Raw genomic sequence first — 71,403 nt, 5'->3', positions numbered from 1 at the left:
GCCCCAAGCCTGGCGCACCCGGCAGGAGGTCCCACCGGGTGCGCCAGGCTTGGGGCGGCAGCGGACTGCTAGCTTCTAGGTGCGCGCAAGCAGTCCGCTGCCGCCCCAAGCCTGGCGCACCCGGCAGGAGGTCCCACCGGGTGCGCCAGGCTTGGGGCGGCAGCGGACTGCTAGCTTCTAGGTGCGCGCAAGCAGTCCGCTGCCGCCCCAAGCCTGGCGCACCCGGCAGGGGGTGCGCGAGGCTTGGGGCGGCAGCGGACTGCTTGCGCGCACCAAGAAGCTAGCAGTCCGCTGCCGCCCCAAGCCTGGCGCACCCGGCAGGAGGTCCCACCGGGTGCGCCAGGCTTGGGGCGGCAGCGGACTGCTAGCTTCTAGGTGCGCGCAAGCAGTCCGCTGCCGCCCCAAGCCTGGCGCACCCGGCAGGAGGTCCCACCGGGTGCGCGAGGCTTGGGGCGGCAGCGGACTGCTTGCGCGCACCTAGAAGCTAGCAGTCCGCTGCCGCCCCAAGCCTGGCGCACCCGGCAGGAGGTCCCACCGGGCGCGCCAGACTTGGGGCGGCAGCGGACTGCTAGCTTCTAGGTGCGCGCAAGCAGTCCGCTGCCGCCCCAAGCCTGGCGCACCCGGCAGGGGGTGCGCGAGGCTTGGGGCGGCAGCGGACTGCTTGCGCGCACCAAGAAGCTAGCAGTCCGCTGCCGCCCCAAGCCTGGCGCACCCGGCAGGAGGTCCCACCGGGCGCGCCAGGCTTGGGGCGGCAGCGGACTGCTAGCTTCTAGGTGCGCGCAAGCAGTCCGCTGCCGCCCCAAGCCTGGCGCACCCGGCAGGGGGTGCGCGAGGCTTGGGGCGGCAGCGGACTGCTTGCGCGCACCAAGAAGCTAGCAGTCCGCTGCCGCCCCAAGCCTGGCGCACCCGGCAGGAGGTCCCACCGGGTGCGCCAGGCTTGGGGCGGCAGCGGACTGCTAGCTTCTAGGTGCGCGCAAGCAGTCCGCTGCCGCCCCAAGCCTCGCGCACCCGGTGGGACCTCCTGCCGGGTGCGCCAGGCTTGGGGCGGCAGCGGACTGCTTGCGCGCACCTAGAAGCTTGGGGCGCACTGAGCTCAGCACGCCCCAAGCTCCTGGTATAGCGCAGCGATCCGCTAGCCCTGGGAGAGCCCCGCGGCTCTCCCAGGGCTAGCGGACTGCTTGCCGGCACGCAGAAGCTTGGGGCGCGCTGACCTCAGCTTGCCCCAAGCTTCTGGATTAGCGCAGGAGTCCGCTAGCCCTGGGAGAGGCGCCCGGCTCTCCCACGCTAGCGGAGACCTTGCCTGCACGCAGAAGCTTGGGGCGCGCTGAGCTCCGCACGCCCCAAGCTCCTGGTGTAGCGCAGCGCACCTGGGGGGGAAATAATTTTTTTTCCCTTTATTTCCCCCCCAAAAATCTAGGTGCGTCTTATGGGCCGGTGCGTCTTATGGGGCGAAAAATACGGTAAGCAATGAGTCTCAGAGAAAAGTGAAAAGTTCAAGGTCAGACAAGGCACAGAATGTCCCTTCCCTTAACTTGCAGTTTGAAAAGTTACTGCAAATCAGCTAGAAATCTACCAGTGTGTGCCAAGCTACCTTCCTGCTGTCCCTGCCCTGGACATTCATTAGTGGGTTGCAGTTTGCAAGAAACTTGCACCCTTTGCTCCGCGTGGGGCATATTGGCTGCGTCTCCAGTGTTAAAAACAGTAGAAAAAAGGAAGGAGAGGTTATTTTTAAGAAGGAAGATGAGAGAAAACAGAATGCACAGTGCTGGGATACTGCTCATTCTGCACATTCATTATCTTTTTTTCAATGCTGTCAAGAATTAAGAACAAAGCCTTCAATATGGTCAGCACCAAAATAACTTTTTAATAACGCAACAAAGCACCAAGTCTTTTTTAAATTTTGGCCTTGCAGCGCTAGTGGTAACCACAAGTAAAAACAAACGTGATGCAAGCTCAGAGACATTTTCTCAAAACCATGATTAAAACTGGCCTCCACACAAGTTATATATCTGTTTTTCCTTTGGAGATTTGGCAGCAATTCATCCCCTTCAGCTGCAAATCAAAACTGGAACAACAGTCTGGAAGTTTGTGGCTTAAAACATGTGCTTGTTATTTGAGGATATCGGGGGTTTAACTCATTCTACCTTGGTTATTACCAATGATATGAATGAAGTGAAGACTTCATGGTTGTAAAAGAGTGGTCCTGTACAAAAACGTTATGCCTTTTGAGTAAAGAGATCACTATCCTAATCTGATAAATATGGTCAGTATAAGCTTCTGACTAGCCACTATCCTGATTGCCCATGGCAGATAAGAATTGTTTCTGGATAATGAAACATCTCTCTCTTTTTTTCTTTTTACAAATCCCATAAACATCTAAAATATGGGCAGGTGGACAAGTTGCTTTGGGAAACTTAGTTGTATTGGGAGAAGGAGCAGTATTCTGCGAGAGAGTATATGCAGCAGTAGTTTGCAACTACGGCTGTTGCCATCAGGAGACAACGTGTCTCCATGCTCAGCGGTTCTTTGCAGTTCCTCCCCTCTCCTCCCCTGTGCTCTCAACAATATGCAAACCCTCCTCTGTATCTGCTGTGCCCATCATAACGATTGGCAGGTTTCTGTTACTTTTATATGAAGGCCATGTAGCTGAATATTTTTGTTGACTTCAGGGTGTGTGTCTTGACTTCATGCTTCAATGCCTTGTAGGGATAGGAGGGTTGCAAGAATTTGTACTGAAGTCGGCAACGCTCTCATCGTCGCCAGCTTGCCCACCATTTAACCCTCTCAACTTTGAAGCAACACCAATTGTGCGAGTTGCTGTGGAGCCAAAACACCCAAGTAAGTGTCTTCCCTCCGTGCCTTGAGTATCCAATCAGAATCATTAAGTATACTTTTGAAAAGCCACAAGTGTGGGAAGGAGTGGTTGTAAATGTGTTTGAGCAAATGGTAGTATGGTGATTGCCTCGCAATAAGACAGGGTTTTCCAAACTTGGGTCTCCAGCTATTGTTGGACTATAACTCCCATTATTCCGATCAACCAGGGCCAGTAGTCAGGGATGATGGGAATTGTAGTCCAAAATCAGCTGGAGACCCAAGTTTGGGAAACTTAATAAGGAAATGTTAAGTTAGAACCACTCATACTCATACTAGGATGGATGTCAGCATGTTACAAGAAACATGGGGCAATGACAGCCAGTGTGGTGTAGTGGTTAAGAGCGGTAGTCTCGTAATCTGGGGAACTGGGTTCGCGTCTCTGCTCCTCCACATGCAGCTGCTGGGTGATCTTGGGCCAGTCTCACTTCTCTGAAGTCTCTCAGCCCCACTCACCTCACAGAGTGTTTGTTGTGGGGGAGGAAGGGAAAGGAGAATGTTAGCCGCTTTGAGACTCCTTAAAGGGAGTGAAAGGCGGGATATCAAATCCAAACTCTTCTTCTTCTTCTTTTTGTTCTTGGTCTGTAATGTGTACAACAGGAATGGGGAACATGTTGGACTACAACTCCCATCAGCCCTCACTGTGGGCCATACTGGTTGGTGCTGATGGGAGTTGGAGTCCAGTGACATCTGGAAGACCACAAATTCCCCTTCCCTGGTACATAAGTTATATTGCATGGTGGCTTTCTTGAGCTCAGCATTTGCTTGCTCCCACTTTATGTCACTGTTAGGGCAAGGAAACAGTAATTGCATCTGGACATGAAACACATTCTGGAAGGAGAAGAATGGATTTGATATGGGGCTGTTGTTTTGAGTGTCAACCCTGTGTCTCTTAGAACATACAGATCCACCCACAGTCTTTTTTTTTTTAAATCCCTCTTAAGATTTGTAGTGCTGTTATAATATGCAATATGTAAAATCTAAAATCTAAACAAAACTTCATATTCTTTGTACTCAGTATTTCACACCAGCTTGTTCTCCCTTTCTTACTGAGCTTTGCTCGTATGTTACTCTGAAATCCAAGCGCTCCGGAGGTACTTCATTTAAAAGTGCTTTTGTCTTCCCAGGTGAGATGCCGCAGTTGGTTAAAGGCATGAAGCTTTTAAACCAAGCTGATCCTTGTGTACAAGTTTTAATCCAGGAGACAGGGGAGCACGTGTTAATTACAGCAGGAGAAGTCCATCTTCAGCGCTGTTTGGATGACTTGAAAGAGAGGTTGGTGGCAGGGAGAGGTGGTGCGAGAGGAAAAGGAAGAATTGCTCAAGGCTCAGTGATTAAATCCAGCATTTACAAGACAGTTAAACGTGTAATTGTGGTTTAACTTACGGAAAGGTCAAAGCATCCTTTCCCAATTCTTCCTCACTGTTGCCGGTGCACAGTTAAAGATTTTTCATACTGGCATTCCTAGTAGATTTCTATCCATCAGTCAATCATTTTATTTGTATACTGCCTTTCCAAAGTTAAAGCCATGTTCAAGGACATATATAAAATTACATAGCTGCAAAACATAACAAAAGTCGTCATAAACAATGAACAAAACATCAAAAAGTACCCACATAAATTGAACAATTTCCACATAAATCATAAGAGCCATAAGGAATTGGGAGTTAGGTTGTCCCTGCATATTAACTGTAAACTGCTTTTGTATGTTTTCCCAAATCATTTGTTTGCAACCATTGCCCATCTAGAAATCATCTTTGTAGAAAAGCCCATTTTTATCATTCAGAATGTTTGGACACAGTTGTAAAGCTTTCACACTGTGTGCAACAGTAGATTGCTCTGCAACGGCTATGTTTGTTGCCATCTTTTTCACAGCAATCTTTTTCGTATAGACATCAGAAATCAGGAGCCTGATCCTTGAGTGGGTCTCTAGTCTAATTCATTGAGTTGTGGACTGAGTTTTCATTCCATCCTGATACCACTCTTAATTCTTTGGAGGCAGGATGGGTTTCAAGCAGCAGAGTCTCAAAGATCGGGAATGTTCTGGAATATGAACCTAAGTGACTCACACATCTCCTGTCTGAGGAAAGTGCTGGGGCCCATTGCCCTTCTCAGATAATATTTTAGGACTTAACTTCACTCCACACTAACTCACTGGGTTGCAGCTCAGAGGATGGGAGACCTGCTGCTGCTGCTGCTGCTGCTGCTGCTGCTGCTGCAACAACAACAACTGTAAGAGGCAGTTGAGAGAATTTGGAGCCTGTTCTGTTCCTCAAGATAGGAATCTGCTGTATAGTCAGACCATTGGTCCATCAAGCTCAGTATTGTCTACATCAGAGTTTCCCAAACTTGGATCTCCAGCTGTTTTTGGACTACCGTTCCCATCATCCCTGACCACTGGTCTTACTAGCTTGGGATGATGGGAGTTATAGTCCAGAAACAGCTGGGAACCCAAGTTTGAGAAACCCTGGTCTACACTGGCTGGCAAGCAACTCTTTAGGGTTTCAAGCAAGGTTCTCTCCCAGCCATATCTGGAGATGCCAGGGCTTGAACCTGGTACCCTATGCATGCAAAACAGCTGTCCTGCCACTGAAGTATAGGTAAGATAAAGGGACTCCTGACCATTAGGTCCAGTCGTGACCGACTCTGGGGTTGCTGCTCTCATCTCGCTTTATTGGCCGAGGGAGCCGGCGTACAGCTTCCAGGTCATGTGGCCAGCATGTCTAAGCCACTACTGGTGAACCAGAGCAGCATACAGAAACGCCGTTTACCTTCCCGCCGGAGTGGTACCTATTTATCTACTTGCACTTTGGCGTGCTTCCGAACTGCTAGGTTGGCAGGAGCAGGGACCAAGCAACGGGAGCTCACCCCGTCACGGGGATTCGAACCGCCGACCTTATGATCGGCATGTCCTAGGCTCTGTGGTTTAACCCACAGCGCCACCCGCGTCCCATGCCACTGAAGTATAGTCCTTCCTAATATCCTCATCAGGAATGTACCAGGATCCAAAACAGGCTCATAACTGTACTTTGACATAATGGGTTGCAGTGGAGGGGGCGGGATGCCTGTTGCTTTAAGTATGCTAGAATGAATGCTGCCTCCCTCCCTGCCTCCCATTATTGAGTAATTGCTTAATGTCTTAGGAGGCAGCGGGCTGCAATGGTTAATCATAATGTGAAGTTGGCATCATGTGATTACTGGCATTAACTGAAACCCTTGAAGACTTAAGTTTCATTTGCTGTGAGACCTAACTGTCGCCTTTTGGCTTTCTGTAGGTTTGCCAAGATAGAAATTAGCGTATCGAAACCAATTATTCCATTTCGGGAAACCATAACAAGACCCCCCAAAGTTGACATGGTGAACGAAGAAATAGGAAAGCAGCAGAAAGTTGCCATCATACACCAGTGTAAGGAAGAGCAGAACAAAATCCCTGAAGGTGTGCAGGTTGATTCAGATGGGCTGATAACGATATCGACGCCAAACAAATATGCCACGCTCAGCATCAGAGCAACGCCTCTTCCTGAGGAGGTGACTCGACTACTGGAGAAGAACAGCGGCTTAATTCGGACCATAGAACAATTCTCCTCTTACCTGAATGAAGGTAAGAAAACAGAAGAGATGAATCCGAAGACCTTTGACCAGATACAGGAGTTCAAAAAAAGACTAGAGGAAAACCTACCAGGAAGGAAATGGAGAAATGTCGTTGATGGGATCTGGTCCTTTGGCCCCCGAAAATGTGGGCCTAACATTTTACTGAACAGATGTGAAGGCTACAAGAGGTCTGTGTGGCAGTGCCTGGAAGGAAGCAAGCCACCCAAGGAAGCAAACGTGTATCGGGATTTTGACAACAGTCTTGTCAGCGGGTTCCAGTTGGCCACGCTTTCGGGACCAATGTGTGAAGAACCACTTATGGGTGTCTGTTTTTCGGTGGAGAAATGGGACATGGACAGATTTGCCGAGCAAATGTCAGTTAACCGGCAGGATTCGGATGAAAGGAAGTCGGCAGAGGAGACATCGGCAGAGGAGGAAACTGCCCTTGTGTCGAGGACTGGAGACACTGAATCGGCTTCTGAAACTGAGCTGCAAGATGGTGACCAGTGTAGCCTCAAATCATCCAGTAAGCCCAAAGGAGAGGCTTTGCCTGCAGACTGTTATGGCCCTTTCTCTGGACAACTGATTGCAACCATGAAGGAAGCATGCCGTTATGCTATGCAAGCAAAGCCACAGAGACTTATGGCTGCCATGTACACCTGTGAGATTATGACAACGGCTGAGGTCCTAGGTAAGCATGAAACCAGCAACATGCATCATCGTCATCATAATTTTTTTAAATTTAGATCCCGCCCTCACCAGCTGAAGCCGGGCTCAGAGCGGCTAACAACAGTAAAATAAACAACATTCTAAAATCGTTTCATTATAAAATCAGCTCAAAATCAGATTAATGGCAACCATTGGGCTAGAGTTCTGTGAGGATTGCCAAAGGAGGGAGTCAGGCTGTGCCCTGGCCAAAGGCCTGGTGGAACAGCTCTGTCTTGCAGGCCCTGTGGAAAGATGTCAAGTCCCACAGGGCCCTAGTCTCTTGTGACAGAGCGTTCCACCAGATTGGAGCCACAGCCCAAAAAGCCCTGGCTCTGGTTGAGGCCAGCCTAACCTCTCTGTGGCCTGGGACCTCCAAGATGTTCTTGTTTGAAGACCATAAGGTCCTCCATGGGACATACCAGGAGAGGCGGTCCCGTAGGTACGAGGGTCCTAGGCCGTATAGGGCTTTTAAGGTTAAAACCAGCACCTTAAATCTGATCCTGTACCCCACCGGGAGCCAGTGCAGCTGGTATAGCACCAGGTGAATGTGATCCCACAGCAAGGACCCCGTAAGGAGTCTCGCCGCGGCATTCTGCACCCGCTGGAGTTTCTGGGTCAGTCTCAAGGGCAGGCAGCCCCATGTAGAGTGAGTTACAAACAGACCACATGGTAGATGTTACATCCGTAGGGGGAAAGCATTGTCAGAAAGCTGACTGCGAATGACTTCCTTGGCCATGCCAGCTTTTGCTAACCTGATGCCCTCCAGATGTTTTTAGCTACAGTTCCCATCAGCCCCATCCAGCATGCAGGTTTGGGTTGATGGAAGTTGTGGTCCCAAACATTTGGAGGGTGCTAGGTTGGCAAAGGCCGACCAAGAAAAATAATTATATTTCCTGTGATTCTCCAGGTATAGATGGAATTATCTGCAGGTGGTTGCTGTTGATTAAATTTCTGAATTGCCCTTCATCCGAGATCACAGGGCGATTTACAATATACTGTAATGTAGTTGCAATATAGTTAAACTATGGAACTTGTTTCTATAGGAGTTAGTGACGGCCACCAACTTGGATGGCTTTGAAAGGGAGCTGAACAAATTCACGGAGGATAATGCTGTCAGTGGCAACTGGCCATGACGTCTATGCATTGCCTCCACAGTCAGTACTTCTGTATGCCAGTTGCTGGAAACCACAGGAGGAACTGCTAAAATAAGAGGACAGAATGACAATATTTTTATAGAAGAAGGTAGACCTATCGAATTATCATTCCTGTATGAAATCATGGGCAGGATTTGAGATATGAGCAACGGAGGAATGTAGAGAATGGATTTGTGGGGCTTAGAAAATAAATGTAGATGTGTTTTAATGCAGCTATTAAGGGGGGGGGAATCAGGGAAGGAGAGATGGGAAGTAAAGAAAAAAAGTGTAACGAAAAATTATATATGTATGATTGGAGTTATGTAATAATTTGTTTGCTCATTGCCCACTATTTTTAGGGGTAAAGAAAGTTAAATGCCTCATATAATAACTAGCTCCATATGTTCCTGTTGGAGTGGGATCCCTGTTACTGATCATGCACAACCCCAGTTCTCCTATTGAGATTTTGCAGCAGTTGTGTGGTCAGTAAAACTCACTCCAACCCTTGAGTGAAGTCCCTACAATCTCTTCTTAATATTCTGAGATCTGAAGTTTTTCACACCATCATTTAATCGTAGCTGGTTACTCTATATGACTGTTTCCCGAGACTCTCTCTTGCCCCGGGTGTTAATTAGTCCTCCCAGTTCAGTAATTGTGCATCTGAATTGATGAAAAGGATGCAACAAGCTCAGTAGGTCTTTTCCCTTTGCAGGTCGCGTTTACGCTGTCCTCTCCAAAAGAGTCGGCCGGGTGTTGCAGGAAGAGATGAAAGAAGGGACGGACGTGTTTATTATCAAAGCAGTGTTGCCAGTAGCAGAGAGCTTTGGTTTCGCTGATGAAATCAGGAAGAGAACAAGTGGCCTAGCCAGTCCACAGCTGGTCTTCAGTCATTGGGAGGTAAAAATTCTATTCACTCCCATCTGCCTTGGTGTACAATTTCTTGTAGATGCAGGAAAAGAGATCAAGATAAAGGAAGGGAGAGGTTAAATGGTGGTCAAGACTTAAATTTGCTCCGTTCTTTCCTAAGCCAAGCCATACAAGCAGCTTTTAATCTGCCTTTACAGTGGTACCTCCGGTTGTGAACAGGATCCGTTCCGGAGCTCTGGTCGGATCCTGAGGAATTTGCAACCAGAGGTGCCACTTCTGCGCATATGCGCGGCGTGTAGAGTGCTTCTGCACATGCACGCGTGGTGAAACCCGGAAAAATACTTCCAGGTTTGCTGCGTACGTATCCTGAAGGATATGTAACCGGAGGTGAACGTAAGTAGAGGTACCACTATATATTTGCTTTTTCCAATGCACACTTCCCAATATTCTGTTCTTTCAATAGGTTTTGGGTTAGGGTGGTCCATCCACTGCTGGATTGAATTTAAAGTCCATTAAGTCCAGCATTATGTATCCAGCAGCAGCCAGATGTTTCTGGGAAACTGGTGAGCAGGGCATGAAGGCAGCAGCTGTCTTCGTCTCCTACTCCTGGTTGCTCCTCTTCTGCCACAAAAAAAGAGTAGAAATAAGATACTAAGGAAGGACAATTTTAAAATAATTCTATTCATTCTCTATAAAGTGGCCCATGTTTGAGACATGTGTTTCTGCACACAAGAGAGACATATGTGGTGGAATACGATAGAGATATATTTGGTGTAAAGCACTCCTTCCCAAACTCCCCCCCCCCCATGGACCACTTGACAAATTGCTGAGGGTCTTGGCGGACCATTTAATGATTGTTTTGCCTGTTGCAGCGGTTGTAATGCGCAGCACTAAGTAGATGCTGTACGGTTATTAATTGTGTTTCTATTGCTCCTCTTATTTCTTGCATCATATTTTATTATGTTGTAATTTGCATTTCATATAATTCAAATTGTGCAACGGAATAAAATGCAAGAAATAACAGAAGCAATAAAACGACAGTTTAAAATCACTGTGGATATTTAATGCAGACACAACCACCAGAATGAAGTTTGCAGACCCCTGGTCCACAGTTTGGGAACTCCTAGCATAGAGGGAGACAGTAAATGGAGAAGCATCCATTTTTAGAAGGAGTATTCCACCGAATGCCCCAGTTTCTGGGGTGGGGAGCAACAGTGGGGGCAGGCGTTTATACTCTGTTTTGTGGGCTTCCCATAAGCTTCAGGCTGGCCATTGAAAGAGAGAGAGGATGCTAGATTAGATGGACTTTTGGTTTCACCCAACAGAGCTGTTTTTCTTTTATTTAGCCTGCTAACAAGGTAACCAGCACACAGGGAAAACAGCAGGGGGGTGTTTTTGTGCTTGTAGAAAAGATCCTTTCTTTAAAGCGTTCTTTCTGGGAGGTGAAATCTTTTGAAATGCTGAAATAGATACCATGGATCAAATATTATTTGGATCTTCAGAGGCTCTTTGCAGGTTGATAGCGGCAATAAAATAAGTGACCTGTACACTTAGTTTTCTGCCTCCTCTCCTTTCTTCTTCAACTGTGTTTTTCTCCAACCATGTAATTTACAATCAAGAGCTTTTGAGGAGAAGATTCTTTAAGGGAATAGAAAGAAGAGTAGAATTGCATCCCTTTTCTAAGAGCATTTTTCGTTTTAAAGTCTGAAATCTGCTCCCTGTTTTCAGAGACCTGCGAGAGGAAAATACAGACTTGAGTTCAAAACGCGCTGTGTAATTCTTCTAAGCTCTGGATGTGTTAACAGATCTGCTGCCTACCAAACAAACAAAACTGCTGCTTTATCCCCTTCCAAGTTGCTTGTGCAAGGAAGTAGCTTGTTTCTCTTGAATCCAGTTCTAAAATTCAGACTCTTGTCGCTCTTGACATCATCAGAAGTCTTGAGTGCCACCACGTGACCCGCACCCGGCCACCCTCTTACCTTTCCTCTTCTTTGTTGGGATATTGATATCTCAGTGTTAGACTTCACTACTTCCCACGTACCAGAGGAACCACTGACTGGGAGCATTTACTATAGACATGATTGGCTTTGTAGACCTCATCCTAAACTGGCTGGGAAGCTTCTGAGATGATGGGGAGCAACATTTGCTGATATGGATGGGAGTTGTAGTTGTGTATGTCTCCCAAATAATTCATTGAAGTAATGCATTTTATGCAGCTCAGCAGGAAATGATGAGCCCTTAGCCCAGTTAAATATGGCATTTACAGGTTCAGTTCAGCCAGCAAGGAGGGTTGGCCAGCAGTGGCAGCAAATGTGTTAGGAACCAGACCCTAATTTGGAGGGACCTGGGCTTGCAGTATTGACTTAAGATCCTCTTAACATCCTGCAGTAAATGAATGTATTTCAGCTATTTTAAATTCATGGTCTTCTCAGCCATCTCTTTTTGACAGCAGACATCTATCAAGGACATTTTTGATTCCAAAGTAAACGAATGAGAGGTACAATGCACTTTGTTGTGGACGTACAGTACTTTTGACTAATCAAATTTCACTGCAATAAACATTGGAAGCTAGTAAAAGGAATTTTAAGTGAAAAATGACACACAGTGCAAGGCTGCGAGATGACCATTTTTTCCTCCTGTGGTTCCAAGATCAACAGAAAAAAGCTCTCTGAGCATAAAAAAATTAAATCCACTTCAGCTCCATCTGCTCATTCTTGGAGCTTTCATTGAGTGGCTTCTACCAGTACAGTTAGACATTCAGGAATCCAGTTCTGATTCTATGCTATACAGATTCCGCTGACTTCTGATACCTTCATAGTATTTTGTAAAGTTGGTGTGTTAATGATCCTGGCTGTACCCTTGCTGATTTTATTTGTTATCTTTAGATGACTGCCATACTGCAGCACATCCTTGCCTGCAGCCCTTGCAGTAGGCCAGAGTAATCATTTGACCATTAATGATCTCCAACTTAGCCTAACCCACCACACAAGGCTATTGTAAGGCTTAAAAATGGGATAATTCTCACCTCCTTGTGAATGCGTGACTGATATGTGCGTAATCGTGTACACATGCACAGCGCTGAACCCGAAATTGACCGGGAAACTTCATAAAACTTATCTCTTTGTCTCGTCTTACCTCTCAGGGTTGTTGTGAGAATAAACCAGGATTCCCTGTGAAACTGAAAATGCAAATGCAAATATATATTTATACAGCTACACTTCTTACAGGCTGCTTTGTTGATTCCTCTGGGAAATCAGCACACGCCCACACAAAAAAGGGAGAAAACCAACAAAAGAAAGGAAGGAACTGAAAACTTTTTTTAAAAAAAAGAAGAGGGATGGAATAGAGAAAGAGTGATATTTACTGTACTTCAATAATTGTCAGGGACATACTGAGCAGAAATTATTTTTCATTCATTTTTAGGTGACTAGCGGTACCTTTTAAAGATTTGAGTGCATCTTTCCTAATTTCAAATATGTCTGCTTTTAGCCGACGGTCAAAAATCACTGTTCATTGCTGCCGCCCCCTTCCATTAATTCAGCTCTTTGCACAATTCCTCTCTCCCCCTCCCCAGGTAATTTCAGATGATCCATACTGGGTACCAACCACGGAGGAAGAGTATCTGCACTTTGGGGAGAAGGCAGACTCCGAGAACCAGGCCCGCAAGTACATGAATGCTGTAAGGAAGCGGAAGGGACTTTATGTAGACGAGAAAATCGTGGAGCATGCTGAGAAGCAAAGGACTCTCAGCAGAAACAAATAGCTGCCTTCAATTCTGTTTCTCTGTTAAGTGCAGGTGGATTATCTTCTGTACCGGAGATTCAAAAAAAGTCACCTTGGATGTACAATTCTGTGCGGGTTTTCTTACTGCGAGTTGTCTGTGGCTTGAGTTTTAATAAACCTAAGCCTTTCCAACTTCTTTTCTTGTGATTATACACTACAGCTTCCTTGTTATATTAGCGGCTTGCAAGCGTCCTACCTCCTGGGAACCGTTTTCACATCTCCTCATCTGCCAAGGGACACCTGCAGGGCTGAAACAGAATCCCTGCATACCTTGAGTCAAATAGGCATTAGCATTTGGTCTAATTTTAACCAGCTATAGATGGATCAATGTAGAACATTTTCATTTATTAGAATACTACTCCTGATTAATCAGCCAGCATTTTTGTAATGAATGAATGATTCACTGTTTATTAATTGAAATAGTTTTGCGCCTCCTCCAGTGGCAAAACCTCCCTCAAGGCGGCTTGCAAAATAAAATGGAATAGAGCAAAACACACCTGACAAATAAAACCGGCAATAAACAATAAAACAATTGTCCCCTAAAACGATTAAAAGCAGTAAGAAGACAATGTCTAAAACCATCAATCCCAAGAATCATACCTCAGTGAAAACAGATATGGGTCTTGAGAGCTCTGTGGGTTTTCACCGTGAGTACTTAACCATCTGCAGATTTTAATAAGTGCCATCTCAAAAGGTTTTCTGTCCTGTGTGGGAGTGGAAAATGGAAGGACTCTTCTAAGATGGTGTCTTCTGTGATACATGCCTGCATCACCAAGAACTGGGCATGGTTTTGCTTCTGAATTCTGGTTTCATCTCCCGTTCAAATTTATGTAGATTTAATCAGTTGAAGCTTGCTTAATAATATCAACTAATTTTGCGATTCTTTGTGTGTCTTCCTGGAAGTAAGTCCCACTGATTTAAATAGGGATTCCTTGCTAGTAAGTGTACCTTACTAAGTGCAGCTTAAGATTTCTTTTAACTAGGCAACTGCCAGCTTATTTCATGTGGGGTACTATCTTGGCTTCAGTGTTCCCCTCTCTGAAGTGAGATATGCACCCACTGTCTTCAGTTGGAAACTTTCATTACTGATCTTTTTCAGTAATGAAAAAGCTTTCCAATAGCTTTTCAGGCATGTCAGGATTCCAGAAAACCCCCAACCTTCCTTGAAAACAGTTGCTTTACATAAATGAGTCATTATTACTCTCTCAATTAACACCTTGTGCTGTCATTGAAAAATTTAGGTACTTGCAGCAAATTTTTTCCTGCAGGTTTGATACACTTGTGATTTAAAATTGTTGAGGCTAAATTGAGCAAAATTATTAGTGCTCAGATAAAAGGGTCAGGACAATTAATACTGTGCTTTAGGAAGCTTCCATAGGACATCTTACATTGTGAACTGCCCTGAAATCTACAGGTATACAGTGGTACCTCGGGTTAAGTACTTAATTTGTTCCAGAGATCCATTCTTAACCTGAAACTGTTCTTAACCTGAAGCACCACTTTAGCTAATGGGGTCTCCTGCTGCCGCCGCGCCGCTGGAGCACGATTTCTGTTCTCATCCTGAAGCAAAGTTCTTAACCCGAGGTACTATTTCTGGGTTAGCGGAGTCTGTAATCTGAAGCATATGTAACCTGAAGCGTATGTAACCCGAGGTACCACTGTAGATACAAATTAAGTTGATGGACGTTTTTCTCCCTCTCTTATAATATGCTGGGAACTAAGGATCCCGCAGTGAAATTGATGGGCAGCAGTAGATTCAGGAGAGAGATGACTTAAATAAATTAATCTGCCCTCTCTAGTAAGCAACAGGAAAGAAAAGGAACGCTTAGGAAAACAAAGGTAAGGCTTGTTGAACACCCATGCTAGAGATCCTCTTTTAGTTCCAGATTATTTATAAATGTGTTGAGGGAAAGTGTTTTCTTCCCCCCACCCCACTGTCTGAATACATTTAAAAAGAAAGCATGAAGACTACTGTTAAATCATTCTCTTGTGTTGGTGTTTTTTTTTTTAAAAAAAATGGACTGCATTCAGTGCAATTATTCTCTCCCTCCTGCCTCAGTTAATATTTATAATCCAAGTCCTGGGTGTATGTGCTCTGGTAAGTAAAGACATGTTTTTCCCATGCTTAACAATTGTCTTGTGTGGAAACCCATCAACATTCCATGGATGAAAATAAAATAAAAGACATTGCTGCAGATAAGGGATCCCTGGATGGTTAAGTCCAGTTAAAGGCGACTATGGGGTTGTGATGCTCATCTCATTTTCAGGCCAAGGGAGCCGGTGTTTGTCCACAGACAGCTTTCTGGGTCATGTGGCCAGCAGGACTAAACTGCTTCTGGCACAACGGAACACCATGGTGGAAACCAGAGCGCATGGAAATGCGCCGTTTACCTTCCTGCTGCAGTGGTACCTATTTATCTACTTGCACTGGTGTGCTTTCAAACTGCTAGGCTGGCAGGAGCTGAGACAGAGCAATGGGAGCTCACCCCATTGCGGGGATTCGAACCGCCGACCTTCTGATCGGCAAGCCCAAGAGGTTCAGTGGTTTAGACCACAGCTCCAGCTGTGTCCTGCAGGTATGTAAGAGAATGCAGCTTGGCAGTGTCACGAGAGTGCTCATGCTTTGGTTCCAATCTTGACTGGGTTGTGCAGCGCCTGGTGTTTTATAGCAGTGTGTGTGTGTGTGTGTGTGTGTGTGTGTGTGTGTGTATAAAAAGAAAATACACATAATGTCAAACATGCTTAATACCACTTCAGAACAGCGGCTTGTACTAAGACTCCAATAGGACAGATGACTCTTCCTTTTTGTACTCTGTACACTTTTTGGTTGTAAGGGTAAATAAGACTTCTGTTTTAATTCAGGGCAGGTGGAGAAACTGATTCAGCTACCAGAAGCTTAGGAAATAGTTCGAGATCTCCAAAGGTTCTGAGAAATACCTGCGGACTGGAATTCCCCTGTGATTATTACCTCCTCCTGCCAATTATTCCCCCCTGCATTTTATTAAATGGCCTCAGTTGCCCGTTTTCTTTCTCAATAGCATGCTTTTTCTTGCCTGGTTGGAATAGCCCAAAAAATGTATTTAAAAGACTGAAAGAGAGAGAGGGGATACCCCAGCCTCCCATGTCTCTGCCAAGAAATGATGTCATCTGTCTCACCATTCCTTGCTAAATTGCTCCGTCTGCAGCCTCTCCTGTTTATGGAAATAAAATGGATTTTTAATGAAGGGAAGGACTGAGTCCAATATTTTAATTGGCTAGCAAACCCTGTGGGGACAGCGTTTTGAATGCCTGATAACAGCAGTATCGCATGTGCAGGTTTTTCACGTGAAAATGGTGTTATTGCGGGAAATAACCTTCACATGTGGATTTGCTCTAATCGGTCCCTTGCTAATTGCTCGCTGGCATTTCCCAGTGCAGGAGAGCTTTGGCACGATTCTGGCTTAAGAAAAGATTCTTCTCCAGAGTGAAATGAGCCCAAATGTGTGCCTCTGCTCAAAATAACATTTCCAGAAATAAGCTCTGCACAAGAAGAAAAGTGTAGTAGCTACTTGAAGCCAGAGAATTTTGATTACATGATGCAATCCATTCTCCCAGGACATCAGACCTTAAGAGCAATCTTTTTGCCTGATGTCTGCGTTGCCGTCCCTACATGGTTTTTATTTTATTTTGTTTTAAATTGTATGTCGCTTTGAGTTTACTGTCTGTAAAGAAGAAGAAGAAGACTCATAATTCCAATAAAGATATAAATATTTTAAGGCAAGGAACTTGGTGGCGGAGCCCATCATTTGCATGAAAAAAAGTCCGGCATCTCCAGTTAGGACTGGGAAACAGTGAGACCCTGGAAAGCTGTCCTCCAGCAGTTGGACTCCAAATCCCATCATCCTTGTTGTCAATGCTGATGGGAATTGTAGGGCAACAACCTCTGGAGGGCAACACATTGGCTATCCCTGGTGTAGGCAAATACTAAGCTAGGCGGACCAGTGGTTTTGAGTTTGGCTTTTGTGCAAGTTAACAGGAAAGGTGAAAAAAAGGAAATACATAATACAAAAAACAGCATCAAGTCACACTAAGGATATAATCGCCATCAGTACATCTATCCATCCTTCAGATGTCCAAACATGTATTCCCACAAAATTGACATTTATAGGAAATATGTTGAAATGCAGCCTGGACAGTGAGGTGCTCAGACAAACAGCAGGTGTTAATCCTTCCAAGTCTCTTGGAGACCATAAAGGCTCACAAAATCCACTTTTGCTGCCTTATACTACAGGAATATAATTTACAAGTACTTGAATATCTGCAAATATCAAGGATTTCACCAATACAAAACTGATAGACAACCATTTTAGACCGGAAGAATTTATCTCTGGACACTGGTTTCGAATCTGTGTAAATTATCTGCTTATGTTTCTAAGGGGAAGCATTTTGTGTTTCGCTACCAGGGCTCAGGGTCAGTTGTGCAGCATAAGGGATGGAGCACAACAGAGCTTCTATTTTCAACATAATGATCACATTTTATAAGAATCATTTCTGATTTTTCAAGATAGGAAATTACAGAAGAGATTCCACTTCCCTCCCCCCCAAAAAAATCCGCTATTTCTAACATTAACCAAGAAGATTTTTTATGTGACTGCTAAACTAGTATCAAGCTAGTTTAGATTTGTTAGCATGAAGTGTATAGAAACTGTTGAAGGGAAATGCTCTCAATTTTCCAGTTACTAATCCAAGTCAAGTTTAATTTATTGCAGCCTATTTTTGCATCAAAAGATTAAGCTCCGAATGAAATACCGTCCTGTTCGTTCTGAACTTTCAAACTTAGCCATGTTGCTTGCTTACAGAAGAGCGAAGAACCACAAACAGGGATGCCATTGCTAAAAGAAAATTTTTAAAAGTAAATTAAATCAGTCTGAAATGACTTCACTTTTCTGCACGAAGGATGTTTGCAAAAAGCGAGAGAATCTTTTTCTTCCAGCTGTAGGATAACGCTTAAATCTCCCTCTCAATGCTCCAAGCAATTCTTGTGCTGAGGAAGGTGGACTGACCTCAGCAGGAAAAAGGACGACAGTTGTAAGTCTTTAGGAAACACGCAACCATGCAGGCCTTCTGATTTCGCTTCCAAGGCTCCAAGAGGGTTGAGCCTCTTTGCAGACACAGAAGCAAAGTGCTGGAGTGGAGAATCTAATCGTAGAAATATGTTTTATTAACCTCCAGAGATAGGTATCTTTGTATATTTTATCTCATTCTCTATCTCATGTATAGAGAGATACAGTCATAGGAACAAGGAAGTGCACCCTCTTTGAATTATGTGGTTTTACATATGAAGACATAATAGCAATCATATGTTCCTTAGCAGGCCTTAAAATTACCGTATCTTTCCATGTATAACACGCCCCTGTGTATAAGACGCTCCCTCTTTATTTGAACTAAAAATTGAGAAAATTGGGGGGGGGGGAGATTGCCCTGCGTATAAGACGAGCCCAAATTTTTAGCATAACTTTTTAATAAAAAAACTCTAGTCTTATACACGGAAAAATATGGTAGGTACCGTATTGGCCCGAATATAGGCCGCAACCGAATATAAGCCGCACCTTTAAAATTCAAGGGGGGGGGGGGAGAAAAAAAGACAATACCCGAATATAAGCCGCCCCTTTAAAATTCTGCAGGCACTCACACCTGTTCCGTTTTACTGTATGTCTGTTTCAGCAGCGATATCGTAAAAGCCAATTTTTGTAAGGTTGCAAATTTAAGCTGCACTTTTAACTTTTCACGGTCAGAATTGGGGGGGGGGGGAGTGCGGCTTATATTCGGACCAATACGGTAAATACAACCTCAGATGAACAACACATGACATACTACATCGTGTCATGATTTATTTAACCGAAATAAAGCCAAAATGGAGAAATTATGGGTGGAAAAACAAAGTACACCTTTACTGCTTCCATAGGAATAAAGAGGCTAAGTAGAGGACAGGGGTTGCTAATCAAATGCCCTTGCTTAATTGCTTAAGTGTGCACACTACTGTAATCTAAAAATGCTTTTCCCCCCAAACTTATTTGAAGTCTGTTTTTAAAAAAATAAAAATGTTTTAGAACGTTCCCCCTTCCCCAAATTATGGTACATGGTTCTGTGAATGTCATCTTTCTCACTTCCAAAATAATATTTAATCATTCTTTGGGGGCGAGGTGGGGATTCTCATCTGTTTCAGAACAATTTCAGAATATTTTTCAGAATAGAGGTGGGAATGTTAGAACCTCATTTAGAATGCCCTGTTCCAAAAGGAATGTGCAGTTTGGGCCGCAATGCTACACCCTGAAGTTGGGAACCTTTGACTCTCCAGATGTTGTTGAACTACAAATCCCATCAACCCCAGCAAGCATGGCCAATGGCTTAGGATTATGGGAGTTGTAGTTTAGGAGCCTTTGCAGGGTCAAAGGTTCCTCATACCTGCTATACTCACGAAGGGGGTAAGTTCCATTGGTTGGACTTCTGAGTACGGGATCGCACTGCAAGTTGCACATGCAAAAGGAGAGAAGTGGATAATTCTTACCACCTCCTAGATCTGTCAGCTCTGCTTATGGAACTCCCTTTCTTTTATCATTTAGTTATACAAAATACTTGCATGCCACAATTTAATATACAGTGGTACCTCGGGTTACAGATGCTTCAGGTTACAGACTCCGCTAACCCAGAAATATTACCTTGGGTTAAGAACTTTGCTTCAGGATGAGAACAGAAATCATGCTCCAGCGGCATGGCAGCAGCAGGAGGCCCCATTAGCTAAAGTGGTGCTTCACTTTAAGAACAGACCTCCAGAACGAATTAAGTACTTAATCCGAGGTACCACTGTATATGTATGCAACAAATATGTGCTCAATTAAAAACCATATAAAAGCCAAAATCACAGATCAGTGATAGAACTGTAACAGAAGTGTTTCATCTATTTCATTGTCTGCTTAAGCCAGGCATGTCCGAAGTCCGTTTTGGGGGCCTAATCCGGCCTGCCGTTGGGTTTAATCCGGCCCCTGTGGCAGTTTATTTCCAGGGGTAAAACCCTCAAAAAAAGTGCAACAACTTCAATCCCAAAAGAAAAGTCAACAACTTTGGTCTTTGAAAAAAGTTTGGGCACCAGCCTTTGAGCGAAGATGTACCTGTTCAGCTCAAAAGAGCTTTTTTAAAAACACAGGGACAGCCTTTCTTTTACTGAAAGCCTCTTTTGCAGTCTCAGCTAACCCCGCAAAACAACAAAATGCCTATCCCCAAAACAGGATGACACTGATTTACATGTCTGTGCAGATGCGATTTTGGACAGACTGGCTCCAACTTAAATACATCTCATTATAACCGGGAAGACTGTGCTAAGTCTTCTCACCTGCTCAGATGTGCTAAGTCTTCTCACCTGCTCACCTGTAGATGGGCAACTTCAAGCAACCTCTTGCTCCCCCTTCATACGGTTCTTTATTTTAAAATTAAGCTTGAACCAGACAGTGCTTCAAACAGAGGATTGTCCTCCATCAAAGGCACATGGGCTACTTTACTTACAGAAAGTACAGGAATTTTTTTTTTAAACACACAAACCACTTAGTCAGCAGTTCGTTCTTTGTTTGTTTTTAAATTCTTTTTGTGGCTTTGCTGGGTATTTTTTTTGTCGCAATCCACTCTGGATCCCAAAACATCCTCCTCTATGAAGTTTTTGTCATTTATTTCCTCTCCTTTTTGGTTTTTACTCCTCTTTTTAGCCAAATTGTTGTTGTTGGCTCAGTATTTGCTAATGATCTCAGAGACAGACAGAGAGAGAGGCAGGCAGGCAGAGCGAAAGTCCCTTGGAATCCCCATTAAAACAAAGATGACCAATTGCATCCCTAGCTCTTTCAAACACATTGTGTTTAAATTAAGGGCAGCCTTTTGAAGCTTTCCTTTAGTGTTCCTTAGCCCTGGATTTCGGATTTTAGTCCTTCCTCTTCCCTCGCCCTGCCCTTTCCCTGGACCAGAAATATATATGGCATGATCTCATCCTATTGTCACAGTAATGCGTCTTTGGGGATTTTAACCTTGTTCACATTAAGATGACATCATCTTTCCTCCAATCTGCAAATTGCAGGCGGCGAGTCTCTTGGCTTTGTCCATAAAACCTGCAGCTCCAGCTGCCTCCGCCAAACCAGCTGATACCAATTAACCTTGTTTTGTTTTGATTTAAGTTTAGTTTTTTGCATGCAAAGAGATGCATAGGGGCGACTGTGCAAGGCCTGATATTTTCAAACATCACTCCGAAAGGTCTGAGAGTACTTTATAGTACTCCCTATTGCTTTCTGATGAAATTTTTGCTTTTGAAAATCAAGGCCTGGGAGCAGACAAATGATGGGTTCCTTTTCTCAGTCAGTTTGTCTGTTTTCCAAAAATTCTTATGTATCATACGACACAGCCAGGAGACTGAGAATGGGTTTCCAGAGTTAACTGTGGAGGCCACAACTCTCTGGAGAGCCTCCAAGTGTCCCAATTTTCCAGGGACACTTCCGGATTTACAGAAGCCATCCTGATTTGATCTGATCCAGGAATGTTCTGCTTTTCCTTAGGACGTCCCTATTTTCATCAGAGAAATGTTGGAGGGTTTGGAGTTATGCAACCCCCAAGTCAAGGAGATAATATATATGGATGGCGGCTAACAGATTGAGGTTGAATCCTGACAAGACAGAAATACTGTTTTGGGGGGACAGAAAGCAGGTGGGTGTGGAGGACTCCCTGGTCCTGAATGGGGTAACTGTGCCCCTGAAGGACCAGGTGTGCAGCCTGGGAGTCATTTTGGACTCACAGCTGTCCATGGAGGCACAGGTCAATTCTCTGTCTAGGGCAGCTGTCAACCAGCTCCATCTGGTATGCAGGCTGAGACCCTACCTGCCCACTTACTGTCTTGCCAGAGTGGTGCATGCTCTAGTTATTGGACTACTGCAATGGGAATACCTTTGAGAGTGACCTGGAAACTACAACTAATCCAGAATGCGGCAGCTAGACTGGTGACTGGGAGCGGCCGCAGAGACCATATAACACCGGTCTTGAAAGACCTACACTGGCTCCCAGTACCTGAAAATGCTCAACCTGAAGCATATTTAACCCAGGGTATCAGTGGCGTAGCGTGGGATGTGCAGGGGGGGCCAGCCGCACCGGGCGCACCGGGGTTAGGGTTAGGGGGCACAAATCCACGGGTTAGGGGGCGCAAATTACTTGCCTTGCCCCGGGTGCTGACAACCCACGCTACGCCACTGCAGGGTATGACTGTATAATGGAGCATGAATCCCCAATAATTCATACGGCTCAGCATTATCTTGTACCATGTAACCCCAATCAGCAATGAAAGCAGAGCATTTCACCAAAGGAAGACTGTCTACCTTACTGTGCAAACAATATCCCATATCTTAATAATCCATTCTTCCAAAGTGGCTCTTAACCTCCAAGGAGGTATGTGTGGACATAGACAGTCCTTCACATCCTCTGGTCCCTGAGCTTTAAAAATCCTCTGAAGAACACTTTCAGAAATTAATCATTTAGTGTGGCAGCACTTACACTTTGGAACTCCCTGCCAATTGACAGGTACCTTCACTGTAACATTTTTGCCACCTGCTAAATACATTTATGTCAAGGCAAGCCTGCCCAGATATATAGACATCACATGTGTTTTATTTCTTTCTGCCACTTGATTTTAATTAATCTTTTGAATATTTTTGATTCCTGGGTTTAACTCTTTTTATGTTTTATTTTATATTGTTGTAAACCACTGGGGTTGCCAGATCAGGTGCATCCCAGACCAGGAGATTTTGGGGGCCAAACCTGAGACCTAGGGGCAGCCCCTGGTGATTTTTCCACTGTATTCCCTTCCATCAATGAGCCCTGGAGATGGAGGTTAATTGGGAGAGGAGAGAAGGGAGCAGAAGAAGGCAGGCTGCGATAATCTGAAGCTTGTTCTTGCTAGGCTGAAACTTGCAAGCTGCACACATGGGCTTATTTTCTTTAAAAAATAATAAGGCACTCACCACCCAGAGATTCAAACCCTGCTTCTGCCACTTGGAGGGTAGCAGGTAAACCTGGGACGTCAGGCCAGTCCTGGAGCTCTGACAACCCCACCTGGGCCTGAGGCTCCCCCCACTTACTGAAGGAAACAATGGGGCATGGTTTTATAAAGTGCACATGACTTTCCCCGTCTTGAATTATAGCCAGTCAGTTTGCACATGACTAGGGACGTGGGTGGTGCAGTGGTCTAAACCACTGAGCCTCTTGGGCTTGCCGATCGAAAGGTTGGCGGTTCGAATCCCTGCGACGGGGTGAGCTCCCGTTGCTCTGTCCCAGCTCCTGCCTACCTAGCAGTTTGAAAGCACACCAGTGTAAATAGATAAATAGGTACCGCTCTGGCGGGAAGGTCAATGGTGTTTCCATGCACTGCTCTGGTTTCACCAGAAGCGGTTTAGTCTTGCTGGCCACATGACCCAGAAAAACTGTCTGCGGAAGTGGACAAACGCCAGCTCCCTCTGCCTGTAAAGCGAGATGAGTGCCGCAACCCCAGAGTCGTTCGCGACTTGACTTAATTGTCAGGGGTCCCTTTACATAGAATCATAGAATCATAGAGTTGGAAGAGACCACAAGGGCCATCGAGTCCAACCCCCTGCCAAGCAGGAAACACCATCAGAGCACTCCTGACATATGGTTGTCAAGCCTTTGCTTAAAGACCTCCAAAGAAGGAGACTCCACCACACTCCTTGGCAGCAAATTCCACTGTCGAACAGCTCTTACTGTCAGGAAGTTCTTCCTAATGTTTAGGTGGAATCTTCTTTCTTGTAGTTTGGATCCATTGCTCCGTGTCCGCTTCTCTGGAGCAGCAGAAAACAACCTTTCTCCCTCCTCTATATGACAGCCTTTTATATATTTGAACATGGCTATCATATCACCCCTTAACCTCCTCTTCTCCAGGCTAAACATGCCCAGCTCCCTTAGCCGTTCCTCATAAGGCATCGTTTCCAGGCCTTTGACCATTTTGGTTGCCCTCCTCTGGACACGTTCCAGTTTGTCAGTGTCCTTCTTGAACTGTGGTGCCCAGAACTGGACACAGTACTCCAGGTGAGATCTGACCAGAGCAGAATACAGTGGCACTATTACTTCCCTTGATCTAGATGCTATACTCCTATTGATGCAGCCCAGAATTGCATTGGCTTTTTTAGCTGCCGCGTCACACTGTTGGCTCATGTCAAGTTTATGGTCAACCAAGACTCCTAGATCCTTTTCACATGTACTGCTCTCAAGCCAGGTGTCACTCATCTTGTATTTGTGCCTCTCATTTTTTTTTGCCCAAGTGCAATACTTTACATTTCTCCCTGTTATAATTCATTTTGTTTGTTTTGGCCCAGTTCTCTAATCTGTCAAGGTCATTTTGAAGTGTGATCCTGTCCTCTGGGGTGTTAGCCACCCCTCCCAGTTTGGTGTCATCTGCAAATTTGATCAGGATGCCCTTGAGTCCATCATCCAAGTCGTTGATAAAGATGTTGAATAAGACCGGGCCCAAGACAGAACCCTGTGGCACCCCACTAGTCACTCTTCTCCAGGATGAAGAGGAACCATTGATGAGCACCATTTGGGGTGCTTTACCTTTACCTTTGCACATGACTGCAGTGGTTTGCTTTGTTTTATATTGTAAAAAGTCTGCAAGGAAAGGAGGGGTCAAAAAGATACATAAAAGGAGGGTTTCTTTCACTGTCTTTAATATTGGCAAGTCTACCTCTGACTTCCAGTTTGCGTCCCTGCATGTGTTTACAACCGTAAGGAAGAAACAGCCAGGACTCGAAAGTTCATCTGCAAAGAAAGCATTATCTTTTTTCCGGTTTAACTGTGCATCAGATCTCCTTCCTGCTCTCCCACCTACGTTTTTCTTTTTTCTTTCTAGCAAAGCAGTCCCCATGTACAATGAGCTGCAGTTGCCCTGCTTTAAATCACAAACACTCTTAGTTGAGCCTGAATCGACTAGTGAAAGGATGTCGGTTTGCTGCTTTCTTCCTGTGACCACATCACAGATGCACCTGTGATGAGAAGCTGGGATGTTTGCCTTGTAAGCCCCATAAACGTCTATTAACCAGACCAGAATGCAAGGCTTGGCTTCTTATCGCAGTTAGATTAGGATGATAAGAGCATTGTCTGCTGTGCATATGTTGGGGTTACCTGGCAAATGTGGATAAACGTAGACTATTTGTGAACAGGAGGCACTCTTTTGGAGAGGATCAAAGTTGAATCTAGTCCAGCTTTGTTTTTCCCCCATTTGCCAGCTATATCATAGAATCACAGAATTGTAGAATTGGAAGGGACCTCAAGAGTCATCTAGTCTAACCCTAATCCTGAGTCAGCCCTGCAGATACCTCTCAGCCTCAGATACCTCTCAGCATTATTGTGAGGATAAAATGAGGAGCCACCTTGAGTCCTTTGGACAAAAGGTGGGATATAAATACAATCAAGGAATCAACCAGTTAAAATACAGTGGTACCTCGGGTTAAGTACTTAATTCGTTCCGGAGGTTCGTTCTTAACCTGAAACTGTTCTTAACCTGAAGCACCACTTTAGCTAATGGGGCCTCCCGCTGCCCCAGCGCCGCCGGAGCACGATTTCTGTTCTAATCCTGAGGTAAAGTTCTTAACTTGAGGTACTGTTCCTGGGTTAGCGGAGTCTGTAACCTGAAGCGTCTGTAACCTGAAGCGTATGTAACCTAAAGCGTATGTAACCCGAGGTACCACTGTAAAATGTACGGAACCATTATCCACACCAAAGTGTCAAGGGAGAAAGAGAAAAAGAGGACAAAAAAATCACGCCCAACTTGCACATATATAATTTCAGCAGCCGTTCCATCAGGCTGACTCAGAGGGAAAGATGAGGAACAGGGCTCATTCCACCAGCTCTGCCCAAAAAACCAACTCCTACCCCTGAACTGTTTCTGTGTCTTCTGCTCATTATCAGAACTACTGTTTAAGATTTGGTACCTCAGTTTTCTTTTCTCGCCCTCCACCCCCTTACCTCCCTGCCCCATTTCCCTTGAGCATCATGTTTTGTTTAAATTTTAAGCCTACGGACTGGGACTGTCTTGTTTTAATTGATTGTACATAATCCACTCTGGGAGATTTTTATTTTTTATTTTTTGCTGAAAAGCACAGAACAAATGCACTCAATATATTTTAAAAACATTTTTAAAAAACCCAATAAGGAGCACGAGTGATGTCTGGAAGCTGTGAACCGGGCAATCGATTAAGCATGGCAGCTGTTAGCGTAAGAGGCTAACCTTGTCTCTGTATGAAATGTGACAGCTAATTGGAGTTTGTGGCCTGCCAGCCGGCCAGCATCTGCCACAGCCGCAAGGCCAACCAGACTGCTTGGATCAGAGGAAAGCTGGTAAAATATCCTTCACTGTTAGTTGTACCAGCTACCAGGCCCTGAAGGCTATTTTCTGTCTCCACCATTGGAGGCAGTGCAGTCATACCTCGGGTTGAAGTCGCTTCAGGTTGAGCGTTTTCAGGTTGCACTCCACGGCGACCCAGAAGTAACGGAACGCATTGCTTCCGGGTTTCGATGCTCGCGCATGCACAGACGCTCAAAATGACGTCATGCACATGCACAGAAGCAGCAAATCATGACCCGAGCACGAACAGATGTTGGTTGCGTTCTGCTCAGGATGCGAACGGGGCTCCGGAACGGATCCAGGGGTACCACTGTATGCATCTTGAGTAATATCTGCTGGGAATCACCTGGGGAGAGGACTGTGGCACTCGGGCTGCTTGTGGGCAGGGTGGCTCAGGACCACAGTCTTTACATAAGAACCTCCCTGGACCCTGACGTCATCTTCTGAGGCCCTTCTTCGTGTGCCCCCTCCTCAAGAGGTCCAGAGGGTGGCAACATGAGAACGGGGCCTTCTCTGCAGTGGCTCCCCGTCAATGGAATGCTCTCCCCAGGGAAGTTCGCCTGGCGCCTTCATTATACAGTGGTACCTCGGGTTACATACACTTCAGGTTACATACGCTTCAGGTTACAGACTCCACTAACCCAGAAATAGTACCTCGGGTTAAGAACTTTGCTTCAGGATGAGAACAGAAATTGTGCTCTGGCGGTGCGGCGGCAACAGGAGGCCCCATTAGCTAAAGTGGTGCTTCAGGTTAAGAACAGTTTCAGGTTAAGACCGGACCTCCGGAACGAATTAAGTACTTAACCCGAGGTACCACTGTACACCTTTAGGTGCCAGGCCAAAATGTTCCTTTTAAACCAGGCCTTTGGTTGACCTGATTGACATCCCATACCCTTTTAAAATGTAGGGAGTCGTACGAGGGCTTTTTAGCCCTTTGGAACTCCCTTCCACTATGATATTAGACCATATTTCTTTTCAGCGTCTGTTGAATATGTTTCTTTCCCAACAAGACTTTTTAAGTAGGGATTGGGGGATTGGTCCTGGTTCTACTCAGAGTGGACCCATTACAAGGGATGGACCTAAGTTAGTCATGCTCATTAATTTCAGAGAATCTGTGTAGCAATTGGTTCGACCGTTTTATCCCAGTCTGTATTTGTCTTGTTATTGAGTTTGTGGGTGCCAGACCTCCCTAATCCTTGGACCCAGCAAGTGTTAGAATTTAATCAAGGCTTGGGGTATTAAACTGGGTGCCAGGCTTCTAATCTCTGGATCCAGCATAGGCTCAGGTTGTATATATTTGTAAATAAACCATATGTAATAAAGACACCACAGTCTCTCCTGTGTCTCCTTCCCTAAAGAAAACACGGATCCAGGAATCTCACACCACTGAGATCAGGGTGGCATGCGACAAGATAAATGAAACTGGCACAATCATTTTTTACTGTCCAATTGCTTTGAGATATTTTTAGAAGCAATTATTAATAGAATGGAATGATAAATAAATAGCCCTCTCTTAGACATGCTATGATCAGGGATGTCCAACAGGTCGATCGCGATCTACTGGTAGATCCCCACGAGGTTTTGAGCTGAACCCCCCAAAAACAGGGGTAGATCACTGCCAGTTTTTCATTCTGAAAGTAGATCTCAGTCTCTTGAGAGTTGGCCACCCCTGCTATGATGGTTAGTTCCTAGCGTGTCACTGTTTATAATTATTAATTGGGTTTACTGAGGTGGTGATACTGTTGCTTTTCTATTTTGAGCTTTGTTGACCAGGAAGCTATAATAAACAGCTGCATTTATTTATGAACGAATGAATGAATGCTAACAGATCTTAAACAGTTGGTGACCTCTGCCTAGCAAGGGACTTGATCCTGACACTGCATCACAAACATTTGAAGTCGTTCTCAGATGCAGCAGGAGGAAAAGAGAAAGATGGTGGTGAGAGATTGTGGTCCTCTCTTATGCACTAGATTTTAAAATATATTTTTATCTATATAGCCTTTGAGCTAAATGGCCTAGGGAACTATTTTATTCTCCTGGGCTCTTTCATAAATTCTGCTAGCATTGCACTGCGAATCTCTGAAGTTGTTGGAGCTGCAACACATGGGAAGAAGAAAGATGGTGTCAGGAGATAGTATTCCCATTCCATGCAGTATATTGTGTAAATATTTATCTATAACAGCTACTTTAAAAAAAAAAGGTATCTAGTGCACGAGATAACCTGTTGAGCTTAAATGGCCTAGGGACGCTCCTTTTAGAGCAAAACAATCAAAACGTTATGAGGAGCAGAATATGGAAGAGCAAATGGATGTTTTGCAAACTCATTGAAACTTGATTGTAAGGCATTTGGGGTCAGTAATCCCCACAGCTTTTGGAGCCTGCCTCTTGCTGCTAATAATCTCTGTCAAATACAAAGAATTATTCTGGATTTTGTCCCCGGTCTCCAAATACTCCTGATCTGAGCAGCAAGAAATTTGAGCAATGCTACATGTGTCACCCTATCTCAGTGGATCCTGTGAAAAGTCAGCTTTTAATCCTAAATTTGGCTTTTCTCTTGGCAAATGCCCTGAGCTGCCCTTTACAGCAAGCTGTAGTTTAAATCTTCAGTGGCAGCCATATGTTGAGCTGGGGTTTCTTGGCTGTGTTCAGCTACTGACACCCACTGGAAAACGCAGCCAGGAATTCCATTTGGGCACCACTTTAGCTTTTCCCAGCCTCTCTCTCTCCCCCCCCCCCCAATTAAGGGGATATTCACTGAACTCAAGGTCTCCTCCTACCTTTAGCTGCACTTACTACTTGAACTCTCCAGTAGCACTTATGAGCAGGGATAAATAGATTGGTCTTATTTGCAGCCTGTGCCAATTTTGCATTTCTTCATTCACAAGTCTGCCCCATCCTGCGTTTGCTGTGATTTAAAAGAAGCATGCATGGGAATTTGTATTTAGCCATGTATTTTATCATAGGGTAAGCACTTGAGTCTACAGTAGTGCCTCGCAAGACGAAATTAATTCGTTCCGCAAGTTTTTTCGTCTTGCGATTTTTTCGTCTTGCGAAGCACAGTGTCGGAAAAGTTTTGGAAAAGCTTCAAAAATCACCAAAGTCTTCAAAAACCTCAAAAAAGGCTACCACACCGCGTGCTATGAGTTGCTCCTTGAAGTCAAGTCGCAACTGTATTAACGGTTTTAAGAAAAAGGAAACAAACTTGCAAGACGTTTCCGTCTTGCGAAGCAAGCCCATAGGGAAAATCGTCTTGCGAAGCAACTCAAAAAACCAAAAACCCTTTCGTCTTGCGAGTTTTCCGTCTTGCGAGGCATTCGTCTTGCGAGGTACCACTGTATTTCTAAATGTAAAATATTCATTTTAACACATTTTGGACCCCATCTGCACCATACATTTGAAGCAGTATGGTAGCCTTCATTGGCAGAGGCAAAAAAAAAGTTAGAATCATAGAATCATAGAGTTGGAAGAGACCACAAGGGCCATCAAGTCCAACCCCCTGCCAAGCAGGAAACTGCCAAGTTAACCCTGTCTTTCCATTTATGGCTACACCCACACAATACATTTAAAGCCATCTTGGGCTCCATCTGCACTGTACATTTAAAGCAGTATCATACCACTTTAAACAGCCATGGCTTCCCCCAAGGAATCCTGGGAACTGTAGTTTGTTAAGGGTGCTGAGAGTTGTTAGGAGACCCCTATTCCCAGAGCTGACATTCCCAGAGTTGCCAGAGAAGATGGACTGACTGTTCAAACACTCTGAAAATTGTACCTCTGTGAAATAGGATGGAGCCCCAAGTTTTTCTTTTAAAGGCAGTTATGTGGGGGAATGGGGTTCATTATGTTCCTATATAATTATATTCTTATATATTACTGATGCTAACAATTCACATACACTTGAAATACTCAAAGACACTTGTGCTTCGGTGGCAGAATTGTTGAGCGGCTGCAGAAGCCTGTGTCCTATAAGGGGTTATTGCCGCCCCCTGGAATCTCCTGCTTTTGTTGCTCGTCCTCCTAGCTGCTCAGAGTGCATTGTTAAACTATGGAACTCTCTTCCACAAGATGTAGTGCTGGTTGAGATGGGCGGGAAGAGATTTGGTTCAGTTCGCATTTAAAGGCGAGCCTACCTAATTTTCACTTTCCAAAACAATGCGCAGATCAAAACAAGCCGCACTTTGAAATTCACGTACTGAATTTTGTAACACAGTTCTCCAGCCTAGTAATGAGTATACAAACTCATATTCTATGGAAAAGGATGCATAACAATACAGGTATTCATGAAAATAGCATGCGGAAATGCATTACAGTGGTATCTCTGGTTACGTACTTAATTCGTTCTGGAGGTCCGTTCTTAACCTGAAACTGTTCTTAACCTGAGGTACCACTTTAGCTAATGGGGCCTCCTGCTGCCACCGCTCAATTTTTGTTCTCATCCTGAGGTAAAGTTCTTAACCCGAGGTACTACTTCCAGGTTAGCAGAGTCTCTAACCCGAAGTGTTTGTAACCTGAGGTGTTTGCAACCCGAGGTAAAAAGGTAAAGGGACCCCTGACCATTAGGTCCAGTCGTGGCCGACTCTGGGGTTGTGGCGCTCATCTCGCTTTATTGGCCGAGGGAGCCGGCGTACAGCTTCCGGGTCATGTGGCCAGCATGACTAAGCCGCTTCTGGCAAACCAGAGCAGCGCACGGAAACGCCATTTACCTTCCCGCCGGAGCGGTACCTATTTATCTACTTGCACTTTGACGTGCTTTCAAACTGCTAGGTTGGCAGGAGCAGGGACCGAGCAACGGGAGCTCACCCCATTGTGGGGATTCGAACCGCCGACCTTCTGATCAGCAAGTCCTAGGCTCTGTGATTTAACCCACAGCGCTACCCGCGTCCCGTAACCCGAGGTACCACTGTATATCAGGGAAGTTGCCTTGCAAAAAAAAAGTGTATTGGGCCACATGGCATGAAAAAGTGTATCTGTTGGGAGAAAAGAACATTAAAATGTTAATAAGCAACTGCAAACACTTCAGTGGAATGGTGGGGGTAGATATATTTAACATAATTTCATCAAATTGATAAGTAACTGTAAGTATTTTGCCATTTGTCATTTGGTCGAGGTTTTTTAAAAAAATAAAAATAAAAGTGCAGGGATAAGCCAGCAGAGGGCACACACTCCTTGTTAACTGAAGAAGCACTCAAATTAATAAACTGTCAAATTGATAGGGGTGAGTTGACACTTCAAGCCTCTCAAGGACTCACCCGCACACTTTGAACAGGTCAAAGGGCATGTAGAGCATTGTTGAGGTTAAGGATAACAAAAACTGCCTGGCCTTTAAAATGCATGATTATTCCCCCCTGAAAAACATTGACCTGCTGGTTTTGCAGCCCACTCTTTCATATTTCTACTCAGAATTTACCCTCCTTGACTTCCATGTGGTAGGAATGAATCTGTCCGTTGTGATTTGTCATTTTTCTGATCTTGATTTGCCCCAGTCGCACATCAGTTTTAGATAGTATACATACACACATGAAGGTGAAATCTGAAATACTTTGTGATAAGAATTAACAATGCAGTGGTACCTCGGGTTACATACGCTTCAGGTTACATGCACTTCAGGTTACAGACTCCGCTAACCCAGAAATAGTACCTAGGGTTAAGAACCTTACCTCAGGATAAGAACAGAAATCGTGCTCCGGCAGCGCGGCAGCAGCAAGAGGCCCCATTAGCTAAAGTGGTGCTTCAGGTTAAGTACAGTTTCAGGTTAAGAACGGCCCTCCAGAACGAATTAAGTTCTTAACCCGAGGTAACGCTGTATCTTATTTGTTAGTCATGGTTAGAAATATATGATTTCAGTGATTAACACAACCCTACCAGGATCCAGAACAATCTTTCTGTTTGATGCTTTCCTATGTATCAATCTATCGATCTAGTGTTGGACTAGGTAGGGCCTGGGAGCCCAGGGTTCGAATCCCTGCCAACTCACCCCCCTGCTTTAAACCTCGCTCAACCCCCCCCCCCAATACAGGACATAGCTGTCAACTTTTCCCTTTTCTTGCGAGGAATCCTATTCAGAAAAAGGGAATTTCTCTTTAAAAAGGGAAAATGTTGACAGCTATGATACAGGGCTGTGCAGAGGTTGTCGGAGGCACAGAGCAGGATTAAAGTTATAAACTCAAAACAACCTGATTAGGACTTAATTGGTGGCTTCAACTCTTATTGCCAAGCTGCCTAATCAGCTATCAGTGGAGACAAAGATCTGGTGATCTTCTTGCAGCGGCGAAGTAAAGTCCTGCTTCTTGTTACCAGATGCTGGAGGGGAATGATGATCTCCCGCCTGCCTGGCTTGCGAGCTTCCCTGGGGGTGTCTGTCTGTCTGTATCTTGGGAAGGCTGACGCTATCATTTCTCCCAGGAACAGGGAGCAGAAGGCTGTGCATGGCAATTACATAAGTCAGAATGAGAGATGTGGTTTTTTTCGTTCATACTCATGCTTACTCAGTTTGCGGCAGTGATTAAGACTGATTTTATCTGCTGCTGGGTTCTCATTCCTCTCCTCGTTCTGCCCACCCAGCCCCTACCCTGTGATTGACCCTGCTGATGACTAGAAACTTGGCAAATGAATACCTACTAAGGATGACACTCACGCTGAACTGCAGGGGGTGAGCTGAGGTTGGGGACAGGAGGGAGCCCGAAACTTATGAGCCACACTTGACTCTAGCTGAAAGGAAGCTGTTGAGTAATCTAGATATGAGATCAGTAGAATCTGTGAGAAGGGAGATCTCCTGCTTTCTTCAGAATGCCGCAGCTAGACTAGTGACTGGGAGTGGCTGCTGAGACCATATAACACCGGTCCCAAAAGACCTACATTGGCTCCCAGTACGTTTCCGAGCAAAATTCAAGGTGTTGGTGCTGACCTTTAAAGCCCTAAACGGCCTCCGACCAGTATACCTGAAGGAGTGTCTCCACCCCATCACTCAGTCCGGACATTGAGGTCCAGCGCCGAGGGCCTTCTGGCGGTTTCTTCCCTGCGAGAAGTGAGGTTACAAGGAACCAGGCAGAGGGCCTTTTCAGTAGTGGCGCCCGCCCTGTGGAACCCCCTCCCATCAGATGTCCAGGAAATAAACAATTATCTGACTTTTAGAAGACATCTGAAGGCAACCCTGTTTAGGGATGTTTGATGTTTTATCGTGTTTTTAATATTCTGTTGGGAGCCGCCCAGAGCAGCTGGGGAAACCCAGCCAGATGGGCAGGGTATAAATAAATTATTATTATTATTATTATTTCTTCTGCGCTGGGTGCAGGCACAGGGCTGGCCTGGAGCACTTCAGTGGCCCTTGAGACTCTCACCAGACTACTTCTCCTGCTGGCTTTGCTTCTAACCATCCTTGAATGTTTTCGCCTGAATGGAATGTGGCCTTGAATAGATGGAGTGTTGTGTGGATGTACATAGGAGTTTGCAGCATATTTCATTAGGATGTGCACTGAGGAGATTTCATTTGTTTGTTTGTTTTAAAGGCAAGTATTTAATGGATGCATAAACAGAAAGGACATTATTCTCACTCATCCAACAAACTGAAGGAACGAACACTTTATTTATTTATTTAAGATATATACATTTCACTGATTTTGCCATCATTTTGCCAAAACTTGACTTCCTTCCCCCTTTTGCTGGCTTGTGTGGAGAATAGATGGAGCAGCTGGGAAAACCCAGTCAGATGGGCGGGGTAGTATTATTGGATTATTGAACTAGATGACCCTTGGGGTCCCTTCCAACTCTACAGTTCTATGATTCAATTCTATCTGGCTGGACACAGTGAGAACAAGATGCTAAACTAGATGGGCCATTGGCTTAATCCAGCAGGCCCTTATGTTCCTGCCTCTCTAGACTTATGCATCCATTAGCCTCGGTCCAGTATACCTGAAGGAGCGTCTCCACCCCCATCATTCTGCCCGGACGCTGAGGTCCAGCACCGAGGGCCTTCTGGCGGTTCCCTCGTTGCAAGAAGCAAAGCTACAGGGAACCAGGCAGAGGGCCTTCTCGGTAGTGGCGCCCGCCCTGTGGAACGCCCTTCCAGCAGATGTCAAAGCGATAAGCAACTACCTGACATTCAGAAGACATCTTAAGGCAGCCCTGTTCAGGGAAGTTTTTAACGTGTGATATTTTACTGTATTTTTGGTTTTTATGGAAGCCGCCCAGTGTGGCTGGGGAGGCCCAGCCAGATGGGCGGGGTATAAATAATAAATTATTATTATTATTATTATTATTATTATTATTATTATTATTAGCTCCCTTGCTGGAGGAGACTCTTGAGAGTCCCATGGACTGCAAGAAGATCAAACCTCTCCATTCTTAAGGAAATCAGCCCTGAGTGTTCACTGGAAGGACAGATCCTGAAGCTGCGGCTCCAATACTTTGGCCACCTCATGAGAAGTGAAGACTCCCTGGAAAAGACCCTGATGCTGGGCACAAGGAGAAGGGGACGACAGAGGACGAGATGGTTGGACAGTGTTCTCGAAGCTACCAGCATGAGTTTGACCAAGGCAGTGGAAGACAGGAGTGCCTGGCGTGCTCTGGTCCATGGGGTCATGAAGAGTCGGACACGACTAAACGACTAAACAACAACAATCCCTTAGCTCCCTACGTCTGACCCTTTGGATTCATGAATGGCTTGTTCAGCTCATTGTTTGCACAGCTTGACCTCACCAGGCCGCAATGCAGGTACAACTTCATAACTGTGTTACGGGGTAGAAATGCCTCGGCTAAAGGTTTTTTTAAATGAAGTGAGTGTCAAAACTGGAATCTGAGCTTACCTTTTTCTGTTGAAAAGAAGCAAAGTTCTCCATAGGCTATAACAACTTGCAGTCAGCACATGTCTCTCCCGAGAGAGTGAGATGGAAAAAAGATTTGCAGATCTTTAAGCAAGGCAGGGCACTACCCTTTTTCTCAGACCCCTGCTTTCCTTCTCGGTCTTTTCCTCCATTTGCAAAGGCAGGAGAATTCAGGCATTTGAATCTGGTACCAAATGCGATGGCTTCAGGAGCAGCTCCTTATTTATTTATTTCATTCTGGAAGATTGAGGATGATTTCATGTTTTCTCCTGATGGGGACAGACTATCAGCATCGCATAACTCGGGTAAACAAAAGCTTGCATTTGTTCCTGATCTTTTTCATTAGCATGATGAAGGCCACATTCCATTCAGGCGAAAACATTCAAGGAGGGTTAGAAGCAAAGCCAGCAGGAGATGTAGTCTGGTGAGAGTCTCAAGGGCCACTGAAGTGCTCCAGGCCAGCCCTGTGCCTGCACCCAGTGCAGAAGAAATGATAATAATAATAATAATAATAATAATAATAATAATAATAATAATAATAATAATAATAATTTATTTATACCCTGCCCATCTGGCTGGGTTTCCCCAGCTGCTCTGGGCGGCTCCCAACAGAATATTAAAAACACTATAAAACATCAAACATCCCTAAACAGGGCTGCCTTCAGATGTCTTCTAAAAGTCAGATAGTTGTTTATTTCCTTGACATCTGATGGGAGGGCGTCCCACATGGCGGTCGCCACTACCGAGAAGGCCCTCTGCCTGTTATCCTGTAACTTCTCTTCTCACAGGGAGGGAATTGCCAGTAGGCCCTCAGAACTGGACCCCAATGTCCAGGCTGAGTGATGGGGTGGAAACGATCCTTCAGGTATACTGAGCCAAGGCTGTTTAAGGCTTTAAAGGTCAGCGCCAACACTTTGAATTGTGCTCGGAAACATACTGGGAGCCAATGTAGGTCTTTCAGGACAGGTGTTATGTGGTCTCAGCGACCACTCCCAGTCACCAGTCTAGCTGCTGCATTAGTGGCAGTTTCCGGGTCACTTTCAAAGGTAGTCCCATGTAGAGAGCATTGCAGAAGTCCAAATGGGAGATAACTAGAGCATGCACCACTCTGGCGAGACAGTCTGTGGGCAGGTAGGGCCTCAGCCTGCGTACCAGATGGAGCTGGTAGACAGCTGCCCTGGACACAGAATTGACCTGCGCCATGGACACCTAAAGCATCCATGACAGATGGCCATCCATCCTCTGCTTAAAAACCTCCAAGGAAGGAGAGTCCAATTAGATTGTTCCACAGTTGAACAGCTCTTTCTGTCAGAAAGTTTATCCTTGTAATGGCCTGGGGCTCGGGCTCGGAACCAGAGGAGTCTCAGTCTGCACCGGATCCTTTGCCTCAGGCATCATCTGAACCAAGTCTGGGGCCTGATCCTGAAGAGTCCCAGTCTGCACATGTTCCCCTGCAACAAACACCAGCTGGGCCGAGTCAGGGGCCTGAGCCTGCCCTGGCTCCAGATGTGGAGATTGCCTCGTTGCCTTCAGCTGGGCCATCACTTACAGCTGCTCCACTACCGGTTTGGTCAGGAGAGGCTGAGGCGGCCCCTGGGTCTAGTAACCCACCGACGTCTCCCGAGGTGCAGAGACTAAGGTCTGAGAGAAGGAGAGACCTGAGTACTTGCAGGAGGAGTGCTCACCTTTGGGCGAAACAGGGAGGTGAGTCGCTGGGGGATCAGGACCGGCCGTTACCCCGACAAAGATAAAAGGCTGTCTGACCCTGCCCCAGGTTGCGGGAGCAACATTGCTGTATGCTAGATCCTGCCTGAGATCCTACACCTGTCCTGCCTTGGCCCTGTCGGACTGACTCCTAGAGAAACCTTCGGATTCTAGGCCGGTCCTGGACCGCGTTTCATGGGTTACCCCCGGGCCCAGCACACTCCTGATGTTTAGTCGGAATCTCCTTTCTTGTAACTTGAAGCCACGGGTTCCAGTCCGGAGCAAGATACCTGTGGGACACCTGCCAGTGGAGCACAAGAGCTCTCTCCCCTGCTACGGTTTCCAGAAAAAGTGCTTTCTGAAGTATTACTGCCCCCAGCCCTGGAGACAGAGCACAGACCTGTTGTTGTTGTTGTTGTTTAGTCATTTAGTTGTGTCTGACTCTTCGTGATCCCATGGACCAGAGCACGCCAGGCATTCCTGTCTTCCACTGCCTCCCGCAGTTTGGTCAAACTCATGCTGGTAGCTTCGAGAACACTGTCCAACCATCTCGTCCTCTGTCGTCCCCTTCTCCTTGTGCCCTTCATCTTTCCCAACATCAGGGTCTTTTCCAGGGATTCTTCTCTTCTCATGAGGTGGCCAAAGTATTGGAGCCTCAGCTTCACGATCTGTCCTTCCAGTGAGCACTCAGGGCTGATTTCCTTCAGAATGGATAGGTTTGATCTTCTTTCAGTCCATGGGACTCTCAAGAGTCTCCTCCAGCACCATAATTCAAAAGCATCAATTCTTCGGCAATCAGACTTCTTTATGGTCCAGCTCTCACTTCCATACATCACCACTGGGAAAACCATAGCTTTAACTATACGGACCTTTGTTGGTAAGGTGATGTCTCTGCTTTTTAAGATGCTGTCTAGGTTTGTCATTGCTTTTCTCCCAAGAAGCAGGCGTCTTTTAATTTTGTGGCTGCTGTCACCATCTGCAGTGATCCTAAGAAAGTAAAACCTCTCACTGCCTCCATTTCTTCCCCTTCTATTTGCCAGGAGGTGATGGGACCAGTGGCCATGATCTTTGTTTTTTTGATGTTGAGCTTCAGACCATATTTTGCGCTCTCCTCTTTCACCCTCATTAAAAGGTTCTTTAATTCCTCTTCCCTTTCTGCCATCAAGGCAGACCTACCCAGTTAGAAAGACTTGTTAAAACAAACATGTCTTTATCATAGGAAGATAGGAAGCTGCTTCACACTGGGTCTGACAATTGGTCCATCTCGCTCAGAATTGTCTACTTTGACTGATAGTTGCTCTCCAGGGTTTCGGACAGAGGACATCCCTGGCTGTACCTGGAGATGCCGAGGACTGAACCTGAGACCTTCTGCACTCAAGGCAGATGCTCCACCCCTAGGGATGAGAGAATATATTGATTTGGGTTTCTCTTGGGTTCTCGCTTTTTCCAATCTTAAATTCAGTTCTCCACATCAATTTGCAATTTATTTTTATTCTTTACGGTCCCCCATGAAAAAGTATCAGCATCTTCATGTAAATTCCTCCTGTTGTGCACATGCTTTGCATGCATTGACCAAGCAGTTGTCCCTAACATAATGCATTATTGCCCATCAATTTCAGTGGGTCTGCTCTGGGTAAGAGGTCTGGAGGGTGGCAACATGAGAACGGGGCCTTCTCTGCAGTGGCTCCCCATCTGTGGAATGCTCTCCCCAGGGAAATTCGCCAGGCGCCTTCGTTATACACCTTTAGGTGCCAGGCAAAAACGTTCCTCTTTAACCAGGCCTTTGGTTCATTTGACTGACATCCTATGCCCTTTTAAAATGTGACTGCTTTTTGGGGGGGAGGGGGTTATTGGGTTGTCCTTTTTATTTTCACTATGTATTTTGTGGTTATATATCTTTTGTGGTTTTATTCTGTGAGGCCCCTGGGTATAGGGAGGTATATAAATTCAATAAATAAATAAATAAAATAACACAGCAACACGTACCAGTTTCTTGAAACACACTTTCGAGGTCTCTGCTGCTGGGAACGATTTCAGATTCTGTTTATTCTGCCGAGGCAAACACAACCAAATGCCAAAGCTCTTTTGTCATTGACTTTCCACTTCTTACGGTTTAGAATTATCATCTCCAGAGCCTATGCCCACAGAGTTTATACAAGAGAGGGTGGTGATTCATGCTATCTAACTGGAAATTGCCCAGTCATGGGTTGTTTGTATGTAGAAGGATCTACTTAACTTAACCATCATCCTCTCTCTCTCTCTCTCCCCCCTCTCTCTCTCCCACCCCCCTCCATGTGCACCTTTTGAAGTTAAATATGCAGGTGCTATTGAGAAAGACATCACCTCCCAGTAGTTCTGGCCTGTTAGTGTAAAAGGTCCTGGCTATGCGCTAGGCCATTAAAAAATATATGCATGCAATTACATTTTGTTTCATTAATTTTTGATAGAATTAAAAACAAAAAAGGCTGCTTCTAGGCTAGCACATTTATTACGGCCCGAGCTTTCATGCAATACAGTCCACTCGATCAGATGCATTAAGCATTAGCTTCACTTGGGAGGAATCTATATAGCCATGGTTGCAGAGAGTGTGAGGAGTTACAAGCAGTGAGGAAAAGGGGGCATGAAATGCTCAAAGTACAGGTGCTGGTGGTTGCTGCCATGATTTCACACCTGTTTTAAACTTAACTGAAGCCAATGGGGTTCCCTCCAGACACGGGTGGCGCTGTGGTCTAAACCGCTGAGCCTCTTGGGCTTGCCGATCAGAAGGTCGGTGGTTTGAATCCCTGCAACATGGTGAGCTCCCGTTGCTCTGTCCCAGCTCCTGCCAGCCTAGCAGTTCAAAAGCACACCAGTGCAAGTAGATAAATATGTACCACTGTGGTGGGAAGTTAAATGGCATTTCTATGCACCCTGGCTTCTGTCACGGTGTTCCGTTGCACCAGAAGTGGTTTAGTCATGCTGGCCACATGACCTGGAAAGCTGCCTGTGGACAAACACCAACTCCCTCAGCCTGAAAGTGAGATAAGCGCCACAACCCCATAGTCACCTTTGACTGGACTTAGCCATCCAAGGGTCCTTTACCTTACCTCCAAATTTATATACTGCTTGCTTGAAACTCCCCTCCCCCCCAAAAAAAACCCTCAAAGCTGTTTACAGAAAGATAAAACAAGAAAATCAAGAAAAAATCAGAACCATATTTTAAAACATACAAAAGTTAAAACACTATAAAATAACGTCAACTTTCCAGGCTTGTCTAAACAAGAATGGTGACAGCAGGCACTGAAAAAAAGCACAGTGAAGGCTCCTGCTTGATCTCCAGAGGCAGGGGGTTCCAAAGTGACACCAAGCCATTGATTTCTTTCAAATGTGGAACAGGTAGTATGTGGCACCCGTATTAGTGCCGATTCCACTGATCAAATCAGTCAGATAAACTAGCCCAAAGTTGTTAAGGGCTTTATATACTAAGACTAACACCTTGAACTCGGCCGAGTAGCAAAATGGCAGCCAGTGTAGGTCTCTGAGTACAGGTGTGATATGCGGCACGGCCACACTCCCGTCATGAAGGAGGCTGCAGCGTTTTGCACTAACTGCAGCTTCTGGATCGAGTTCAAGGGGAGCCCCATAAAGAGTGCATTGTGGTTATCCAGTCTTGATGCAGCCTATGTGTGAACTACCGTAGCAAGGGTTTCCTAGTCCAGGAATGGCTGCAGCTGTTGAACCAGAAGCAGTTGGTAAATGGAACTTTTAGCCCCTCAGGCTATCTGAGCCTCCTGTGACAGAGCTGGATCCAGAAAAAAACAAACCCAAACTGTTATGTACTAAGCTTGGATCCTAGAACAATAGGCAAGTAGGATCCTAGAATCCAACAACTGATTGGCTTGCAGGAAAAGACCAATCAGGCTCCAGGAGGAAGTTAATCAGCCTATTAGGCTGGTAGGATCGTAGAATACAACAACTGATTGGCCTGCAGGAAAAGACCAATCAGGCTCCAGGAGAGAAGCTGAATCATCCAATCAGACAGGACTCATTGTGTAAATAATGTATATAAAAGCCTGAGATTTGAGGGGCAAGTCAATCACTGTTTTACAAGCTGCAACAAAGAGCAGGAAATCACTACAGGACTCCCGAGTATATTTCACAAACTGTGAACCTGCTCCTTCGGGGAGAGTGCAACCCCATTCAAGGTACACAACTGATCAATTTATCGGACATGGGAGCTACTCAACTACAGTGCCTCCATCTTGCCAGTTTCAAGTTCAGGTTTCTCTTACCCATTTCACTGCTGTGTCCAGGCAAAGGCCCAGGGCCTGTGTGGCCTCTCCTGATTGAGATCTTATGGAGAAATAGAGCTGAGTGTCATCAGCATACTGATGACCCTGAGACTCTTAAGAAATACAGTGGTATCTTGGTTTTCAAAAGTAATCTGTTCTGGAAGACCGTTTGAAACATTTTAAAACTGAAACTCCATAGCTGACAGCTAGGTCTCAGGATCTTGCACTCAGTGGAAGCCATGTGACATGTTCGACTTCCAAGGTGTGTTTGAAAACTGAAGAATTTACCTCCAGATTTACGGTGTTCGAGTTCTGAAATGTTCGTCAATGGAGTCATATGTAAACCGATATACCACTGTAGCTCCAAAACTTCATTTTTATTTTGTAGATTTTGAAAAAGTGTGGGGGGGGGGGGAGCCTCAACAACTTTGGCCAAAACAAAGAAACAAACAAAGCTCAAAAGCTGAGATTTTATGTCCAGATTATCACTTTTTGAAAGATGGCAACCCTATTCATGGAAATATCTATGGAAAAACTATGGTGGCTACACCTGGTCTAGGGTAACATACCCTCCAACAATTATCCAATGAAAATAGGGACGTCCTAAACAACAACAACAGACAACAACAACAACACCCCACCCATCTGATTGGGTTGCCCCAGCCACTCTGGGTGGCTTACAACATAAATAAAAACATTTAAAAAATTAAACATTAACAAACTTCTCTGTACAGGGCTGCCTTCAGATGGCTTGGGGGTTGCATAAGTCCATACCCTCCAACATTTCTCCAATGAAAATAGGGACGCCATAAGGAAAAGTGGGACATGACAGGATGAAATCAGAAACTGAGACAGTTTCTGTAAATCCAGAACTGTCTCTGGAAAATAGGGACACTTGGGGGGGGGGTCTGAGTAATCATTCCCAAACTGTATGCCAGATTACACCTGCATGTCACATGAGAGAGCTGCATAGCTGTCAACTTTTCCCTTTTCTTGCGAGGAATCCTATTCAGAATAAGGGAATTTCCCTTAAGAAAAGGGAAACGTTGACAGCTCTGGAGAGCTGTCCATGGATGAAGATAATTGTGATGATTGTTGATGTGGTTCATAACAATCAACCCCCCTCTTAGCTCGGTGTATCCATTTGCAGAGGAGGCTGCCCGCTACTTCTCTGTGTGATCAAGTGCTCTGGTCTAGCCTTCCCATTATTCCCGGGGTGCTGGTGGTGGTGGAGGGACGTCAACCCAGTTAGCAATGACACTGCTGTTGTGCAAAGCCTTATTGCGAGGTCTGCTGACCTTTGCCCCAGGGCAGCGAAACGTCTGGCTGAGTAGATGAGGCTGGGCCAGATGACATGATATAAGGCGGCTTCCTGTGTTTCGATGCACAGGAACATTGGGAAACCTTTAATCCTGTCTTATTCTCCCCCCTCCGCTACCTCCCAACAAGGTGAAGGAATTCCACACAGAAGTCAATACGTCAATTAGGTTCTAGTGGGAGGCGATGGTCTAAACAGAGACAGTTTCAGTGGGAAGACTCGAGAAACAAGGGAGATAGAGGGAAAGGTTGCATAAACATTTACTTAAGCCTTGTGTAGCCCAGGGTTAAAGGTCAGCTAGATTTTGCTCGGCAGGAAAACGAGGAAAGATTTTTTTGTTGTTGTTGCTGCTGCTGTTTCCTGCACTTACCAGGGCACAGGGGGCAGAATTATCTCGGAAGCTGTGTGCCGGGGATTCTAGAAGGCGGCTGTGATGCTACGTTCACTGCCAGTGGGTTAAGATTTATGGTAGCAACGAGTTCAGGACAGAGCAACGCTTTTTGAACGCTAATGGAGATGTCATTTCTCAGCATGCCTTTGTCAGCTGCAAAGTCTGAATCATAAAAACCTGGATCTTAGATTGCAGCGGCAATGCCAAGGAGCCGGGGCTTACTCATTTTAGCTTCATCATCACCAGAATAAATTGCCGTTCACAACCAGCATGCAATCCAGATTTGATTCCCCTCAAAGCAACGCAGACATTCCTAACATTTGCAAAGGGAGCTGAGGTGAGTGACTAGGGTGGCCAAGAGCCACCCTTTTAAAGAGGACAGTCCTTTATTTAAAAGGTTGTCAAAGAGCAACACCCTATTCAAAGGAGTCCTGTGCTTAAATGGTTCTCCAAGTCCTGTTTAAAGATAAACACCCCAAAGATGAGAGAACAGAAGCTCTGAAAATGATCAGCAGCACAGGAGACCAAGCAGGCACCCAGGTCTCTTGGTCACAGACTGCGTCCAGACAACACGTTTATTGAGCACTGTTTGCTGTTTATTTAACTATTGCCTTATACTGAGTCAGTTCATTGGTTCAACCAGCTTGGTATTGTTGACACTGATTGGCAGCTGCTCTCCAGGGTTTCGGAAAGGGGTTTTCCCCAGCCCTACCTGCAGACACCAGGGATTAAACCTGGAACCTTTTGCATTCAAAGTGCATGCTCTGCGACCGAGCTACAGCCTTTTCCCCAAGATATTCTGCTAACGTCAGGCATGTCACTTAAGCTGAACTGGAACTTACCTGTCATAACCTTTTTTGGCTTATAATTCCACCCTCCCACTCCCAAGATGATGTCCCAATATATAAACATACTGTTCCAAGCCACCCCAATCTCTGAGCAGTGTGAGATTGCATGGGTCCAGGGACTTACGCAGGGGCTGTTTCCTTTGGAAATGGGGCACAGTGGAGACTGTGGTGTCTTTATGATATGTGGTTTATTTACATATATATGCAATCTGAGTCTAGACCAGTGTTTCCCAAGCTTGGGTCTCCGGTTGTTTTTGGACTACAACTCCCACCATCCCTAGCTAGCAGCAGCAATGGTCAGGGATGATGGGAATTGTAGTACAGAAACATTTGGGAGACCCAAACTTGGGAAACGCTGGTCTTGATGAATGAGAATCTGAGCACTACACCCCATACAGAGGGTCTCTTGTTAGTTCCATAGGCGCAGCCAGCTTGGGGCTAACACAGAGAAATCTGCCATGCTCTCTCTTTGTTACAGCCTGTCTCAGTCCACCCACATGGTGTTCTGCCCTGCCCTTCCTCTTCCTTCTCACTGCTAACCCAGTGATACTATTTCCCTCCAGGCAACATCATCCAAATCCTAAACCCTTCTTGTCTCTGCCCACTAACACACAGCTGGAGGAGGGAGCCCACCTCTCCTTGTCTTGTACCTCATTGACCTCTTAATGGCTTCCTTGACAGGTCAATGACTAGCCATCATCAGCCTTCAGTTCTTCAATGACCCACACTCAGCTAGCTCTGTTAAGCTGGCCTGGCTCCTTATCATAAGCTGAATCCAGGGGTTTCTGTGTTCCGCATGGTTTAGTCAAACCTTGATTAATTCCCACTTCTACTAAACCCAAGAATTATGGGCGACTTGCACACACAAATTCTGGCACCCAAAACTTATAACCATAGTTTCCCCTTTATAAATTAGCTGCTTGGATAATTTTGGCCATATGTTTTCCCATCACATATCTGGTGTTCCTGGTATTCAGTAACTTTCCCTCTCTTGTTCTGGCTTCAGGATCACATAAAGACGATGTCTTCCAAAATACGATAGGCTGAAAACAAGCTAGACCCAAGGATTTTGGAAACAGCAGATGCCCCATGTGCTCAATCATTCCCAAGATGAACAAGCAACTAGCAGTAATTAATAAACTGGTTGCACAAAATTCTAGGTGTGAAATATGGATATAAAATTTACAGCATGTTATGGGACGCGGGTGGCGCTGTGGGTTAAACCACAGAGCCTAGGACTTGCCGATCGGAAGGTCGGCGGTTCGAATCCCCATGACGTGGTGAGCTCCCATTGCTCGGTCCCTGCTCCTGCTAACCTAGCAGTTCGAAAGCACGTCAAAGTGCAAGTAGATAAATAGGTACCGCTCCGGCGGGAAGGTAAACAGCGTTTCCGTGCACTGCTCTGTTTCACCAGAAGCGGCTTAGTCATGCTGGCCACATGACCCGGAAGCTGTACGCCGGCTCCCTCGGCCAATAAAGCAAGATGAGTGCCACAACCACAGAGTCGGCCACTTTACCTTTACTATGGTTTAAGAGAAAGTTATATGAAAATGATATAGTGTTGGTATCTGACACCAAGTAAACTAGCAAAAATGTATAAATCTAAATCAAACAAGTGTTGGAAATGTAAAGAGAAAGAAGGTTCTTTTTATCATATGTTGTGGTCCTGTATTAAAGTTAAAGTTTACCGGGAAATGATATACAATGAATTGAAAAGGATGTTCAAAGTATCTTTTATTAAATAAAAAACCCCAGAAGCTTTTCTTTTGGGAATTATTGGGACAGAACTACAGTACCTCAATTGTATATAAATTTATTTATGTATGCTACTACAGCGGCAAGAATGCTGCTTGCCCAAAAGTGGAAAGAAGCAGAAGTCCCAGCAAAGGAAGAATGGATACAAAAACTTATGGGATATGCAGAAATGGCAAAACTTACTGGAAGAATAAGAAATCAAGATAGCAAACTTTTTATAAAACAATGGAAATGGTTTATTTAATATTTACAGATAAATTGTAAACAGATAAGAACATTATTGTAATAACCTGCAGTTTCATAAGAGTATATATTTAAAGTAGATAATTAAATGAGCAAATTAAATGAATTTGGATATGCAGAATATAATAAAAATTTAAGGAACCACAGAAAGAGAGGGAAGGAAGTCAAATTTTGAAATGCTAAATTGATTGTAAAATTAATGAAATGTATAAATTTGAAAAGTATAAATAAAAACTTTTTGAAAAAACAAAATTCTAGGTGTACACACACAACCAGTTAATTAATTTTATTATACATTTCTATCTCACCTTTCCTTCAAGGAGCTCAAGGTGGGATATGTCCTCCCCAATACCATTTCACCTGTACATCAACCCGGTGTGGTAGGCTAAGCTAATAGACACTGATGGACCCAAATCTACCCAGTGAGCATCATGGCTGAATGGGGTTTTAACCCTTGCTTCCCAGGTCCTAGTCTGACCCAATACCCACTACACCACACTGGTTCTTCTAGATTATCATGAATGAGCCTTGGGTCTTACGCACATCCGTTCCCCGCTCCTTCTATCACATACAAGAGAGACCAAAAGAGTGTGATAATGGTTTGCTCCTTGGCAGAGCACCAGGAATGGTTTGTTTTCACTAACTTTGGTTAGAACAAACCACAGTTTCCGAATTTCTTCCAGTCCTCTTCCACCGTCTCTCTCCCCTGGTCGCGGATTCTGCCGGTCATCTCTGCCATACTCATATACTCTGTCACCTTCGCTTGCCATTCTTCCAGAGTAGGTAACTGCTGCGTCTTCCAATACTTTGCCAGAAGAATTCTCGCCACTGTGGTAGCATACATAAAAAATTTTTTGTCCTTCCTTGGCACCAATTGGCCTACCATACCCAAGAGAAAGGCCTCTGGCTTTTTCAAAAATGTCCATTTAAGGACCTTTTTAATTTCATTATAGATCATTTCCCAGTAGGCCTTTACCTTCGGGCAGGTCCACCAAAGGTGATAAAAGGTACCTTCAATCTCATTACATTTCCAACATTTATTACTGGGCAGATGATAAATTTTTGCAAGTTTGACTGGGGTCATATACCACCTATAAGTCATTTTCATTATATTCTCTCTTAATGCATTACAAGCTGTAAACTTGATACCTGTATTCCATAACTGTTCCCAGTCATCAAACATTATGTCATGACCTATGTCTTGTGCCCATTTAATCATGGCTGATTTTACTACTTCATCTTGTGTATTCCACTTCAGCAGCAGATTGTACATTCTCGACAAGTTCTTTGTATTGGGTTCTAACAATTCTGTTTCTAATTTCGACCTCTCCATCTGGAAACCTATTTTCCTGTCCTGTTTAAATACCTCATTTATCTGACGGTAGTGCAACCAGTCTCGTACCTTAGACTTTAATTTATCAAAACTCTGCAACTTAAAGACTGTTGCAAAATTGATGACGGCTGAGATGTTATGGTTATAAGAAATAGAGAACTGCAGCTGTAAATCTTAATTCTAGAAAAAATGCATAATGAATATGAGTGAACAAATTGAAACGAAGGGTTGCTGAGAAAGGGTTAACATAAGGATGCAGAAAAAGGGAGGTATGGGGAAGTCCGGGAAAGAAGGTTTATGAAAATAAGTTTAAGAAATTATACATGTTTATTTGTTTGTCTGTCTTGTATGATTTTGTTTTGTTATTTGTTTTATTATATGTTTGGAAAATTAATAAAAATTATTATAAAAAAAAAAGAACAAACCACAGTTTCCGGAGTCCCTACAGTTTGATCCTTGGCAGAGGGACCCAATAGATGCTGCTTTGTTTTCACTAACTTTGGTTAGAACAAACCACAGTTCCCAGAGTTTGTGTGTAATGAAGAACTGTAGTTTTTGGTAATGTGAAAATTGAAGCTTTCTTTGCCCTGCTCTCATGGCTTGCTGTGCCATCTTCAAGATGATATAAACCTAGGGGTAGGGAACTGGCAGTCCGCAGGCCACAACTGGCCCACAAAGCCTCTCTGAATGGCCCACCAGCTGTCTGCTCTGTTTCCTGGTGGTCTCAGCAGCAGCAGCAGCAACAACAACACTTACTGTAAGAAATTAGCACTGCAGTGTAGAGTCTTGGGGAAGGGGGGCAGTCAGAAGTGGGGCTTCTGGAAAAACAGAAACTAGCAAACCACACAGACGTTTGTCCAGCAGAGGCACAGTTCAGGCTCTCTGGCCCTGATCTGCACCTGAAAAGCACTTCTTGGTTCTTTAGTAACAGTCATCAGTAGTCCAAACTGCTTCTGTCCTTGCAGAAGTGCTCAGCTGTTGTTATGTACTGAGCTGAATCCTAGAACAATAGGATCCATAATGCAGCATTCTGATTGGTCTGCAGGAGCCACCCAATCCAGTTCCAGGTGGAAGTGAACCAGCAACCTGATTGGCCTGCAGGAGCAGCCAATCAGGCTCCTGGATGAAGTGAATCCGCAACCTGATTGGCCTACAGGAGCAGCCCGGAATTAGCCAATCATGCGGGGCCCATTGTGTAAATAATGTATACAGTGGTGCCTCGCAAGACGAAAATAATCCATTCCGCGAGTCTCTTCGTCTAGCGTTTTTTTCGTCTTGCGAAGCAACCCTATTAGCGGCTTAGCGGATTAGCGCTATTAGCGGTTTAGCGGCTATTAAAGGCTTAGCGGCTTAGCGGCTAAAAGGCTATTAGTGGCTTAGCGGCTTAGCGGCTTAGAAAAAAGGGGAGTGCGAAAAAAATCGCAAGACTCGCAAGATGTTTTCGTCTTGCGAAGCAAGCCCATAGGGAAATTCGTCTTGCGAAGCGCATTGAAAAACGGAAAACCCTTTCGTCTAGCGGGTTTTTCGTCTTGCGAGGCATTCGTCTTGCGGGGCACCACTGTATATGACTAGATGTTTTGGGGAAAGTTTCATTCATTGCTACTACGAGCTGAATAAAGAGCATGAAATTCACACTCGACTCCGAGTATATTTCAGCTGCCCTTGCCAAGTTTTGCTCAGCCTTCTCTTGACAGCAACAGGAGCTGGAGTGAAGGCACCACAGTTCAGCTGTGGCATGGCAAGTAGGTTTTAATGGATATGAAAAATTGGCTGTCCCCATTTTCCCCATCACTCAAGATCTAGGGAAGGGTCGTTATGCCAACATTTTAGAGAAGCGCACCTGTCCACATTTACCAGCTGAGCAAGGGGCAGAAGAGGGTGGCGTTTCTCTCTGTGATTTTGGATTAAGGGTGTGTATGTTATGATGCACACCCTCCAACAGTTCTCCAATGAAAATAGGGGCGTCCTATTCCATAATAGCAGGGCTTCTCCTCAGCAGGAACTCAACAGAACTCAGTTCTGGCACCTCTCTGGTGGGCACCACTGCCATTATAAGAGGAGCGGGTGAAAGGGAGCAGGTCTAACCACTGTGGTCTAAACCACTGAGCCTCTTGGGCTTGCTGATTGGAAGGTTGGCGGTTCGAATCTCCGCAGTGGGGTGAGCTCTTGTTGCTCTGTCCCAGGTCCTGCCAACATAGCAGTTTGAAAGCACGCCAGTGTGAGTAGATAAATAGGTACCACTGCAGCGGGAAGGTAAGCGGAGTTTTTGTGCGCTCTGGTATCTGTCACGGTATCCCGTTGTGCCTGAAGCAGTTTAGTCATACTGGCCACATGACCCAGTAAGTGGACAAAAGCCATCTCCCTCGGCCTGAAAAGCGAGATGAGCACCACAGCCCATAGTTGCTTTTGACTGGACTTAACCGTGACGAGTGCCAGAGCGCACAGAAAATGCCATTTACCTTCCTGCCACAGCGGTACCTATTTATCTACTTCGACTGGTGTGCTTTCTAACTGCTAGCTTGGAAGGAGCTGGGATAGAGCAATGGGAGCTCACCCCATTGTGCAGATTCGAACCACCGACCCGCGTCCCTTCAGGATTAATACTGGTGTAGGAATACAGTGTGCCATAGTTAACGCCATAAAGGAAGGGAGTGGGAATTTGTGCACAGGAGGGGCTGAAAGCATGCAAACATGTGGTATTCTCCTGGTTGTGTGTAAGCGATTGGGACTGCACCAGGCTGAATGCTCTTACGTTCAGCAGATTTTACTGCTCACTACTTCAGATTTTCCCCTGACCTTACAATGCACGATGCTGTGGAATCAAAGGTTTCTCATGTGATCTAACCATAATTGAGGCCTCCAGTTCCAGAAACATGTTCAGCATTATGATTTATTTCTGGGTTTGCAGTTGAAACTCAGATCATGTGAAATCTGTTCCTGTTTATACTGAGTCTTGAGCAGCCCAGAACAACCCTCTGCCAAGGGACAGGACAATGGCAAGGCAAGGTCATCACACTTGGTACAGTGCTGCGATTCGTCACTTTGTAGTAGTACCTCAACTAAGCATCTCTGTTCCACACATCTAATCCGGGTGGTTGGGGGACAGAAATGCACTCTGAACATGCTCAGGAGCCTTTCCCATCTGTTCTTATTTCATTTGTTCTAGGATTGAGCCCTGGCAGTCAAAACATGCCAGGGCTCAGTCCTGATGAGACATTGAGCAAATTGTGAACATTGGTGGTGGTGGGGGCAGCATTTAATTACACCTCAAATGACTGCAGGCACAACTAGGAATGTGCAATTTCAGTTTCTTATTTGCCCAGTCTGAAATTCAGTTTCCACATTGATTTGCAATTAAAACAAAAAATCCACAGGGAAATTTTGGTCCTAATCCCAACTCTCCCAAAATTTTGTTCACGTTTTAGTATCATTTTTATAGAATTCACATCACTGCACTTATAGAAAGCAAAGGACAAAATTGAGCACATTTATGGCGCATTAACTTAAATGGAAGAGTTAAGTTAAATAAATACTTCAATGCCACGGAAGTCAACAGGATTAAAATTATTTAGCATAGGCTGAATTATGGCCTCAGCATGAATAGTAGAGGAGGAGATAATTAAATGTGGCGGGCTTAAAAAAATAAATTTTTTTTAGCTTACCAAACTCTTTAAAGTCACCTGACTGGTTATTAATGCATACTAAGCACGCAATTAGCTTTTCAGAAGTCAATTTCAGGAAATTGTGTGAAGCAAACTGGAAAATTAACTGGGTAATTTACAAAAAATAACACACTTGGTTTTCTCTCCACACAAACACCCCACATTCATCTACTGGGGCAAAAGAGGAGGAACCTACATGCAATGACAATGATAAATGAGCATTTTGAAGACAAAGGCTACCTCTTGGGGGGGGGGGGACTTTGATCTCAGAGCCGCTCAGTCATTTAAAAAAAATGTTTTGCATGTTCATCAACATATCTATCGCAGGAAGCAGCCAAGAGGCAAAGGTTTTGTTAAGGTGATTCCAAATTGAGCTCCTACTGAGGATCATTGTTTGTTAGCCACAAGTAAGGTTGCACTGGAAGCGTTTGCAGAACAGCTTGCTGTGTTCCTTGAAACTCTGAATGGAACAAAACCCCAAGAATATATATTAGGAAAGGCTTTGTAAAACCAATCCAATCTACTCTCTTAAACTTCTGTCCGAAACTGCTGAAAATTATCTGGCAAGATAAGATTCATTCATTCATTCATTCTGGCAAGAAGGGAGGGTTTGTGAAGACTGTGGTTCAGTGGTAGAGCACTCACACTTTCCATGTTTAAAAGGGCCAAGGATTAATCCCCAGCAGCATAGCCTCAGCAAGCAGGTGAAAAGCTGGCAACCCTCTCGATCTGAGGGTGGAATGGAATATTCTAGAATATTTCTCTGATGAAAATAGGGACATCCTATTCATAATAATAATAATAATAATAATAATAATAATAATAATAAATGGGACATGGGGAGCACTGTGGTCTAAACCACCGAGCCTCTTGGGCTTGCCAATTGTAAGGTCAGCCATTTTAATCCCCGTGACAGGGAAAGCTCCTGTTGCTCTGTCCCAGCTCCTGCCAACCTAGCAGTTCGAAAGCATACCAGTGCAAGTAGATAAATAGGTACCGCTGTGGTGGGAAGGTAAACGGTGTTTCTGTGTGCTCTGGCTTCCATCACGGTGTTCCGTTGCGCCAGAAGTGGTTTAATTATGTTGGCCGCATGACGCAGAAAGCTGTCTGTGGACAAATGCTGGCTCCTTTCATCATCATCATCATCCCCTGCCCATATGGCTGGGTTGGCCCAGCCACTCTGAGAATCTTCCAGTACATATAAAAACATAATATACCATCAAACATTAAAAATGTCCCTAATCAGGGCTGTCTTCAGATGTCTTCTAAAGGTTGTATAGTTACTTATCTCCTCGATTCTGGTGTCGCATAACTCCATCCCCTCCGATTAAAATACTGACGTCCTAGCATACCCTCCAAAATTTATCCGATGAGATTAGGGATGTCCTAAGAAAAAGTGGGATATTCCAGGATCAAATCAGAAACCGAGATGGCTTCTGTAAATCCAGGACTGTCCCTGGAAAATAGGGACACTTGGAGGGTCTGATACTTTGTCCCAGTGAGTACCATGATCACACACACACACAAAGCACCAATCACACACACATACAGACATTTCCCTTCCAGTACAGTGGTACCTCAGGTTAAGAACTTAATTCGTTCCAGAGGTCCGTTCTTAACTTGAAACAGCTCTTAACCTGAAGTGTGCTTTCGCTAATGAGGCCTCCTGCTGCCGCTGCACCGCTGGTGCGCAATTTTCGTTCTTATCCTGGGACAAAGTTCTTAGCCTGGAGCAACCACTTCCTGGTTAGCGGAGATTGTAACCTGAAGCGTCTGTAACCTGAGGTACCACTGTACACAATCTGCTGATAAGCAAAACTAATCATTTTGAGGATAGAAAACCTGCTGATAAGCAAAGCAAACCTTTTTTTTTAATTTTTAAAATACTGTAATGATTATTTCAGAATTTGCCAGAACAACCAGCCAGAGGGGGGCAGGCAAGGGTAAACCTGGCTACCTTGGCTGATGAGATGTCTCCTTTGGAAAGCAGCGGGCTGGAACCTTGTAAAACATGGCAACATCCTGAGGAAAGAACAACAGGTTGCAACTATCATACACAATTACTTGCAAGTGCATAATGCTTACATGTACAGGCAGTGGACCGACACGTGCCTGCTGTGAAATTAAATGCTAGAAATCTTTTTGACTAAGTAATACATTTTCTTTGCAGTAAAGAAAAGTCAAGTGCGGACTATAAGAGCCAGCAGCACCATCATTGCAATTGTCACTTTGCAAGCAAACAGAAACATAACTCAAATTACTATAAAATGAATTAACATAGTACTGAAAATATACATACATACACAAATGCATGATCACTAAGTTCATTGTAAATAAACTATATGGGTGTATATTATGCCAGAAGGTGTGTTATGTACTGAGTTGAATAGGATCCAAAAGGCAGCAGTCTGATTGGTCCTAGAACAATAGGGTTCAGAATGCAGCAGTCTGATTGGTCCTAGAACAATAGGGTTCAGAATGCAGCAGTCTGATTGGTCCACAGGAGCCACCCAATCCAGCTCCAGGTGGAAGTGAATCTGCAACCTGATTGGCCTACAGGTGAACCCCAGAATTAGCCAATCACGAGGGGTCCATTGTGTAAATAATGTATATAAAGCAGACCTTCTGGGGGAACTTCCATTCCTCCTCACCACTATGAGCTGAATAAAGAGCATGGAATCCACTCCTGAGTATATTTCAAGTTGTTATTCCAAAACATAATAAAAAGTGACCGTCATTCTATCTGCAGATCCACACCATACTTTTAAAGAACATTCAGTGTGCATTTAAAGCACACAACGTCCTACAAAGTATGTTGGGAAGTGTAGTTTCACCAGCGCACAGTGACAATTCTCAGCACCCATAACAAACTGCATGTCTTTTCCCAGACTGGTTTATCAATTGATTCATCTTCCCAGGGAACTCTGGGAATGGTAGTTCTATGACAGGAGACTCCTAACAAGTCCCAGCAAGCTAAATGAAGTGATATAAAATCAATATAACTGTACAGTGTGGATTAAGCCTCTGATAGCTCCCAGAGGCCAACTTGTTCCAACAAAGTCTGGCACTCAGTTGAGGCCTTTTATCCCTTTGCAGCCGAATTACCTTAACCAGGGTAGTTCATCTAACTCAGCGGTTCTCACTAACTCGTGGGTAGGCAAACTAAGGCCCGGGGGCCGGATCTGGCCCAATCACCTTCTAAATCCGGCCCGCAGATGTTCCGGGAATCGGTGTGTTTTTACATGTCCTTTCACAGTGGTACCTCTCGTTGTGAACGGGATCTTGGAATCTTATCCATAGTATAGGTAATACCCTTGCAAACTCTAAAAGTAGGACTGGAGCCCATTTCAGAAATGTAAATTGAGTACTTGTGAAAGTAAATGAATCTATTGTTAAAAATGTACATAAATGTACATAAGCTTGCAAGTGATTAAGGCAATATTTCTAAAGAAAGAAGCACAAGTTGTTTGTAGGTGATTCCCACACATCTTGTAGTTGTGATAGTAGAGCTGCCACATGTCCGGGATTTAAAAGGTGGAAGTGGCGTCCTGGGGAATTTCCCCAGCAATTTTAAAATTTTGTAGTCTTTCTTTAAAAAATGCTTAATAACTTTCAGGGTATCCTGATTTTTTACTTTATGAAATATGGCAACCCTAATTGATAGTCTTAGAAAAGGTGTAGTACATCCCAGATCTGTCTCCCCAAGCAATTCTGAATCTTTTAAGCACCCCTGCTCAGTCTAGCACCATGATGGGGATGCAGACTGCCCAGTCCCTGCTTACCAGCTCCATCATCTTCTGAGTGGGAAGGGGGCATGGACCAGCTGAGGGGGTCTGGCTGTGTACCTGTTCCTGCAAAAGGAGTGTGTGCATGGAATGGCCACGCCAGGCTTGGCCAACATGGTGCTATCCACATGGACTCCAACCCCCATCCTCCATTGCCAGTATGGTCAATGGTCAGGGATGGTGGGAGTTCTAGTCCAGCAACACCTGGCTACACCAGATGTACAGAGTTGAATAGGATCCAAAAGGCAGCAGTCTGATTGGTCCTAGAACAATAGGATTCAGAATGCAGCAGTCTGATTGGTCCTAGAACAATAGGATTCAGAATGCAGCAGTCTGATTGGTCCTAGAACAATAGGATTCAGAATGCAGCAGTCTGATTGGTCCTAGAACAATAGGATTCAGAATGCAGCAGTCTGATTGGTCCACAGGAGCCACCCAATACAGCTCCAGGTGGAAGTGAATCTGCAACCTGATTGGCCTACAGGTGAATCCTGGAACTAGCCAATCACGTGGTGCCCATTGTGCAAATAATGTAGATAAAGCAGACATTCTGGGGGAACTTCCATTCCTCCTCACCACTACGAGCTGAATAAAGAGCATGAAATCCACTCTCGACTCCGAGTATATTTTAATATGTTTAGCTGCACCCTCTACTGGCATACAGACCACGGATGATTGGCCAAGGGTGAATATGCCCCGGCAGGGCAAAAAGGGTTAGCCACACCAGGCTTAAAAGTACAATTTATTCCCAGTTGCTAGACAAAAAGGGCACTGATTCTCACATGTCTGAGGAAGCAGAGTGTAGCCTATGGAAGCTTACGCCAAGAAGAAAGATGTCAGTTCTTTCAAGGTGCCATAAGAGCTTTAGTTTTCGCGATAACAGCTGAACACGTAAACCCCTCTGCAAATGCATTTTCTTGGATTGCTTTTCTGTGCAACTGGTTCCACACATTTAGGTATTATTTATATATATAAATAATTCAACACAATTCAAAGTGTTGGTGCTGACCTATAAAGCTCTAAATGGCCTCAGTCCGGTATACCTGAAGGAGCGTCTCCACCCCCATCGTTCTGCCCAGACACTGAGGTCCAGCGCCTAGGGCCTTCTGGCAGTTCCCTCCCTGCGAGAAGCCAAGTTACCGGGAACCAGGCAGAGGGCCTTCTTGGTAGTGGCGCCCGCCCTGTGGAACGCCCTCCCACCGGATGTCAAAGAGAAAAACAACTGCCAGACTTTTAGAAGACATCTGAAGGCAGCCCTGTTTAGGGAAGCTTTTACTGTTTGACGGCGGGGTATAAATAAATAAATAAATTGTTGTTGTTGTTGTTGTTGTTAATCCTGCCAATGCTCCAAGGAGCTCCAGGTGGCAAATAGGCGCCCTTTCATCCTTGCTACCATACAAGGTAGATCAGGCTGAGAAACCATGGCTGGCCCAAGGTCACCCCATTGTGCCACTGAGAACAAAGTCTAAGGGGGATACTTTATGTGCTGGGAAGATCCTTTGGGAGGGAGTCCACTCAGGCCACTTGCTATCTTGTAGGTATGCAGTACTGCAGCTGATGGTCTTTATATCTTGCATCGTATTTTGCCCTGTACTTAAGTTTAAAATGCATGACACAGGGGTGTAGAATCAGCTGACTCCTTGACCTCTTCCATCCTCGAGGGCCACTGGCAGGTAGGTGAGGCAATGACATCAAGAAGCGAGTTTTTCTTTGCTCGTGCAACTAGAAATCAAATTGTGCAGGCGAAAGTGCTATGCGCCCAGTGACCAGTGTGCTCAGACAGCCATCTAAGGGCTGCCGTGACTGTTGACACTTGCCACTGTCAGTGCATGCAAATCCCACTTTCAGCAAGGAGCCGTGTCTTTACCTGCCCTACACTCTACAGCAGAGCTTTCCAAAATTTTAATGTTGGCGACACACTTTTTAGACATTTCATCATTTTGTGACACAGCGGGTGGCGCTGTGGGTTAAACCACAGAGCCTAGGGCTTGCCAATCAGAAGGTCGGCCGTTTGAATCCCCGCGATGGGGTGAGTTCCCGTTGCTCGGTCCCTGCTGCTGCCAACCTAGCAGTTTGAAAGCACGTCAAAGTGCAAGTAGATAAATAGGTATTGCTCCAGTGGGAAGGTAAACGGTGTTTCCGTGCGCTACTCTGGTTCACCAGAAGCGGCTTAGTCATGCTGGCCACATGACCCGGAAGCTGTACGCCGGCTCCCTCGGCTAATAAAGTGAGATGAGCACCGCAACCCCAGAGTCGGTAACGACGGGACCCAATGGTCAGGGGTCCCCTTACCTTTACCTAATTCAATTTTACTAGCAAGCCAGAGGTTAAACAAACCCCTTTCCAGCCCCGGGAGGAGGGTAGGGAGTGTTCGTGAAACACACCTTACACAGTGCAGCAGACACACTGTGTCGCAACACACAGTTTGGAAAACATCCTATAGTGCCGTGGTCTGTGGCTCATTTGATATGGCCTCACAGACCAAACGGGTTGTCCTGATTCGGCCTGAAGACTCACTACCACCATGGTATGGCTTCATTTTTGGTCTGTTGGTCATAATGCACCAATGGTGATGTTTTGGCTGCGGACACATTTAACGCATACAATTTCCCCCACCAAGGAATGACTGGGAGCGGCTGCTGAGACCACATAACACCGGTCTTGAAAGACCTACATTGGCTCCCAGTACATTTCCAAGCACAATTCGAAGTGCTGGTGCTGACCTTTAAAGCCCTAAATGGCCTTGGTCCTGTATATCTGAAGGAGCGTCTCCACGCCCATCGTTCTACCCGGACACTGAGCTCCAGCGCTGAGGGCCTTCTGGCGGTTCCCTCACTGTGAGAAGCCAAGTTACAGGGAACCCGGCAGAGGGCCTTCTCGGTAGTGGCGCCTGCCCTGTGGAACGCCCTCCCACCAGATGTCAAAGAGAACGACAACTACCAAACGTTTAGAAGACATCTGAAGGGAATGTTTAGGGAAGCTTTTAATGTTTGATGTATTACAGGGGTACCTCGGGTTACATATGTTTCGGGTTACAGACTCCGCTAACCCAGAAATATTACCTCGGGTTGAGAACTTTGCTTCAGGATGAGAACAGAAATTGTGCTCTGGTGGCGCAGCAGCAGCAGGAGGCCCCATTAGCTAAAGTGGTGCTTCAGGTTAAGAACAGACCTCCAGAACGAATTAAGTACTTAACCCGAGGTACCACTTTACTGTATTTTAAAATTTGGTTGGAAGCCGCCCAGAGTGGCTGGGGAAGCCCAGCCAGATGGGCGGGGTATAAATAATAAATAAATTATTATTATTATTATTCCTGAGAACTCTGACAGGCAGGGATCCTCCATAGCCCTTTTCTGGTGTTGGCCACGATTGAACCAGGGACCTTCTGCCTGCCTGCAAAAACACCTGTCATTTTGAACCGTCAGGGAAGGCAGCAAAGGACTTCGTGAAACGCATCTGTTAAATAGATAATGCAGATACAAAAAGCTGCAGCTCAGCCCTGCCTAGGAGCAAATATTCTTCAGGGATGAGATGCTCAGCTTTAATCCAGAAGCGAGCGCGAGTCGTTCACCATCCGACGCTTGCGGAGAGAAGGCACGAAGCCTGCAACTGCGCGATGCTGGCATTCTTTGTCTGCTCCAGGCTACAAAGTGTCGCTGAGGTCCCGCCCCTTTCCCTGCCCAAAAGGCTCCTCCCTCCTCTTTGCCAGCCCAAAGTGCACGTGGCTCCCAAAGGCGGAGCCAGAACCTCCGGCAAAGGAAGCCACGCCCCCTCCTCCGCCAGCGACTTGAATGGAAAGCAGCGCGCATCCCTCCCACTCCGTCCGTACAAACCCTCAAACGGTGGGAGAGGAAGGCGACCTGTGCGCAGGCGCGGGGAAACAAAATAAATAAATAAAATAAATACAAAACACCCTTCGGGGCGCAAGCGCAGAAGGGCACTCTTCCAATCAGGAGGAGAGTTAGGGATGCTTCCCGCCTCCCCCCCCCCTTTGCAAGTTGAGAATTTTTGCTGGTTAACAACAAAGAAGCGCTCGCCAGAAATGACTCGCATGAGGCGCAAATGGTTTTGCTCGCATTTTTTTGTCGCTGCAAAGGACTAAGGATGGGCGTGCCCGCTGTTTCAAGCGGCTGCGTTGGAGGTATTTGTTTTGTTCTGGACGCGCGTTCCTCAGGCCAACCCGCGATCGCAGCTTGCCTTTCTTTTGTGCACGTGTGCACGTGCGAGCACGCGTTCCAAGTTGAGCGTTCTTTGCGCTGCGCCGCAGTTTATGTTTGCAGAAAGAAAGAAAGAAAGAAAGAAAGAAAGAAAGAAAGAAAGAAAGAAAGAAAGAAAGAGAAGGCGTCCCTCTGATCTGTCAAGTCCCCCTGGAGAGGCCACGCCCCTCTGACCTGGAAACCTCTTCCACCCAACGCCCCCGAATGCGAGCGGGGAGAGCGCACGCCGCTTTGCACATGCTCAGAGGTTATCGCTTGACACACACACACACACCCCGTTGCAGGCATCCAAATTAAAAAGGAGGAAAGGTGTGCGTGTGTGGAGGGGGGCGGGACCCAGGGGTGCCCCCGGCTGCAATTAAAACCCCGCTCTCTTCTGCAGTTTAGACTGTTCCTCTTTTTTTCCATCGGAAGGTTAGGCACTCTTTTTTTTTCTTTTTAAAGGGACACTGTCAGCCCAAGCCACACCCCTCCTGCCTTCCCCTCTGCTGCCGGTGCTGCTCGCAGGAAGCGCCGCGCGTGGCTCCTGGGGCCGGCGCAAATGTCCCTCCCTCCCTCCACCCATCACTCGGGGCCAGCATTTTATCATCCCTGCGTAAAAACCACCGCACCCCGAATGGATAGAGAGAGATCCCTTGGGGAACGAGGAGAAACGAACCCCCTTTCCCGGATGGGAAACGGGTTTGCAAGCGCTCCGTTTGCAATGCCGCAAGAGCCATTAAGTGTCATGTTGGGTCCGCGTTGACTTGATGAATGCGCGGAAGATTTCCTATGTATACATAGACAGATCGACAGGGTTGCTTTTTCTTTCTTTCTTTCTGGATCTTCTCTCTCTCTCTCTCTCTCTCTCTACCCCCCTCCTTTATTGTTCTGCATTAGACAACAAAGAAAAGGAGCCTTGCCTTAGAGGGGCGGGGCCAAGCAGCCCAGCCGGCCCGCCCCCCTCCGCCGGGCCCGGCCAATCGGCTCCTCCAGCGGCGCTGTCGGCGGCTCCCCTCGGCTCGCTCGCTTTTCCCGGCCGCTTACGCTGCGGCGCTCTGATTTCTCCTCCCCTCCCCCGCTCCCCTTTCCCCAGCGCTGTCTGGCTGCAGCAGAGGCTCAGACAGAAAAGAGGAGGAGGAGAAAGCGAGCGAGAGAGAGAGAGAAAGAAAGGGGGAGAGGAGGAGAGGGAGAGAGAGAGAGAAATCGCTGAGTGAGTGGAAGCTGGGAGGGGCTCCTTAAAGAAACGCCTGCCATCGCGGCCAGCAAAGGAACTCAAGGGGGGGAGCCAAAAGCACCGGAGCGCTTCTCTCTATTCTCTGCACGCGCCCCCCCCCCGCGCCCCCCCCCAAGGAGGAGGAGGAAGAAGAAGAAGAAAAAGGGAAAAGCTTGGGGGGAGTCGTGGTGGGGTATTTTTTCTCCTTTTCTTGGAAAGCATCTTATAAACCGGATTGCACTGGAGGGGGGCTTCTTCTCTTTTTTTAAAGCGGCGCGCAAGGAATTTACAATCTGAGCATTTTTGCCCGTTTTGTTTTGTTCTGAGCCAGCATCCAAGATCTGCTTGCCGGGCTTCTCCAACCGCTTCCTCGCCTGCCGTTTGCTGGCCATCTGCCTTGGCTGTTTCCTTTGTGTCTGCTTTCCACCTCCCCCCTTCTCCTGGTGTGTGTGTTGGTGCTGCTTCCCTTCCCTGCTTCCCTCCCTCCCCACCCCCGCCCCCCACTCCTGATCCGAGAGCGCAGGAGGGAAAGGAAGCGGAGGGCGCGATCCCCCCACATCCACCCGGGACTATGCCCAGCTCCTTGTTTGCCGACATGGAGAGGAATGGGAGCGGAGGAGGCGGCGGCGGTGGAGGAGGAGGAGGCGGGGAGACCCTGGATGACCAAAGAGCCCTTCAGATCGCTTTGGATCAGCTCTCCCTGCTGGGCTTGGACAACGACGAGACGGGCTCCCTTTACGACAACGAGCCGCGCAAGAAGAGCGTGAACATGACCGAATGCGTCCCGGTGCCCAGCTCGGAGCATGTCGCCGAGATCGTGGGCAGGCAAGGTGGGGGCTTGGCTCGATCGTCTTTGTGTGTGTGTTGTGTGTGAGAGAGAGATGTGTGGTGGGAATCGAGGGGACGTTTTTTGCTGCTTCTCTCTAGCTGCTGTCTCCTCCCTGGGTTTCTGTGGATGCCTTTTGCCTCCGAGATGCCAACACGGCTCGCCCCCTCGAGTCCAAATTGCAGGGTTTGTGATGATGGCTAACCTGGCCGCCTCTTCTCGACACCCTTCTCCCTCCCTCCCTCCCTCCCCCGCCGCCACTTCCACTCTAGACAAAGAAAGTGAAGCAGAGCAGAGGTGGAGGACGCCTTTCGCATCCAGATGTTTGCGCCTCATCTCGCAGCACAACCCCTCCCCCTTTTATGCCCTAAAAAAACCCTTTTGATTTGATTCTGTGTGCGCAAAAATGCAAGCGGATGCTGGTCAGTGCGCGCGCCTTTATTTGTCAATAGTTAGGAATCGATGGGTGTTTCCTTACAGGCAACGGCAAGGAGGTGAACAATGGGGGGGGGGGTTAGGTTCAAAGCATCTGCATTACGAAGCGGGTGTCTTCAAGAGGGCTGCTGCTGGTACCTTTTTGTATTTCTCGGTGTGTCTGTCTATGTCATCCCCGTCGGGCTCGCTACCACCCCCTCCCCCAGACCCCTTCCCTTCCCCTGAAATGTGCGGAGCACGAGTGTGGTTTTATTAATTTTATTATATATATATATATAAAGGGGGCGTTGCATATTTGGGTTGCCCGCTTGCGATGGATGCAATGTGGCCGCTCACTTCGCGTCTCATAGCGTGGCTGCGTTGGGTGTGGGGAGGTGTTTTGGTATTGTTGTCTCTCTGCCGCCCCACCCCCCTGCAACTTATTATCTCCAAGATGCTGGGCAAATAACGTTTGGGGGCTTTTGTTTGTTTGTTTGTTTGGGCCAATGGGAATATTGGTTGGTTCGAGGTGCGGAGATGGGTGTGTTCCTGTGTCAAAAAGCTGGCGTGGTTGTGATGACTTGCAAATGGAACTCGACGTGGATGAAATGTTGGACCAAGAGGCAGGTTGGCTTGGTGGCCCCCCCTCGTTCCGTTGTTGCACCCCGAAAAGCTGGAGTAGATGTAACCGTGTTTCCTTCCTTTTTTTCCTCCCTTCCCTTCCCTCCCCCTTCCCCCTCCCCCCGCCTTATCTCAGGTTGTAAAATCAAAGCGTTGCGGGCCAAAACCAACACCTACATCAAGACCCCGGTCCGCGGGGAGGAGCCGCTCTTCGTTGTCACGGGCAGGAAGGAAGATGTGGCCATGGCCCGGAGGGAGATCATTTCGGCGGCGGAACACTTCTCCATGATCCGCGCCTCCCGGAACAAAAACACCGTGCTCAACGGCACGGTGCCCAGCCCGCCCAACCTGCCGGGCCAAACCACCATCCAAGTGCGGGTCCCTTACCGGGTGGTGGGCCTGGTGGTGGGGCCCAAGGGGGCCACCATCAAGCGCATCCAGCAGCAGACGCACACCTACATCGTGACGCCCAGCCGCGACAAAGAGCCCGTCTTCGAGGTGACCGGCATGCCGGAGAACGTGGACCGCGCGCGGGAGGAGATCGAGGCGCACATCGCCATGCGCACGGGCGGCATCATCGAGCTCACCGACGACAACGACTTCCACGCCAACGGCACCGACGTGGGCTTCGAGCTGGCCGCCGGCGGCGCCGGGAGCCTCTGGAGCAAGCCCACGCCGCCCCCTCCGCCGCCGCCCCCTCCTCCTCCGCCGCCCCCTCCGCCGCCCTCCTCTTCCAGCATCACCCCGACGCCGGGCCGCAAGCCCTTCTGCAGCTACCGCAACGACAGCTCCAGCTCGCTGGGCAGCGCTTCCACCGACTCGTACTTCGGCAATGGCGTCGGAGGAAGCGGCGGCAGCAGCAGCGCCCGCTTGGCCGACTACAGCCCGCCCAGCCCGTCGCTCAACTTCCCGCACCACAACGGCAACAACAACAACAACGGCTACGGCGTCTATGGCGGCGGAGAGGTGCTCTCGTCGCCCGACTGCTGCGCCTCCGAGCTGCCGCCCTTCGATTCCCCGCCCGGCTTCGACTTGGCGCCGGCGCCTCCGCCCGGCGCGCCGCTGCTCTGGTCGCAGTTCGAGCGCGGGTCCTCGTCGCCCGGAGCCGTCGCGTTTCCCGCCGGTGGCGGCGGCGGCGCGCCTCCGTCGAACGCCAACCTGGCCTTGCTGGTGAGCAGCGGAGGGCAGAGGCGGGGCGCCGGGCCGCCTCCGCCCCCGCCTCCTCCTCCTCCCACGCGCCTTTCCCCGCCTCTGCACGTCGGGGCGGGAGGCGTGGCGCTGGAGCAGCACCCGCTGGCGCGGCGGGTGCGCAGCGACCCGGGCGGCCGCCTCATCGCCGCCGCCGTGGCCGCCGCTGCTGCTGCCGCCGCGGCCGCTGCAGCCGCTTCCTCGCCGTCCGCCCCGTCGTCGTCGTCGCCCTGCTCCTACCCTCTGTACGCCAACGGGCTGGGCTGCCACTTGCCGGGCCTGCCGTCGGATTCGTCGGCGTCGTCGTCCTCGTCGTCCAGCTCCTCTTCCAGCTCGTCGTGCTCGTCGTCGGGGCTGCGGAGGAAAGGCAGCCGCGACTGCTCCGTGTGCTTCGAGAGCGAGGTGATCGCGGCGCTGGTGCCCTGCGGCCACAACCTCTTCTGCATGGAGTGTGCCAACCGCATCTGCGAAAAGACGGAGCCCCAGTGCCCCGTGTGCCACAGCGCCGTCACTCAGGCCATCCGGATCTTTTCCTAAGGGTCCCCAAACCGCGACCCCTCCCTCCCTCCCTCCTTCCCTCCCTCTCATGGGTGCCAACTTGAATTAAAAAATGGGTGTAGACGTGTGCCAGGCCAGCTGCACCCTGCATAATGGATCGCAAGGCATGGGGTGCCAACTTGAATGAATTATTGGGGGCCCCGGCAAGCCCCGCCCCACGTCATCGATCACATGATGCGGTGCATGCACCCCATTTGAAGGGCAATGCCCACCAATTTTAGGGGGCCCGCCCCCATCAATTATTTTGTGGGGGCAAAGACCCCTCAGAGTTGGCTCCTGTGATGCACCCCATAAACTTTTGGGGGGCCCAGCTCCCTCAAATACTTTATTGGGGGGCAAAGGGACCTCGACCTCTCAGAGTTGGCTCCTATGCTTCCTCTTTCTCTCCCCCCCCCCCACAGACAAGCAACCTCCTCTTCTTCAAAAGGTCTTCTACTTGCCTATATACATGCATATAAATATATATAATATCTGTGTCGAGCTTTTAAAGCTGCAGTATCCGCACATCCCAAAAATAATATAAATAATAACAGAGTGGGGGGACGGGGTGGGGTGGGGGAACCTGACGTTTTGCAGGATGATGACCATCTTGGTTTTTGAAAAAATAACTTCTGTTTTTGTTTCCTTGCATTCTTGAGTGTGCTGTAGCTTAGGAATGGGTTTAAGGGGGATGTTTGTGACACCTGGTGCATGCTATAAATATTAAGGAACGACATTCTAGTAATAGACTAGTTTTTACACTTTCTCTTAAGGCCAAGCTTCCAAATCAAATGATATCTCTCTTCTCTCTCTTCTCTCTTCTCTTTTTCTCCCTCCCCCCCAAATTAAAATAGGAAATGCATATGGATTATGATGGCGTGTGAACAGTTAGTATAATGTGCTGGTAGTTGGTAGATTGCTTATTGAGAAATAAATCTATGGATGGATAACTTTTCTTGAATGTTCTCGAAAGGGCAAGATTTTTTCCTGTGAATTTTTAATAATAATAATGATGATGATAATAATAATAATGAACTTATGATACTGCAGCTTTATCAAAGAAAAAAAGAAGAAAAAAAGGAAACTGTAACATATCTCTTATATATATTAAAACGTTTAAAGGTTTTAAAGATAAATTGCATTAATACAGATTGAAGTATTTTATTCTTTTTTGACTTGAAAAATTATATTTCATATTGCAAAGATGTTTACAAGTATTTTAATTTAAGTTCAGTGAACTTTTTTGTAGCTGGGTTAAATCTTTTTTATTTTTTGGTATGGCCTTATGGCGAAGAACACTGTATTATTTTACTATCACACAATTGTGAATGGAATTGCAAAACCATAAAATGTGTAATACTTTGAACAGTATTCTGTTGGGCTGGAGATTTTTTATAGGTTCAGAAAAAAGAAATCTTTTAAATCTGCTTCACCCAGCATATTTTCTATTCAGTGATATAAAGCATATTTTATTCTATATTATTACAAAAAAATGGAAGCGTTTAAGCATAAGTCAAAAGGAACTGTTGATGCTTTCTAACATTTGTATAAATAGAATTCAGTGGAAATTACAAAAAAATTCTGTTGCACCACTATAGTTTAGTATTTCTATTTTAATACATTTGTTTACCACTTGTTTATGTATATGTAGGTGATGTTACTTGATCTTAAATGTACTTTACTGAGCAAAGTTTAAAAACAAAGTATATTTTATTTTATGATAAAGGGCCTTTAACCTCATGGTCAGATACTAATATTATATTTGCTGAGACAAGATTTGAAATTGTATCAAGAGTTTTATTTTTCTGACATTTAAAGTTCTACATAATAAAGGTAAAACTTAAGTAATGGTGCTACTTCATGTTTTTTTAAGTATTTCTATATAAATAAAATATTACAGAAAAGCATCTGGTGTTGTGGTTAGATTTTGGTGGTTGTTTTATTGCATTCTTTTATGGTGGGGAGAAGGCAATGTCTCTTTGATCTGAGGTTACTGCTTCGGAAAGTCTTTATCAGGGATGTTCCGCACATTGCCTCACAAGTCTAAGTTTGGCAAGGAGCCCTAGTGAATCCTCACTCTCAGAAAAGTCCCCTTTGGTTTTCTTTTTTAAAAATGAAGTGTTTCAGAAGAAGCTTTGAGTGTGATCCTTAGAATGCAACAAACTTGCATTTGCAACCTTGCAAAATAAGTGTATCCTAACCTTGCAAATAAGTGTATCCTGTTGTGTGAAGTGGCCCCAATTGCTTCCCATATTAACTTCCATTCTTTCTGTGTGTGCAGACTGCAGGCCTGACGCTGCTTGTGACATCATTTGACCCATCAGGCTGAAAACCGAGGGGTTGCCAAGCCCATGGCAGAGCACAATGTATGACTGGTGGGCTGAGTTTTTGCCTGGAGGGTCACAACAGGGGATGGTAGGTCACATTCATTTTAAGAGTAGCTTTCGGGACCTAATGAAATGAGTTTTTGGCTTTGGGGAGAAGAGTAGCTAGGATTCCTGTTCCCCCTTTCCTATGTTTTGATAAAGTTTTTTTTTGAAGTTTGCATCTTGAGTTTGCTGCAGTTAAGGCTGCTTTGATCTCAAAGACCTGTTGTGTGTACTATATGAAAGGTAAAGGTAAACAGACCCCTGACCATTAGGTCCCGTTGTGGCGCTCATCTCACTTTATTGGCTGAGGGAGCTGGCATACAGCTTCCGGGTTATGTGGCCAGCTTGACTAAGCTGCTTCTGGTGAACCAGAGCAGCGCATGGAAACGCCAATTACCTTCCCGCTGGAGTGGTACCTATTTATCTACGTGCACTGTGACGTGCTTTCAAACTGCTAGGTTGGCAGGAGCAGGGACTGAGCAACGGGGGCTCACCCCATCGCAGGGATTCAAACTGCCGACCTTCTGATCGGCAAGTCCTAGGCTCTGTGGCTTAACCCACAGCGCCACCCGCGTCCCATATGAAATGTACCTGTATCATAAAAAAACTCCTCAATGTGTACTCTTGTTGCAATCCAGGTATCACACTTTCATGTGCTGGTGTGTTACTCATGGTCAGCACAACTGGATCAGAAAACCACAAGTGCAGCTTGATCTTTTAAGGTCAACTTTGTTATCCCTGATCCGGCCAATTGCCTATTTAGCAGCAGAAGAGGGAGCTGGCAGAAGTTCCATATCTCCTTTGAACAGGCCGTCAGCATTGACAGCCCCAGTGATGCAAGCCTTTGGAGCAGGCATAGGCAAACTCCAGCCCTCCAGATGTTTGGGACTACAATTCCCATCATCCCTGACTACTGGTCCTGTTAGCTAGGGATGATGGGAGTTGTAGTCCTAAACATCTGGAGGGCTGGAGTTTGCCTATGCCTGCTTTGGAGCTGTAAGAAGTACTGTATGTATCGCAGCCTTCCTGACCGGGTGTTCTTCACATCTCTGGACTTAAAACTCCCTGACCATTGGTTATCCTGGCCAAAGCTGATGGGAGCTGCAGTCCAGCATCCCCTGAAGGCCACCCTGAAGGTTGGGCCACATAGCTGGAGAAGAACCTTTATCTGAAACACAGATGGGCGAGACTTTGTGACTCTGCAAGAGTTGTGGAGCTACGTCTTCTGTGGTCTGACCATGTCAGCTGGAGCTGATGGCACTTGGGGAGTCTGACAATGCTTTGAGGGCCCAAACCTCCCCATTCATAGATTTACAACTGAAATTATCTGCAAGCTATCAGAGTAGATCAGGTCTGTGAGCAGGATTTGAACTATGAGTAGCAGAAGGAATCGGGAGATTACAGGATTGTTATAAGAGTGAGACGATAGGGTGCAGCAAGGAGAGGATAAATTAAAAAAACACCGTGGAAAACGGGGTGGGAAGTCTGCAAAACAAAAGAAAAAATTATTATGTATTGGAGCGTACATGTGAAATTTTTGACAATTTAATAAAATGTAACCGGGCACCTTCTGTGCCAACTTTTAAATGCCTACAGAAAACTTTTCTATGTGGGCATTTCAGAGTACATCCCCCTACTGTGGGGTTCAGATGTTATTTTTTAATTCTTTTGCTTTTGGCTTGCTTTTAACTTTTTATGGTTTTCTATTGTAAACTGCTGTGATGTATTTATGATACAGCAGTATTTTATAAATGAATAAGTAGACAAACAACCCTGTGAGGTAAGTCAGGCTGAGAGGCAGTGATTGGATCAAGGTCACCCAGTGAACTTCATGGTTTGAACCCGTGTCTCCCAGGCTAACCTCTACATGACCCTAGATGGGCCATTGTTATGTTCCAGCAAGCTGTTTTTATTTTATTACATGGCACAGCTCATTACAACTGCTACATCAGGCAGAAAGATAATTAAGTGGTCCACTCAGACCCTCAGCAGTTTTCAAGTAGTCTATATTGCAGAATGTTTGGGGGTAGATCATTCAGATTCCTTTTGGCTTGTAGGCCTAGTTGTGATAGCAGATGAGGTGGCAAAGCTATTCCTAGACTGTACTATAGTCTGTTCCTAGGCTATACAGTGGACACTTGGGTTGCGAACATGATCCGTGCGGGAGGCAAGTGCGCAACCCGCAGTGCCGTGTCTGCGCACGCACGGGTCACGATTTGGCTCTTCTGTGCATGCGTGAAGTGCGATTTAGTACTTTTGCGCATGTGTGAGCGCCGAAACCCGGAAATAACCTGTTCCGGTATTTCCGGGTTCGGCGCAGTGCGCAACCCGAAAATGTACAACCGGAAGTGTCTGTAACCCGAGGTATGACTGTACTATAGTGGTACCTCTGGTTACGTACTTAATTCATTCTGGAGGTCCGTTCTTAACCTGAAACTGTTCTTAACCTGAAGCACCACTTTAGCTAATGGGGCCTCCTGCTGCTGCCGCGCCGCCGGAGCATGATTTCTGTTCTCATTCTGAAGCAAAGTTCTTAACCCAAGGTACTATTTCTGGGTTAGCAGAGTCTGTAACCTGAAGCGTATGTAACCTGAAGTGTATGTAACCCGAGGTACCACTGTATACTATTTTAGATTGCGGTGAGGAGGGGCAGTTTCACATAACTGAATGTCCCCTGTCCTTGCATTTTTAAACAACCCAACTCTGATTAAAAAGTGATGTTTGGGAGAGGAGGGCTTCTAGTCCATCCTCCTCCCTGAGGTACTAGATTTCTGTGTGCAGGGAAACTTCCCTTTGGGGAAGGATTCAGTCATGCAATTTCCTTCCACCATTAGCTGTCCTCAATTTGCAAAGGGGAAAAAAGGTGTTGCTTGAAAATATCCCAGAAAACCAACATCGCAGCATTGTTTGTTCTTTTATTAAACCTCACGATGGTGTTTTTCCCCTTTTTGCAGCAGAATGTCAACATTCTGGTGCCTGTGACTTTCTGCTTGTCAAGGCAAATAATTTTGTTACACAGCATGTTGTGGGTGCAGGGGTCTTGCTCTTAAAGGGTGGCAGTTCTATAGCACCCCTGACTCCTCTGTAGCAGGAGTCCTCTGAGAAGACACACTGCATTTTGCCTGGGATCGTCCCGCTCTGACATTGAGAAGCAGTCTTAAGCCCAACTACTGCAACCACGACCCCCATAAACCATGTGGATGTGCACAGGTGTGACCTCATTCAGCTGGGTGCATAGACGTGTGTACATGTATGCATTGCTGCCTGATACTGAATCAGATTATTGGTGTAATTGAATGAAACAACAACAACAACAACAACAACAACAACAACAACAACAAATGAAGGATATATGCTGCAGAAGTGTACATCCAGGCCTTGAAACAACATGTGCCATTAACAACAACTTGTTCCTTGCTGTGCACTTAAGCCACTTTTGGCTTGTGTGGTTTAATCTGAGCAGCAGGTTGCAGTGTGCTTCTTATGTAGGTGAGTCTCTGGAGAATGGTTTGGGGCTGGCCACTTCAGCCTTGGGATAGATGCTGGGCTTGTAATAGTTCTGATGGCTCTCTTGAAGGTTCTGGTGGGTTTTGGAAGCCAGGCAAGTATCTCTTTGTCCATGGCAGATTACTCAAGAGCTGTGCCCCCGCAGGGCTGTCACTCACAAGAGCAACCCAATTGCTTGGCTTTGCTTTGGGTTCTCTATTTTTCCATCTAGGCCACTGGGATTTCTTCCTGCGTGCTTCCCTCAGATCTTTGATGTGAGAAACGCGTATTTGGTCAAACATCCGGTGAGATCATTGCCGCTAGTGTATACAGTGGTACCTTGGGTTAAGTACTTAATTCGTTCCAGAGGTCCATTTTTAACCTGAAACTGTTCTTAACCTGAGGTACCACTTTAGCTAATGGGGCCTCCTGCTGCTGCTACGCCGCCAGAGCACAATTTCTGTTCTCATCCTGAAGCAAAGTTCTTAACCCAAGGTAATATTTCTGGGTTAGCAGAGTTTGTAACCTGAAGTGTATGTAACCTGAAGCGTATGTAACCTGAGGTACCACTGTATTTGTAGTTCAGGAGGGAGTATACACTGGGCATTGTGCAAAAAGTAGAATAAAACAGCACTATAACCCCAATAAAGACCTTTTAATTGATTTCATTGCATGGGTTTTTGGTCAGTTTAATCTATTGGTTTTGAATTTCCACGTGCATAAAAACATTTTTCCTGAAGACAAAAAGCATGCTTCCTTTTGTTTCAAAGAGGTAAGTATGTATATGTGCATCAGTTAGGCATCTCACTGCACATGCACCATTTAGAACATATAACCTCCCCTAAATAATCCAGGGAACTATAGTTTGCTAAGGGTGCTGGGGCTTTGTCAGGTTAAACTACAGTTCCCAGGATCCTCTAGGGCAGGCATGGCTAAACTTGGCCCTCTAGCTGTTTTGGGACTACAACTCCCATCTTCCCTAGCTAACAGGACCAGTGATCAGGGATGATGGGAATTGTCGTCCCAAAACAGTTGGAGGGACAAGTTTGGCCATGCCTGCTCTAGGGGAAGCTATTTGCTTTAAATATGCTTTAAATGTATGCTGCATATTAATTCTTGGGCCATTTCCAGACAAGCTGTTGACTGGATAATTTATCCCAATTTGTTTTGTGCAAAATTTGTGGGCCGGTTAGACAATACCCACTTTCTATTGAGTATCCATTCTGATTTGATTGCAGGGGGGTTAGATAATGTTGCATCATGCAAATGTTATCCCACACTTTCTGGTGCATTTTCCCATTGCTTCCTTTGTTGTAGAATGTCAGATTTTGAGCGGTGGAGTGGAGAAGTGGCTTTTTGTGCAAGAGCTCCAAGGTCCACTTTAAATTACACAACTGAATTTGTTTGGATGCAATAACCAAATAAGTATATATCCACACATAGCATATATGTGTATATAAATAATATTATACATGATCAATACATGTAGTAAGTTATTAAACATATATTATAAAAATATATGATGACTTGAACTTTGTCATTCTAAAATGTAATAAATATTGACCATCTTTCTATAGATCTGCCATCATGCTCATTTCTTTCTTTCCTTATGTTTGTGACTTTCAAATATGTTGTTATAGTCAATCTAGTCTGTTCCTGGTGGCACTGTCTTCCCCTGCCCTCCAGACTTTGTTGTTGTTTAGTCGTGTCCAACTCTTTGTGACCCCATGGACCAGAGCATGCCAGGCACTCCTGTCTTCCACTGCCTCCCACAGTTTGGTCAAACTCATGCTGGTAGCTTTGAGAACACTGTCCACCCATCCCATCCTCTGTCATCCCCTTCTCCTTGTGCCCTCCATCTTTCCCAACATCAGGGTCTTTTCCAGGGAGTCTTATCTTCTCATGAGGTGGCCAAAGTATTGGAGCCTCAGCTTCAGGATCTGTCCTTCCAGTGAGCACTGAGGGCTGATTTCCTTAAGAATGGAGAGGTTTGATCTTCTTGCAGTCCATGGGACTCTCAAGAGTCTCCTCCAGCACCATAATTCAAAAGCATCAAT

At 46.0% G+C, this 71,403-nt stretch overlaps 2 protein-coding genes across 4 annotated transcripts in view; both read left to right on the top strand.

The window, feature by feature from the left end:
* Positions 1 to 13,085, top strand: part of EFL1 (elongation factor like GTPase 1) — a 67,297-nt gene extending 54,212 nt beyond the window's left edge. The window contains exons 16-20 of the mRNA XM_083475322.1: positions 2,707 to 2,838; positions 3,999 to 4,146; positions 6,147 to 7,153; positions 9,016 to 9,200; positions 12,745 to 13,085. Of these exons, the coding sequence (XP_083331448.1) occupies positions 2,707 to 2,838; positions 3,999 to 4,146; positions 6,147 to 7,153; positions 9,016 to 9,200; positions 12,745 to 12,933 (1,661 nt within the window). The 3' untranslated portion in view covers positions 12,934 to 13,085. The remainder of the gene's footprint in view (positions 1 to 2,706; positions 2,839 to 3,998; positions 4,147 to 6,146; positions 7,154 to 9,015; positions 9,201 to 12,744) is intronic.
* Positions 13,086 to 60,231: 47,146 nt separating this feature from the next.
* On the top strand, positions 60,232 to 65,398 carry MEX3B (mex-3 RNA binding family member B). 3 transcript variants are annotated; one of them, XM_083476136.1, is made up of 2 exons: positions 60,232 to 60,735; positions 61,903 to 65,398. In XM_083476136.1, the coding sequence occupies exons 1-2, from the start codon at positions 60,477 to 60,479 to the stop codon at positions 63,489 to 63,491; spliced, it is 1,848 nt and encodes a 615-aa protein (XP_083332262.1). In that variant the 5' UTR covers positions 60,232 to 60,476; the 3' UTR covers positions 63,492 to 65,398. The 3 variants fall into 3 exon arrangements, with proteins under 3 accessions (XP_083332262.1, XP_083332261.1, XP_083332260.1); XM_083476135.1 differs by lacking the exon at positions 60,232 to 60,735 and adding an exon at positions 60,749 to 61,153; XM_083476134.1 differs by lacking the exon at positions 60,232 to 60,735 and adding an exon at positions 61,166 to 61,772.
* The last annotated feature ends 6,005 nt before the right edge of the window (positions 65,399 to 71,403 follow it).

Source organism: Podarcis liolepis (genome assembly GCF_965112155.1).
Source record: "Podarcis liolepis genome assembly, chromosome: 14".
Taxonomy (NCBI): domain Eukaryota; kingdom Metazoa; phylum Chordata; class Lepidosauria; order Squamata; family Lacertidae; genus Podarcis; species Podarcis liolepis.
The sequence above is the reverse complement of the archived record's forward strand: the minus strand, read 5'-3'. Positions and strand labels throughout refer to the sequence as shown.

Excerpts from the sequence above, each read along its gene's own strand:
- MEX3B (XM_083476136.1), top strand. The coding sequence starts at position 60,477 with ATGCCCAGCTCCTTGTTTGCCGACATGGAGAGGAATGGGAGCGGAGGA. Across the intron at positions 60,736-61,902 it reads CGAGATCGTGGGCAGGCAAG|GTTGTAAAATCAAAGCGTTG; the intron begins GTGGGGGCTTGG and ends GCCTTATCTCAG.